This window comes from Jatropha curcas, chromosome 2 (genome assembly GCF_041381405.1).
Source record: "Jatropha curcas cultivar XTBG-Jc1 chromosome 2, XTBG_Jcur_1.0, whole genome shotgun sequence".
In the NCBI taxonomy this organism is placed as follows: Eukaryota; Viridiplantae; Streptophyta; class Magnoliopsida; order Malpighiales; family Euphorbiaceae; genus Jatropha; species Jatropha curcas.
Window position 1 is genome coordinate 19,126,911 of NC_143152.1, and position 71,752 is coordinate 19,198,662.

At 34.6% G+C, this 71,752-nt stretch overlaps 3 protein-coding genes and 1 non-coding gene across 8 annotated transcripts; 2 read left to right on the top strand and 2 right to left on the bottom strand.

Annotated features, from left to right (window-relative positions):
- The first annotated feature begins 24,804 nt into the window (after positions 1–24,804).
- On the top strand, positions 24,805–24,911 carry LOC149498342 (small nucleolar RNA R71). Its single transcript, XR_016319840.1, has one exon. It is a non-coding gene; the product is annotated as a small nucleolar RNA R71 (small nucleolar RNA).
- A 4,323-nt stretch (positions 24,912–29,234) lies between these two features.
- On the top strand, positions 29,235–29,946 carry LOC149498343 (kiwellin-1-like). Its single transcript, XM_089718243.1, has one exon. It carries the CDS (start codon positions 29,360–29,362, stop codon positions 29,915–29,917), a length of 558 nt encoding a protein of 185 aa, XP_089574369.1. The 5' UTR covers positions 29,235–29,359; the 3' UTR covers positions 29,918–29,946.
- Positions 29,947–30,260: 314 nt separating this feature from the next.
- On the bottom strand, positions 30,261–46,030 carry LOC149498344 (PQ-loop repeat family protein / transmembrane family protein). 5 transcript variants are annotated; one of them, XM_089718125.1, is made up of 14 exons: positions 45,873–46,030; positions 45,349–45,578; positions 43,720–43,762; positions 42,939–42,965; positions 42,715–42,807; positions 35,116–35,309; positions 34,626–34,797; positions 34,403–34,525; positions 32,706–32,813; positions 31,961–31,981; positions 31,757–31,815; positions 31,528–31,618; positions 31,246–31,347; positions 30,261–30,734 (listed from the first exon to the last, which is right to left on the bottom strand). In XM_089718125.1, the coding sequence occupies exons 2-13, from the start codon at positions 45,567–45,569 to the stop codon at positions 31,270–31,272; spliced, it is 1,230 nt and encodes a 409-aa protein (XP_089574251.1). In that variant the 5' UTR covers positions 45,570–45,578; positions 45,873–46,030; the 3' UTR covers positions 30,261–30,734; positions 31,246–31,269. The 5 variants fall into 5 exon arrangements, with proteins under 5 accessions (XP_089574251.1, XP_089574249.1, XP_089574250.1 ...); XM_089718123.1 differs by having other exon boundaries at positions 34,626–34,803; XM_089718124.1 differs by lacking the exon at positions 45,873–46,030 and adding an exon at positions 45,694–45,717 and having other exon boundaries at positions 34,626–34,803.
- A 6,808-nt stretch (positions 46,031–52,838) lies between these two features.
- Positions 52,839–53,405, bottom strand: LOC149498345 (uncharacterized). The gene has a single exon (XM_089717299.1). It carries the CDS (start codon positions 53,403–53,405, stop codon positions 52,839–52,841), a length of 567 nt encoding a protein of 188 aa, XP_089573425.1.
- Between the last annotated feature and the right edge of the window lie 18,347 nt (positions 53,406–71,752).

Below are 71,752 nucleotides of genomic sequence, written 5' to 3' on the forward strand. Positions count from 1 at the left end.
TTCTATTGGTTGGTTTAAGATATATATGGTAGAAAATGTAAATTTAAGAGGGTGTTTAAGGGTATTTGTGTCTTTTTACAAGTCATTTAATAGTAAAAATTGATTTTTTTTATGGAACAACAATAATATATAATAGTAAAAAATATAGAGACAAATTAGTATATTTTAAAAAACAAAGAGACGGAGTAATTAATTGTGACATAATATAGGTATAAGATTACAATTTTCCCCTTTGAAAAGGATTTTAAGAAAAGTCTCTTACATTGGTAAGAGCGTTTTTGGGAGTCATCACTTTCTTTTAGGGAAAATATTGAATCGATCACCTCTTGGGGAGGTAATTGACTCATTTTTAACTAGAGTCTAGATAAAGAAGTTGGGTAAGACCTCGGAAATGTTCAGGTATCATATCAACCTCTCTCCCTTTTGTGATCTTTGCCTTGTTGATACTGAGTCCATTTTACATCCCCTTTGAGACTGTAGTTTTGCTAAACAGGTCTGGCACTCCTTTGCTCTACTCAACTTCATTAGGTCCTTTGGGACTGGAATATTGACATTGCTGATCATTGGTTAATTAACAATTTGTGATGTGCTAAGCCCTATTCTAATGGTGTGATATGGTCCCTTATGTTTGGCCTCACTTGTTGGAAGCTAGGGAAATGTAGGAATAATGTTATTTTCTCAGAGGAGACTGCCTCAGTTGAATTGGTGGTCCAGTCCATTCTCAGTTTTGCGACTGAGATTAAGTCGACAGCTAACTCCCCTATAAGTTCTCAGGCTAGCATGCTGGCTCCTTGTGAGCAGTGGATTAGTTGGTCCCCTTCATCGGAGAAAGTCTACAAGCTCAACACTGACGGCTCAGCTAATAATGGCCATGCATTTGCTGGTGGGTGGATTAGAGATAGCTCTTCTCGTTGGGTTAAGGGTTTCGTTGCTAATATTAGTTTATGCTTAGTTCCACAAGCAGAAATATGGGCCATCTTGGAGGGTATAAATTGGCAAGGTGTGGCATCTCTAATCTTATGCTCAAGCTTAACACTTAACGGTGCTTAAGATGATTAAAGGTTTTACGCCTGCTAGTGGTGGTCTCCTCCCTCTTATTAGGGGTATAGAACACCATCTGGATGCTGATTAGAGTTATTCCATCGACCATATATACAGCGAAGCAAACTATTACGCAGATGGGCTAGCGAAATTAGTTGTCTCTCATCCTCTTGGGATTCATGAGTTGTTAGCGTGTGAAAAAGTGTCTGCTGTGACACTATCGCGGTCACATTAGCTGATATTTTGATTAGCCTTTTTTTTATTATCAAATCTACATTTTGACCAAGAAAATCTAGAGTTTCTTAAGTGAATGGTGTAGTATGCTTTAAGCATTAATTTAGGGAAACGTGTTCCTTAAATTAAGGAAGTTAGATGTTGAATATAAAAAAAAGCTTTTTGTAATTGATATATATATATAATAAGTTGATCAATGAATATGAAATACAATGCCTCTTAATTTAGTTTCAAGTGTGTTTTGTTCTCACATTCCAACAGTGTGCCTAGTTGACCTGACTAGCTAGGTTCTTCGTGATGCTGTGACTATAGCATACTTTCATGTTTGCTTGTAGTCTTGTGTTTTCTCCTGTTATTACCAAAAAAAATCCTTAGCATCAGTTCAAACAAGTTCAAAAAAGTAATAAGTATATTATTAAATATTAGAACTCGCAAAGCTGTTTGACCCTTCAATTGGCTTGCAAGTGAGAAGATTATTGATTTGCTCCCATAACGATGGTTGCTCTAATTTGTTTTTGCTTGCTTCTACAATTTTCTTTTGTTTTTATTTGATGGTTGTTTTCCTTTTAGTCTCCTTTTAAGAAAGTGAGGAGAGCCATGAAAGCAAAGTTACCAAGAAAATATATAAGAAAAATAACAGAGATGAAGATTTCTCTATCTTTGCACATAAGAGAGTGTGCATGTTGTGGTAGGTCAGGTGTATAAAAGCAACCCCTAGTTAATGGTTTTGCAATTTTTGTGACTAAGTCAATTGAGCAACAGGCTTGCTATATGATTTAGGAGTTTGACCATTTGGTGTTGAAACCCGTTGCCACAGATGATGATAAGATGGTATATAGACGCAAGGGTACGTAAGTGTAAACACAATGTTTGAGGTTTTCCAAGAAATTGAAATGGGGAAGGTAGTCTTGAAAAATATAATGATATCAGATACTCAGACCTAATATTTTTTTTTTAAATTTCACAATCACATTACTTATAGATACATATGGTAAAGAACTACCCTTATATATGTCGAAAAGAGCTGACTGAAATTTGGAGTGTGAGTGTCATTATTATTGTGGTCTTGATTTTAATTTGTTGAAGATGCCATGGATGAGTAGAATAAAGGAAAAGAGAAGATGAGCTGCTAAACTTGTGTTAGTCAAGCACTATTTCACCATTTAAAGAACATGCGGGTTTGTGAATACTCAAATTTTGAGGCTCAGAAAAGCCAGTTTTCCCGGACTGCAAACAGTTCGGCCAAACCAGAGGCCATCTTGGAAATTTACCGGAGGTATGCCAATATGGTACTTAAAACGTCCGGGACGTCGCGAGGATCGCAGAACTGGTCCCGGAATATTTTTTGGAGGTCCGGAACTCCTGAAAAAGCCTCCGGAACGTAAAACTAGAAAGTGCGCCGGCCCCCCTTCACGGCGGCGGTATGCCGCCGGTGACAGCGGCTGCGGCCGCCGGTCCCGGCGGCGGCGGTCGCCGGCCCACGGCGGCCCAGGCCGCCGAGCCCAGCGGCCTAGGCCGCCGAAATAGTCCGATTTTGCCTATAAATTGGCCCTGAAGCCCTCAGTTTTACTCACTCAGTCTCTGTTGACGGACGCTCCTTCTCCCTTACGCTCCTTGCGATTCTTTACTGCTTTTCTGCATTTAGCATAGGATTTTATTATTTTATTGTTGTGATATTTGGTCACTTAAATTAAATAAAATTAATCAATATTCCCTAAACAAGGAGCTTAATTTGGAATTTTCAAGCTGAAGCTAAGAAGCGGCCGTCCATTAAATCAGGTACATAAACTAAACTCTGCCTATTTAATTTTAGCACTTCATGCATGCTTCTCTTCTACTCCTAATAATTCTACAACTGCATAAATGCATTCACGTCATCATTAGGCAAATAAACTGCCTCAAATAAATAAGTTTAGGCTAAATGCCCGGTTAATTAATAATCGTGGTATTAAAGCCTAAATCAGACAATATTGGCTAAAAAGCCTAGTTAATTAATAACTACGGTTTAATTGCCTTTATTTCAAACAGTCCGGTTTAAGTCCAATTAATCAATAATTGTGGCTAGAAGCCTTAATCAATCACGTTTTCGGCAACAAATTGCCTAAATTACACATCAATTTTTGGCAAGACGCCTTGAATTAATCAACATCTTTTGGCAAATAAATTGCCTAAATCAACACTTTTGGCTAGAAGCCTTCAAATCTACACATTTTTGGCTAAAAGCCTTTAAATAAATCAATCTTTTGGCAAACAAATTGCCTAAATCATAAAACTCTTTGGCTAAAAGCCTTAATCCATTTTTGGCAACAATAAGCCCAATCAAACACTTCTGTTTGGCAACAATAAGCCCAATCAAACACTTCTTTTTGGCAATAATAAGCCCAATCAAACACTTCTTTTTGGCAACAATAAGCCCAATCAAACACTTCCTTTTGGCAACAAATGCCTAAAACAACAAATCAATCAAACTTTGGCAAAATGCCTAAACAAAATGCACGAAGCATACACACACTCATGCATTAAGCATACCCATTCAAAGCCCTCTAAAAGAGGCCTATCGAACTACGTTGACTTTGATCTTCCATTCAAACGGAAGTACGTAGGCACGTTCGGGATTTAACCCCGAGCGGTAAGTCGAAATCACTTAAACACTTTTCATTGGTCCAATTTACCTTGCAAAGCATTTACGCATTAGGTTAGTTCATCAACATGACATAGTCTCGGGATCCACCTCGGGTTCGTAGACCATGCCTTAAACATTGGGATAATTAATCTAATAATTAGGTTAATTAAAATTGGAGTCAACTTAGGGTTTTTCCTAGTTTACCCTAAAATAATTAAACAAGGTGGCGACTCATACATTCAGGTGCATTTCTGCCCTTAGTCACATGCATTCATATGCCTATGATATTTTGGGAAGGGGTTCACAGTTTGGCGACTTCACTGGGGACTTATGTAATCTTTTTGCATGAAGTGGACTACGATTGTTGTGTAAACTAACCTACCCTTCTTTAGGGTATTATTTTACTATGCTCTGTTTTGCAGGGTACCCCAACAAAAAAATTAAGTATTTTTTCTTTAAGAATGATTAATAAGGAGAATTTGGACCTAATTGAAATTTACTTTGAATCATTCAAATTTGTTTATTTATTTGCACGATTGAGAATCTTTTTCTCCATTGCATAAAAAATGAATTTCAAATGAATTTCTTCTCTCTCTGTTCAAACTTCTGAGTCTGGATAGCAAGTAGCGCTGATCGGCAGGTCTCTTTGATTATGTCGACGGACAGCCAAAGCGTCCTCCCTGTTACCGCAAACCATCCCTAATCCTTTTGGGGATGGCCCATGAGTATGCGTACCGTTGGACCCACGCGAAACTCTTTGTTTCACATGTGGTTAGGTATATCCATACTTAAGGTTCAAGGGTCCCTTAATAAGCCAATTCTCTATTTGTGTCATAGCCTATAAAACCTATCCTTTAGGACTGTATGCACCCAATGATATTGAATCATTCCATTAAAAATGAATTATGTTGTGATGTTGTGCGCATTCACGCATTCATCCCATACTTCACAAAAAAAAAAGGGTCTGAAAAATGATAAAAAAGAGAATTTAAAAAAAAAAACATTCCATTTCAAAGCTAAAAAATCACATTTTGGTCCTTGAGACCTGGAAAATTCACATTTTGGCCCCTAAGACCCAAAAATTCTCAATTTGGCCCCAAAGGCCCAAAAATTCTCAATTTGGCTACAGAGGCCCAAAAATTCTCAATTTGGCCCTTAGAGGCCCAAGAATACCCATTTTGGCCCCAGAGGCCCAAAAATTTCCAATTTGGCCACAGAGGCCCAAAAATTTTCAATTTGGCCACAGAGGCCCAAAAATTCTCAATTTAGCCCCTAAGGCCCAATAATTCTCAATTTGGCCCATAAGGCCCAGAAGTTCACAATTTGGCCACTAAGGCCCAAAAGTTCACATTCTTGGCCATAGAGGCCCAAAAATTCCCAATTTGGCCCCAAGGACCCAAAAATTTCCAATTTGGCCTAAGGCCCAAAAATTCACATTTTGGCCCCTAAGGCCCAAAAAAAATTTTTTTTTCTTAAGAACTTAGGGCCTTTCGAAAAGTCGAGATGTCCAGTCCTAAACACTCTACCTTACATATCACATCCCATTGGGTCCTATCCTAGGTGTCCTAGCATACCAACATTACCCTACCACATAGGGTCAAACCGTCCCATCTCACAGGGTCAAGTCATTCTTCCCTATACCAACACTACCCTACATTGTTTGGTCATACCACCCCACATCACAAGGGTCAAGTCTAAATACCTTATCCATATACTACCCTACCTCACACTATCTCACATACCCTATGAAAACACCTTATATAGGATAGTCTAATCGTTTTGACTATATCCTTTCACAGGTGCCCCTCCAAAGACCACCTGTACTCGAAACACCAACTGAGCTCTCATCCACAAGTCCAACAACTCCAACTGCACCAATGGCATCACTTACTGACATCCAAAACCTCATTGAACAACTGGAGGCCAGAATGGAGGTTAGAATGAATGAGGCATTGGCCGCCCAAAGTACTGCCCTAATAGCTGAACTAGGTGGTGGTAATGGAAATGGAGCTTCAGCCGGGGGAAGCGGACCAGCTGCCTCCAATTAGGGACCCGGTGCTGCACCGACGTCCTCAAACCCTGCCCTGGATGACATGCCCTCTGGAACTGCTTCTGAGCTGGAAGCTCAGAAAATGAGAGAGAAGCTGAAATTGTTGGAAAAGTCTATTACTGCCCTCAAGACACACAAGGAAGTGGTGGACATGGACTCCTTATCCTTGTTCCCCGAAGCAAGATTACCTACAAAATTCAAGATGCCTAACATGGACAAGTTTGACGGAACCACTTGTCCCAAAACGCACCTGAAAATGTATGTGGGTGCCCTCAACCTGTTTGGCCTGAACAGCGAGCTCCTTGCTCAGTTGTTTCAGCAATCTTTGACTGGTCCTGCATTAAGATGGTTTGTAAGCTTGGATCGTTCCAAAATGAAGAATTGGGAGGACATATGCAATGCTTTTAACACGCAGTACCATTATAATATCGAAGTGGATGTTACCCGGAGGGAGCTGGAAACCACTAAACAAAAGAACAATGAACCCTTCTCCTCGTTCCTTTCGAGGTGGAGAGCCAAAGCTGCTCAAATGATCAACCGACCCTCTGAACAGGAACAAGTTGACATAATAATCAAGAATTTACTGCCTGTCTACCAGTCATAGCTTCAAACACAGTACTTGCCTACGTTCCAATCGCTCATTGCGACTGCAACTAAGGTGGAAGACTTAATCCAGTTGGGTCAACTCAAAGAAGACCCATACAAGAAGCAGAATCATGCTGGGTCCAGTGAGACAAATGAAATAGCCAGTATAATCCCCACGAATCCTTTACGTGTTGGGAATTTGGGAAACAATCAGCCAAGGAGGCAATATACTGATCTCGGCATGCCAATCCTTTTGGTGTTCCGAGAAGCAGTGAAAGCAAATTTACTGAAGCCCTTAGAAGCAAGGCCATTAACAAACCCCCTGCCCCGGAATTTCGAAGCCAATGAATATTGTGAGTACCATCAAGGACATGGGCATAAGACCGAATCATGCTGGACTTTGAAAAACCGTCTACAAGACCTGGTTTACAATGGGTCTATCATCCCAAGAGCAAGCTGAACATCAACCAATCCCTTGCCTAACCATGGGATTAATGCAAAAAAAATTACTGAACAAGAATCGTTCGATCCTTTCGAACTTTTCTTAGAAATGAATGAAGTTTGTGTCTAAGAAGATTGAGATCAAACCTCCAAAAGAACAAAGGAATTGTTCAAGACCAACAACAACTTGTCTGATCGATTTAAGCATCGAGAAGAACAAAGTCACTACAGTCAATCCAATCTTAGTCCATCACAGTCCACCTAAAGTCTATCTTTTAGGGTCTAGTTTTTTCTTTTCTTTTTCATTCCCATTCAAGTTTTCATTCAATTCAAATTTGTAAATGTAAGTGTCTTTTGTACACAAATTCTGTCTTATCAATAAAAAGGGATCAGTTTACGTTCCAATCATGTTTATACTCTTTCCCTATCCTTTCCTGCGAAAGCACCAAAAAAAAATTGAAAAAAAATAATAATAAAAAAATGATGATAAAAAAAATTGGCAAAGAAAAATGCATTCATTTGCTCTGCATCAATCAAAGCTGGGGGCATCCTAAGAAGCACCATTAAAGGGGAAGTTTTGAAGGGTAATCATGGAAAGGATCCAGCAAAGGGTACGCAAGACTTCAAACAGTACCGAGGTAAAGCCGATTGAAGGGGTTAGGGCCAGAATGGTTTCTCCGAAAACCCAGGAATGGAAGATGCTCCGATAGAGAGGTGTCTGAATTTTGAGCTTAAAAGCGACAGAATAAAGAAGTTATGTTTGGAATTGGGTTGGGTCTGCATGAAGTCGCAATGCTATCCATACACTACTCAAGTCATCTCAGAATCAAGTTGCCTCGAAATTCTTTATGGAGAGGCTGCTTCTAAGCAAGCAAAAGGAAAAACGGGACAAAAGGAACCCCTAGTCAAAAGGAAGCAAACAAGCAAAAGAAAAAACGGGTCAGAAGGAACTTCTGCACAAAAGAAAGAAATCAAGGACAAAGCTACAGGAAATCAAAGTTGTCAAAAACGGGTCAACTGCAAGCTTTCCGTTAAATTCAAGCCCATCAAGGGTAGATGACAAATCATTTCAGCCATAAGGACAAAGATCAAGCGGCTGCTCATATTTAAAAAAAAAAAAGCAAGTTAAAAGATGCAGTCATTTCCACAAATTGGATGACAACAAACACCTCGAAAATCAAGCGCCAAGCATGGCACAAGTACAAGTGTCCTTATAAACAAGGATCATTTCTCAAAACAAGGAAAAGGAAGAGTCTCCTCAAAATTCCTTATGGAGAGGAGAACCATTGAGGAAATAAGTTTCAAATTCAGAAGAAGATAAAGTTCAAGAAAAGGAATCAAATTGACCTCAAGAAGTCAAACATGGCGAAGCCACAAACTCAAAGCATAAAAGCTTCTTCAACACTCAAACCACTCAAGTTACCACCACAATGAGGGTATTCAAAACTCTTTGTGATGAATACAAGTCATATTTCAGTCAACCAGTGGTAAAACCACTATAGCAACAAAGTCAGATTCGTCTAGGGTCATCACTATCATATGAGCTCGAGTCAATAAGTTGATTCAACATAATCAAAGTCGGGAATGAATCCCATAAAGACATCAAGCCGGGAAGGAATCCTGTGAAGAAATCAAGTCAGAAATGAATTCTGCATCAACATCAAGTCGGGAAGGAATCCCGCAAAGACATCCAGTCGGGAAGGAATCCCGTAAAGACATCAAGCCGGGAAGGAATCCCGCGAAGAAATCAAGTCAGAAATGAATTCTGCATCAACATCAAATCGGGAAGGAATCCCGCAAAGACATCCAGTCAGGAAGGAATCACGTAAAGACATCAAGCCGGGAAGGAATCCCGCGAAGAAATCAAGTCAAAAATGAATTCCGCACTAACATCAAATCGGAGATGAATTCCGCACCAGCCGAGCACGAAGTTCGCATCCCAGACGGAACTACGAAAGACCTGATTCTCCCCATCCCCCGAAGAGTTCTTGGAGATACGTAGGCAGTCGCAAAGGCGCGGTCACAAACACAAGTTTGCATCATAAATAGCATTTTCCCTTTGCCAATATAAAATAAAAAAAAATAAAATAAAAGCTGGAGTTGAAAACCCGAAAGGACGGCTTCAGGCAAGAATTGAGCCCGCTAGGCTGAAAACCCGAAAGGGCGGTCTAGGCAAAAGTTAGGGCAAAGAGCCTGCTAGGGTCAAAAACCCGAAAGGGTGGCTACTAGGCAAAAGTTAAGGCAAAAAAAAAAAACAAAACAAACAAAAAGTGCTTTCATGAATTCTTTTAGAGAGTCCATTTTTATAGGATAAACAGCAAAGTATGTCCTTAAAAAAAAAATCCCTTTCAAAGGTCTCCTTGGGAGTATATAAATCATTTTTTCCAAGAATCACTGAGTTCCTTCGAGTCAAAATTCACTACAAGAAAAATTTGAGTCTCTAAATCGAGTCTCCAATGAGTCTCTAAAATCAAGTCTCCATCACCAGTGGTCATTCCACAACGAGTCACAAAAATCGAGTCATTCTCAAAAGTTCGTTTTGAAAGCGTCACTCTTTGAGTCATTCCTCGAAAAAAAGAGAGAGAGGAAAATGTCAATTCAATCCCCGGGGTTTCCAAAACAACCCTAAAAAATGTCAAACATAATCGTTGAGAGGTAATTCTTTAATACCTCGTCTCCACTCGGACCATCGTTTCTTCGATCCTTTCAGATGAGCGATGTCATCCACATTGTCCGTTTCCTCGAGCCATATAAGTGGCTTTGTTCTCTTTGATTCCTCAACCGATTGGACAAGTACAACACCAATGTTTTGAAGAATTCCATGGTCAGCACCATTCCGGGGGCAAGAAGTGATAAGAACCTTCACCATTCTCCCATCACAGAAATAATCACAGAATTTTTAGTCTTTCATTAAGAAGAAATTCTATTTCAGCTAATAAGGGCATCAATTCTCTCAAGCAGGGGGCAAAATCCTCCAAGTCGGATTCAGGGGCAAGTGTTAAAAAAAAAAACATACACAACCCAGGGTGAAACCCAACCATCATCAATCTCTTTTACACAAACCCAGGGTAGAACCCGGTTAATGGTTAACCTTTTTTTACATAAAACCTAGGGTGAAACCCTAACCAATAACCAACCATTTTTCATCCAAAACCAAGCCATTTGATCATTTCGACTTTAGGTGGACCCTTGGTTCTCAAAGAAAAAAACAAAAATAAAACAAATCTCTTGTCAAGCCCTCATTAAGAGGCAAAACATCTTTTCAAGCCCTCATTAAGAGGCAAAACATCTTTTCAAGTCCTCTAAGAGGCAAAATCTCTTTTCAAGTCCTCTAAGAGGCAAAATCTCTGTTCAAGCCCTCATTAAGAGGCCAAACATCTTTTCAAGTCCTCTAAGAGGCAAAATCTCTTTTCAAGCCCTCACTAAGAGGCAAAACATCTTTTCAAATCCTCTAAGAGGCAAAATCTCTTTTCAGGCCCTCACTAAGAGGCAAAACATCTTTCCAAGTCCTCTAAGAGGCAAAATCTCTTTTCAAGCCCTCATTAAGGGGAAAACATCTTTTTCAAGTCCTCTAAGAGGCAAAATTTCTTTTTAAGTCCTCAAAAGGCAAAAACATCTTTAAGTTGTGAACATAAATCCATGCATTTGATCATTTCATTTAAAAAAAAACCAACGGCGGGGTTTCCTCCTCTGCCCATCCTCAAAATTTGCTCCTTCAGACAGCCACTGGCTCTCATAAATCATTTTTATGATAGCCAGTGGGGGGCAACTGTGAATACTCAAATTTTGAGGCTCAGAAAAGCCAGTTTTCCCGGACTGCAAATAGTTTGGCCGGACCAGAGGCCATTTTGGAAATTTACCGGAGGTATGCCAATATGGTACTTAAAACGTCCGGGACGTCGCGAGGATCGCGGAACTGGTCCCGAAATATTTTTTGGATGTCCGAAACTCCTGGAAAAGCCTCCGGAACGTAAAACTAGAAAGTGCGCCAGCCCCCCTTCACGGCGGCGGCAGCCTCTCCGCCGCCGGCAACAGCGGCTGCGGCCGCAGCCTCTCCGCCGCCGGCGACAGCGGCTGCGGCCGCCGAGGCCACCGGACCCGGCGGACCAGGCCGCCGGGCTGCCGAAACAATCCGATTTTGCCCATAAATTGGCCCTGAAGCCCTCAGTTTTACTCACTCAGTCTGTGTTGACGGACGCTCCTTCTCCCTTACGCTCCTTGCGATTCTTTACTGCTTTTCTGCATTTAGCATAGGATTTTATTATTTTATTGTTGTGATATTTGGTCACTTAAATTAAATAAAATTAATCAATATTCCCTAAACGAGGAGCTTAATTTGGAATTTTCAAGCTGAAGCTAAGAAGCGGCCGTCCATTAAATCAGGTACATAAACTAAACTCTGCCTATTTAATTTTAGCACTTCATGCATGCTTCTCTTCTACTCCTAATAATTCTACAACTGCATAAATGCATTCACGTCATCATTAGGCAAATAAACTGCCTCAAATAAATAAGTTTAGGCTAAATGCCCGGTTAATTAATAATCGTGGTATTAAAGCCTAAATCAGACAATATTGGCTAAAAAGCCTAGTTAATTAATAACTACGGTTTAATTGCCTTTATTTCAAACAGTCCGGCTTAAGTCCAATTAATCAATAATTGTGGCTAGAAGCCTTAATCAATCACGTTTTCGGCAACAAATTGCCTACAATTTAATCAATCATTTTGGCAACAAATTGCCTAAATTACACATCAATTTTTGGCAAGACGCCTTGAATTAATCAACATCTTTTGGCAAATAAATTGCCTAAATCAACACTTTTGGCTAGAAGCCTTCAAATCTACACATTTTTGGCTAAAAGCCTTTAAATAAACCAATCTTTTGGCAAACAAATTGCCTAAATCACAAAACTCTTTGGCTAAAAGCCTTAATCCATTTTTGGCAACAATAAGCCCAATCAAACACTTCTGTTTGGCAACAATAAGCCCAATCAAACACTTCTTTTTGGCAACAATAAGCCCAATCAAACACTTCTTTTTGGCAACAATAAGCCCAATCAAACACTTCCTTTTGGCAACAAATGCCTAAAACAACAAATCAATCAAACTTTGGCAAAATGCCTAAACAAAATGCACGAAGCATACACACACTCATGCATTAAGCATACCCATTCAAAGCCCTCTAAAGAGGCCTATCGAACTACATTGACTTTGATCTTCCATTCAAACGGAAGTACGTAGGCACGTTCGGGATTTAACCCCGAGCGGCAAGTCGAAATCACTTAAACACTTTTCATTGGTCCAATTTACCTTGCAAAGCATTCACGCATTAGGTTAGTTCATCAACATGACATAGTCTCGGGATCCACCTCGGGTTCGTAGACCATGCCTTAAACATTGGGATAATTAATCTAATAATTAGGTTAATTAAAATTGGAGTCAACTTAGGGTTTTTCCTAGTTTACCCTAAAATAATTAAACAAGATGGCGACTCATACATTCACGTGCATTTCTGCCCTTAGTCACATGTATTCATATGCCTATAATATTTTGGGAAGGGGTTCATAGGGTTGACCTTGAAAAATATGGGCAAAATGATAATTTTTGTATGAGTTGATGAGAAAATAAAAAAAAAATCATTTCTGTGCTTTTTATTTGTAGAGTCCAAGTTTAATTCCGATTATTTTGGCGAGATTGTTTGTAACTGCATATTTACAATGTAAACGTGGGGATCAATTGGACCTTTGATTAGTTAAACCTTAAATATGTGTATAATGTAGACATATTCAATTGTGTCTATAATGTCTATACAATACTTGAAATATGTTCACCTCACAGGCATTCAATTTCACTTGGCAACTAAATATATTTATACAATAGACAAATATATCCCCATCTTTCTGGAAATAAATGCCTTATTAATTTATTAATTCATTAAGCTACTAAATTTGTCTATGTCAAAGACATATTCAGGCTTTTGTAATCAAAAAATTTCACTTTATAATCAAATCCACTATCATGTTTTTTCTAACTTGCATTAATTTGAAAAATAGAATGGAAAACACATTATTTTGATCATATGTTTGGGATCTATTAGCATTGGCTCCTCCTTCTCAAGGAATTTCAAAATTCCATATCAATGTGATTCTGAATGACATTTTTAAAAGACCAACAATTATTAGTAGCATGGCTCTTGCTATATTATAATACTTACAGTAATCTCTTCCTTTTAGTTCTTCTTTGGTGGGAATCTTATGGTTAGTAGGAAAAGTAATATTTTTTTGAGCAGAAAGTAAAATATATCATTAGTTTTGGAGACATTAAAGGTATATTAAGGTTCTATCCTTTTATTCACCTAATAATTCTTCAGAGAACTCCCTTTGGCTGGCATTTTAAGACTACAAAAAATATAAGAACCTGAATTTACAAGATCAATAATGGCCACCTCCTGATGAGTTTGCTAGTAATAGGTACATGTGGCTATTTTTTCTTTTGTGATTCTTGCCTTAATAATTCCTCATATTCAGCCACCTTTATAGCGAGCTCATAGAATTTTCTAACTCAATTCCCTAAAAGTTCTTTCCTAACTTGAAGTGCAAGCCACATTGTGTCATCTTGACAAACTCTACTTTTGGTAAGAACACTTTGCACCTATTCCTCAACTTTTTAAACTTGGTTATAAATTGATACGGATCCACTATCACCAATCACCTATTGAGCTCAAGACAATAAGGACCACAACAATGGCAATCCATTATCACTTCTTAGTGGATCAATTACAAGGATCCGTGCAAAGAAATATGGAGCAACCATGTCCTTATACATTCAAGAACAAGTTACACAAGAGCTCCATGACCTTGCTTTCAGCAAGTGCTATGAAGAACTTGAAGGAACACCTAAGTTTCTCACATTAATGGAAGCCAATGTTGAGTTGGAACCTGAATTTCTAGCATATGGCACGCCCAGACTATGCTAGGTTAGCACGCCCGTGCAAGGTGGCATGCCCCAGGCCGTGCAAGCCTCTGACTCTCCCGAGGAAACACTTACCTTAAAGCACGCCCGTGCCAATTAGCACTCCCCAGATCGTGCCCGCCTCTGCCTCTAGCTAGATTAGTTAGTTTATTTTGAGTTTTAACAATGTTAATGGGTTGGGCCTCCTATAATTCGGCCACCCTTGATTATTTTTCCTTGATTTGTTTAGATTTGGTCAATCTTTAGTTGATTTGGATTAGTTAACCAAATCCTTAAGTTGTTAAGATTTGTTAGTCATATCCTTAGTTGGTTTAGATTTGGTTAATCCTAATCCTTAGCTGATTTAGATTAATTACTCTAAATCCTTTAAGGATCTGGACCTCTTAGATTAGTATAAATAGCTTGTGATATTGTAATTAATCAATTCAACAAATTCAAGTTCTTTTCATGCTTCAGGCGTGTTCTTGCTTTAGAGTGATTGTGAGAGTGCATTCCTCTTGTTGCATCAAGAATCAAGGTAAACTTATCAATTTACTTGTGGCGTTTATCTTATTCTTTTACTCTATTATTGGTGTTTCCATTTCTTTATAAACGAGGGGTGCCATAGGGGAGGGTTTAGTTTGATCTTTGATCTATTCCAAATCTTGTCATAGAGTTCTTGGAATTAATTTCCATAGGGTTCCGCGTCATAAATGCATATGTCAGCTTAGACAACTCAGCTACACATACTTCATATTCAACTTTAATGAATAGGGGAACTGTCGATCCATTTCATGCTACAAATAGATAGAATTCTAGGAAGGTGTAGAAAACTAGGCGAAGGCAATGCTTATTAGAGGGTTAGGAAATAACATGAGCTTGTAATAAGGAAAGTTATCTAGGTAGTGAGTTTTTTGTAATATATAGTGAAATGTGCAGTATGTTGTAGAATAGATTATCCATCGTCTCCAAAAAACAAAGTAAAATGAGGGATTTTATAGCCTCTAAGTTAGAAATTTTCTCCATCAAATGCTTCAAGATATCATTTGTAAAATTTTAAGTGATCAATCTATCTGAGGCTAGGCTCATAAAGCTCCTGCACTACATCCTTTAGTGCCTTCATTATAACTTAAGGAGCATGTGGAACATAAGTATCTACAATTGGAGCAACTTGACCACTTACTAGTAAGTAGAGGGAATTAAAGGCAAAACAGTTCCCTTAATCCCCTCACTGTCCCTTGTAATAATTATCACTTAAAGCACCTAGGGCACCTAGTACACTAGTACTAGTACAACTTTGCATTCATATACTCCAAGGTAGGTTACAGTATTTGAGTGATTGTGGATATGAGGATGATCCTAAATTCTGTTAGTGAGGCAGTTCAATTGAAGCAATCAATTAAAATTGAGGAGGTTGTTACCTTTCTTTTGGTTGGATAGACTTGCATCAATGTCGATAGAGGAACCTTGAGGTTGGTTACCCCAAGCTCTTTGCCATTCTTGGAAGCAAAATCTAGCTTTTTAGTCTTGGTCACCTATTTGTTAGTGGGTGATTAGATGACAAGAGATCAGGGATTGGTAAACTTCTCAAACATGAGTTTCATCAATTTCAAGAGTTGTTGTCCACTTTTCAAGCCTTTATTCAACACTTCAGTAACAAAGAGAGAGTCAATATCACAATTAAATGATACCGGAACAACTTAACTTGCTCCTAGTTATACTCAACAATAAAGGGACATCTAGTTTCTGTGGGCTTGGAATTTGGAGTGTTAATCTCTTCTTCCTCTAGAGGATTAGATCCTTCTTCAGGATGTTCCATATTCTATGAAACCAGAGTTCTAACACTACAAAAAAATAAGAAATTAGCGGTAGAAACTTCAGTCGATAAATGCCAAATTTCTCTTAGTAATTCTGATTATCTACTGACTAGTGATAAAAAAATTCTTTCAGTATAGTTGTTGTCACAAAATAAATTTCGACCAATCAGCATTGTAACACCCTCCGCCGAGTCCCGTGAGACCCGACGACGGATGCCACATTCGGTGCCGGAGACACCGTCTTAACTTAACATACAAATCATTAAATAAGATTATGAATTAGAAGTAATTGAGTATTCACAAGTGTAGCGAGTAATTTTTCCTTTTTATAGATAATCATTTCATACAAAATCCCAAAATACATGTATGATAGCATAAATGCACAAAATCAAAAATTCAAGTAAGGTAAGTGTGTTTATGAACACTAACCTTAAAAATAAGCTTTAGCAAGCTTAAATTAAAGCTTTCTAAGCTCTAACTTTGCCTTTACTCCATGGTAGAGGTTTCCCCAACCTTTGGCTCAAGTAGAGAATCTCCAAATTTCTTGAAACTAATCACCACAAATCACTTCTCAAGCTTAATTCTCTAAGATTAATTACTTAAATCAAGTTGGGTGGGTTTAATTTGGTGGATTTAACAAGTAAGAAGTGAAGACAAACAAAGAAGAGGAAGTGTCGTTGAAGAGAAGAAGAAGAAGAAGAGAAAAAGTGGTTGCTCAATAATTGAAGTTGACCTTATAAAGTGATCAAAGGGTATTTTGGTCTTTTCCCCATAATTGGATGGCTAAGATTAAGCTCATCTAATGGCTAAAAATATTCTCCAATTCAATTCCTTCATAATATTATTTATCTCCACAAATTTCTCAAATTACTCCATAAAAATTATTCCTCAAATTTCCTTAATTAATAAAGCATCATAATTCACTATTCACTAATTATCTAAATTCTCTAAAAATATTCATTACTGACTTTCTACCCATAAAAATCATGCATACATACTCCAAAAATATTAAAGAAAATATAAAACATATATAGTAATTTTTCCGGACCAAAATAATACCGACTCCTGGATCGGTAGTGCTATTCACAGACCGGTGGTACTATTCATAGACTGGTAAATCACTACCCATTCATAGTTAATCATACTCAATATCTTCCTCGGATCTAAATAAAATATTATCCCCCTTTCTGTAGCACCATTCATGACCCGATAAAATAATATTATTTTAATATTCGAAAATTTTGGGGTGTTACAAGCATTATGTCGAAAAATTAGTGACAAATGTTCTGTCAGTAAATTAAATTATTTTGTCAGTAAATATGAATTCCATTTGTCATAAAATATGTGGCTAATTTTATCGGGTAAGATTTTGTCGGTAATTATGTCGTAATTTTATCAGTAAATGTGTCGGTAATTTGAAGGAAAATTATTGGCAATTAGTCAAAAAACTGTTGATATTATTAATTTTTAATTTTAAAAACTACATTATTCATTCGATAATTTGTAGAAAATTTGTTGGTAATTAGTCAATAATTTGTCAAAAAACAGTCGTTATTATTAATTTGTAATTTTGAAAATTAAGTAATTCAGTCAGTAATTTGTAGGAAAACTAATAGGTCTTATTTATATATGTTTTTAGTTCATTTTTTATAGGATTTTAATTATTTTTAATTACTTTGATTAATTTTATTTAGATTTATTTATATTTTTAATTAAGTTTTCTTGATTCTTGATAAGCTTGATTTGAAGGGTTTTCAGCAGAAAAATAGCGAAAATTTACATAAAAAAAGGTTGGAGCTGAAAAAATGGAGATAAAAGCTCAACATGGCAAGTCAGTAAAGTACACGGCTTAGCCGTGTATCCAAGAAAACTGAAAATTCAAAGTGGGCCAAATTTACTTATTTAGCCCGTGTCTTGTGTATGGAGTTGCATGAAAATAATAGAAGACCTACCTTGTTTGAATTCCAGCCCTATTTGGTCAAAGAAGACTCCTAATTTGAAAGAAATATAATACAAAATCAGTTTCCTACTCAAATAATATTTCTTTCTAATTAGGCCAGCTAGTTTCCTACTTGGATTTGAAGTCACCTTATGAAGTCTATATGTAGAGAGATCACTACAACAACTAGATCATCATCAAATCTGGAATCTTAGATCTTTGTTCTATTCTTTTCTTAGTTTTCTTTATTTTAAGACTTTGAGCATTCAAGTTTGTGTAAAGAATCAAGGAAGTCGTCCCCGCTATATGTTGACTAGTTTTGATCTCTAAACTCTTAATCTTGTTTATATTTTTCATTATTCATATTGACTATGGAATTATTTTCAAGTTTAATTGAGTTTTATTTAATTACTATATCGAACTAAATTCTCATACTAGGGATTTGATGTAGCTTAATTTTTATTCCAATTTGAAATATTAGATTTGCTTTTCCTTGTTCAAAGTATAATTTATTATTGAACTTAATGCTTCCAGGCAGAGTTTCTCCCCTGGATTGATTTATTTCATTAATCACTATTGGGAATAGGGTTTTTAATATGAAAAGGGTAATAAAATACATGGGAATAATAACTTGATGCGGAAGCTATATGGTTTGACTCATGGGTGGTTTTCATAAGTTAATTAGGTTATGAATTCATAAACAAACCTTAAAACTTAATGATTTAATTCATGTTTGATTGCGCTATTGGAAGATCGGTAATTAGACCGGATTTAAATAGCTAATGATGCATCGAGAGAACTTGTTAGTGATTTTAGGGTTGTTTCCCCTACTTGAACAATTAAATTAATTATCAAACTAATAAAATAAATTGTATAGAATTAAGTGAAGTCAAAATCCCTAGTAGCTTTTCGACTTTGGTGGCTTCCACTCTTCCAAACAAAGCGTAACATAGATACTTATGCAGATATAAAATACTTTCATCCTTAATCCACTTATTACCAGCATTTCGAGCATTAAAAGATGACTGACTTGTTAGCATTTCCCAAATCGAAGCAGCATTCCAACCTTTCAGTTTGGAAGCAAACCCAGTTTTGGGAAATCCTAACCACCGATGTATTTTATTGTAGTCCAAAGTTAATTCCTCTCCCTCTACTCTAAATTTTATGGCATTCTCTGTCTCATCAACCCATTCAAGGGTAGTCAAAAACTCAAGACTTATGTTAGCATTCTCAGGAACTTTTAATTTACTATAGATTTCAAATTTAAGGATTTTCAGATATTCTTGAATTTTTTCTAAAAGACCAGTATGCTGCAAAAAATTAGTATCAAGAATATACATACTGGTGAAACTGGATTTCATGAGGCGTTTGAAACATTCGCCCTCCTCTGTAGTGTAGATGGGAAATAGCGCTTTGTACTTTGAAGCCAAGTCTTTCTTTGTTGGAACTGAAGAAGATGAACCATCATTCTTTTTCCTTGCCTTTTGCTTGAATGGCATAGTGATAATGAGAGTGAAGAGTGTGTCGGCTAAGGATTGTAAAAAGCATAAGAGTTTTATGAAGAGTATTGTAATGGTAGATTTGGTGTTTGAAGAAAAATAGAATCCTTTATATAGATAATCTTAAGGAAGGATAGGTTTGAATGGTCAATGGAGAAGTTGAGAAGGAAAAGGATTTGATTGGTTTTGAAAAGGTGTTTGCAGTTTTGTAGGTTTGAATACCTTGTGAAGGAGAAGCGTTGAATTGAATTTTGAAAAGACAGTTTTTATTTTCTGTCCGTTGGATAGTCGCGGCCGCGAATCCTGTATCGCGCTCGCGATCTTGAAGATTTCTCCTTGCGAATGATGATCTTAAACCTTATGCCTTCCTTTGCACCCTATTCGCGCCCGCGATTCTTATTATCGCGAACGCGATCTTCAATCCAATCTCTCTATTTCTTTTTGCACAATTATCACACCCACGATGTTGTCCACGAATGTGAAGGCCAACCCTTCTGTGCTTAAACCACAGCCTTACGTGCCCGCGCTTCCATAAATCGTGCTCGCGTAATCTGTTTCTGCAAAGGCAAAATTTGCTACACACTTGAACTAAAAAAAAAAATTTTTTTTTTTTTAACTTAAACCAATATGAGTCCTTTTAAGCCATATTTTGGTTTGTAATCAAAGAAAATATTCAATATGTAACTGCTTAAAAATAAAAATAAAAATAAAATGAAAACAAAACTAACAAAACATATTTTATATATATATATATAGATATATATTATACATACCAACTTGGTATCTTCAAATTGCATGCAACTCTACTTGAGGTGGATCACCAACCTTATTACCCAAGTAAAGCTTACATCTTTGTCCATTACCATAAATGTGGAACCATTGGATAAATTTTTCAACTCTAAAGCTCCATGATCTAAAATTCTGATCACTTCAAATGGTCCACTCTATCTAGACTTCAATTTTCCAGGAAATAAGCGTAGTCATGAATTAAACAACAATACTTTATCTCCTTCCTTAAATGACTTGATTCGAATATGAGTGTCTTGCCATTTTTTAGTTCTTTCCTTATATAACTTGGCATTCTCATACGCTAACAATCTAATCTCATCAAGTTCATTTAATTGAAGTTTCCTCTTAATGCTTGCCTTGTTCAAATCAAAATTTAGAGCTTTTATTGGCCAATAAGCTTTATATTCAAGTTCTAAAAGTAGATGACATGCTTTACCATAAATCAAATGGTATGGAGACATCCCAATTGGTGTTTTAAACGTCGTTCGATATGCCCAAAGTGCATCATCTAATTTAAGTGACCAATCTTTATGAGACGAATTGATAGTTTTTTCTAAAATCCACTTAAGTTCACGATTTGAAATTTCCACTTGACTATTAGTTTGTGGATGGTATGGAGTAGATACTATATGATATACTCCATATCTTTTCAAAATACTCTCAAAAGATTTATTTAAAAGTGCGTACCTCCGTCACTTATTATTGCCCTTGGAACTCTAAATCTTGTAAATAGTGCTTTTAAAAACTTAACCACCGTATTTGCGTTGTTTATTACACAAGCTTGTGCCTCTACCCATTTGGAAACATAATCCACAGCCACTAAGATATAACTTTTACCTTGTGAAATAAGGAAGGATCCCATAAAGTCGATCCCCCATACATTGAATATCTCTGCCTCAAGTATGTTGGATAAAGGCATCTCATCTCTCTGACTTATGTTTTTGACCCTTTGACACCTGTCACAATGAGAGACAAATATACAGGCATCTTGAAACAATGTAGGCCAATAAAAGCCACTTTCTAAAACCTTTGAAGCAGTTCTATTTGTTCCATGGTGCCCTCCATATGGACTCGAATGACAATGCATAAGTATATCTTGTACTTCAGTTTCCCCTACACATCTTCTAATCATACCATCCCCACATATCTTAAACAAAAATGGTTCATCCCACAAAAAATTTTTAACATCTGAATAAAAATTTTTCCATTGTGCATAAGTCATATCATGAGGTATTATTTTAGAAGCTAGAAAATTTGCAATGTCAACATACCAAGGTGTATGAACTTGTTGTACAAACATTAAATTTTCATTTGGAAAACTTTCATTAATAACTGCAGACTCTCCTATTGGACCTTCGTCATTTTCTAGACGTAATAAATGATTAGCAACTAAATTCTCAGAACCCTTTTTATCTCTAATCTCAATGTCAAATTCTTGCAATAACAACACCCATCTAATAAGACGTGGTTTCACATCTTTCTTAACAAGCAAGTTTTTTAATGCAGAATGATCAATATAGATTAGGACTTTGGATCCTAACAAGTATGATCTAAATTTATCACATGCATATACTCCAGCCAACATTTCCTTTTCAGTAGTTGTATAATTCATTTGAGTACTAGTTAGAACATGGCTAGCATAGTATATCACATGCAATTTCTTATCATATCTTTGCGCTAAAACACAATCAACAGCAACATCACTAGCATCACACATTATTTCAAATGGTAATCCCCAATCAGGTTTTGGCATAATAGGTGCACTTACTAATGCATCTTTCAAAGTGTTAAAGGCATCTAAACAACCTTAAGAAAAATCAAAGGGTACATCTTTAACAAGCAAGTTAGTTAATGGTTTAGCAATGATGAGAAATTCTTTATAAATCTCCTATAAAATCCTGCATGGCCTAGAAAAGACCTAATTCCCTTAACCGTAGTAGGAGGTGGTAACTTTTCTATGACTTCTATCTTTGCCCGATCCGTTTGGATTCCATCTTTACTTATTTTGTTCCCCAAAACAATGTCCTCATCAACCATAAAGTGGCATTTTTCCCAATTTAAAACTAGATTAGCACTTTCACATCTTGATAACACTAGGTCCAAATTTTTCAAACAACTTTCAAAAGAATCACCATATATAGAAAAATCATCTATGAATACGTTCATGATTTCTTCTATGTAATCATTAAAAATGGCTATCATGCAGCGTTGGAATGTTGCGGGTGCATTACATAATCCAAAAGGCATGCGTCTATATGCAAATGTACCGAATGGACAAGTAAATGTAGTTTTCTCTTGGTCATTTGAGAATATATAAATCTGAAAATATCCTAAATATCCATCGAGAAAGCAATAGAAAGCATGACCAGCAATTCTTTCTAACATTTGGTCTATGAATGGCAACAGAAAGTGATCTTTCCTTGTGGCTAAATTTAGCTTCCTATAGTCAACGCATACCCTCCAACCCGTAGTGGTTCTAGTAGGGATTAGTTCACCATTTTCATTTTTTACTACAGTCATCCGTCCCTTTTTAGGAACACATTGAATTGGGGTAACCCATTGGCTATCCGAAATTGGGTATATTATTCTTGCATCTAACAACTTTATAATTTCCATTTTCACTATTTCTCTCATATTAGGATTAAGTCTTCTTTGTCTTTCTGCCCTAGGCACATGTCCATCTTCAAGATTTATGTAATGTATGACTCAATTAGGACTTATACCCTTAAGGTCAGAAATTTGCCATCCTATACTCCTAATCCTATTTCTAACAATACTTAATAATGCATGTTCTTGATCTATAGTAATTTGTTAGAAATGATTATTGGAAGTGTGTGATCTTTACCTAGGAAAGCATATCTTAGATGACTAGGTAATTCTTTAAGGTCTACTTTGGTGGCCTTTCAATTGATGGAGGTAAAGGTTCATTTTCTCTAAGTAACATCTCAGGTCTTAAACTTATAAACTCTTTTTCTTCATTATTTGCACTATCATTTTCATACTTAACATTATTTTCTAATGCAAATATTTCATGCACACATGTATCAACTATGTCAATCCTCATGCAATTACCTTCATCCATAGGATATTTCATGGCTTTATCTATATAAAATTCAATGATATCATCACCTATACTAAGGATTAATTGCCCTTCTGAAACATCAATTAATGCCCTCCCTGTGTTCATGAATGGTCTTCTTAAAAGAAGAGGACAATTCTCATCATAAACAAAGTCAAGTATGACAAAATCAGTTGGAAAAATAAACTTGTCAACTTTAACAAGTACATCTTCAATGATGCCATAAGGCCTTTTGATAGATTGGTCAGCAAGTTGTAAAACCATATTAGTACGTTTTACTTCATCTTCTAAACCCAATTTCTTAAAAAGAGATAATGGCATCAACTTAATACTTGCTCCTAAGTCACAAAGGCATCTAGGGAAATCTACCTTACCTAATCTACATGGTATGGTAAAGCTACCTGGATCCTTAAGTTTAGTAGGTAATTTACTTGAGATTATGGAACTACAATCATCGGTCAAAGTAACTGTTGACACATCCTCCTAACTATGTTTCTTCGAGATTAAATCTTAAAGAAATTTCCCGTAGTTCGAAATTTGTGTAATGGCTTCCATGAATGACATGTTAATATGCAAATGTTTCAATTTATTTATAAAGTCTAAGAATTGCTTATCTTGTTCTTGCTTCTTTAGCCTTTACGCAAAAGGTGGACTTGGTTTTCGAGATTAAATCTTTAAGAAATTTCCCGTAGTTCGAAATTTGTGTAATGGCTTCCATGAATGACATGTTAATATGCAAATGTTTCAATTTATTTATAAAGTCTAAGAATTGCTTATCTTGTTCTTGCTTCTTTAGCCTTTACGCAAAAGGTGGACTTGGTTGATACACTTTCACATTATCCTTTTCCTTTGATCCTGTAGAATTTACTTCCTTGCTCGGTTCACAAACTGGCTCAACATATTCATTATTCAAGACATTAGCATCGATACCCGAGGGAACAACTTTATCAACTACCTTTCCACTTCTTAAAACAATAGCACTTACATTTTCCCTAGGATTCTTTTCTGTATTACTTGGAAGGTTTCCTACTCCACGCGATGAAATAGCATTGGCAAGTTGCCCTACTTGCACCTCCAAGTTATTTATAGATAAAGAATGATTCTTGAAAAGTTTGTCAAACTTAGTCTCTAACCATTTAAAATTATCATCTTGACTGCTCATTTTCTGATTTATTCCATCCAAAAACTTGTCAATTTTACTTGTCAATTGTCCTATTTTATCTTGAGATTGATTAACTTGACTTCCTCTATCTTGATTATCATTGTTTCTCCAAAAAACGTTAGGATAATTACGATATTCAGCATTATAATTATTCAAGTATGGACTGTGAACTTGTCCTTGAACATAGTTCAATTGTTCCTCCATAATCGGATGATTATAATTACACTCTTTTGATACATGTCCATTTTGACCACAATTTTCACAAGAGATGTTGACTTACTCACATTCAAGTTATCAATTTTATATGCTAAAGCAGAAATTTGTGCTTGCATCATAGTTATTGGATCTAACTCATGTACTTTCTTAACTGAATTTTTTGAAGAAGAAGGAGAAGGATCATGATTAAAATTGGAATGACTTACTTGAGCCCTCTCGGTTGGCCGTATGCTATTGTTATTAGCCATTTCCTCCAATAACTCAATTGCATCATTAGTAGTTTTCTTCATTAATGATCCTCCTGCCATAGCATCTATAGTACCTTTTGTAGAAGGATTACCCCCATTGTAAAAGGTTTGAATCAATATATTTTAGGGAAGGCCATGGTGTGGGCAAACTCGTTGAAGTTCTTTATAGCGATCCCACGCCTCATATAGGGATTCATTTTCATGTTGGGTGAATGAGGTTATTTCTTTAATAAGCCTAGCAGTCTTTGCTAATGGAAAGTATTTAGACAAGAAAGTTTGGGCTAGTTTTTCCCAAGTAGTGATAGAATTTGGTGGCAATGAATTCAACCAAGTTTTTGCTTTATCCTTCAAAGTGAAAGTAAAAGATGTAGCTTGATGGCATCCGCTGGCACTAAATTCATTTTAAATGTATCACATATCTCAAGGAAACTGGCTATGTAAGAGTTTGGATCCTCATTTGGTAATCTGTAAAATTGAACACTATTTTGGATCATTTGTAATAAAGCAGGTTTGATTACAAATTAGTTAGCATTTACTAATGGACGTACTACTCCTTTTTGTGAACCATTTAGGTTTGGAGTGACGTAATCCATCAACCTTTGCTGTGGTAGATTTTGCTCAGCCATAATTCCTGAATTTCTTTTTTTCTTTTTCCTTTTCTGTCTTTAAAAAAACTGTTCAATCTCAAGCTGATAATCTTCTAATTTACTGGTCGAAGATCTAGTATTTGGCATATAAGTTATTCAATATGTGCTCCTGCAAAACTTTGAATCAAAAGTAAGTTGGTACCTAATAAAAAAAATGCTATAAATCATACATAAGAATTTTTCGTTAAATGACAACACTGTTCCCCGGCAACGGTGCCAAAAACTTATTGTACCTCTTGATTACCCGCAAGTATACGGATCGCAACATAGTAATAAAGAGATCGAACCCACGAGGAACAGGTTATGTCCACTGTACTACTTATCCTTAACACTTATGTTTAATAAAACATGAAATGATTAAACTGTGATCCTATTTAAAGTTTAATCAAATATACTACTTAATTCTATTGATAAAGATATAGTAGAATACTTAGAAGAATTGATCATGCAATAGATTTTTTTTTTTTATAACAAAACATGTAACATGCAATAAATGATTCTCTAATCACATGTGGTAAAGTATAATTCAACCTCTCGGTATAGAATTACTCTATTATATGTATCTCTACAAAAACAAATGCCTTACTTTGTCAAATATTAATCCTCGTTCTTATTCTTTGATTATTTCAATAAGTTAGACTTAACTTTGACAAACCAAGTTAAAGATTCACATGCAAACCCAACTAACTGAATTTTATCTCTTTGATCTTTACTGAATTATTTCTTTCTGAGAATATAATTAAGTAAACTTGATTAAACAAATACCAAAAGATAACTTAAAGAAACTTTTATTGAATGGAACCAAATAATATTGTTGCTTTGCATTGAAAACGATGAAGAACAACATACAAAAAGTGTTTAATAAAACAAGAGAAAGATATAAGTAATCAAACTCAAGCCTCCGGAAGGCGTCACACCTCGAGAAACTTCTTGATGTTCTTTGCACAAACAATAATAAGTGATTCTCATCAACTTATTTCTAAATGCTACTTTATTACTTTTCTGTTGTATTCTAATACTGCCTCTTCTTCTATTTTTTTTTCCTCTTAATTTGGATTGCAATTTATAGAAGAAGAAGAGGATGTTGGTTATGAAGGTGATTGGCTGGCCAAAGGGTGCTTCAACTGACTTCTGATGGGAGAAATTCTGATCTATTCACGGAGGGACACAACTTTTCTGGTAAAAAGTTGCCAGTTGGAGGCTTCTGGAAAAGCGACTCGCGCTCGCGAGTTTAAAGGTCACGCTCGCGATCTTACTTATGATCTTTCTGCCTCTTCTAGAGTGCTCATCGCGCTCGCGAGTTTAACTTGTGTAATCGTGAGTTTGACCTGGTACTCTTTTGTCGTTTTGTTGTGTTCCTCGCGCTCGCGAAATATAATGTCGCGCTCATAAGTTCTGCCTGATGCTTTCTGGACCTTCTACCATACAGATCGCACCCGTGCATATATAGGTTGCGTTCGCGAATCACCATCTATTCCCTTGTAGCGCGACTTCATTCGCTGTCGCGAATTTTCTTGGCAGAAAACTCCTTTCCCATACTTAGTCAAATTTTTTATCATTTTCTTCTTAAAAACAAGCCTTTTCCAATCCTTTGTTTAAATTCATTCCTAAAACAACTTTAAACCAAAAACAACACAAGAAAACGTAAAACGTATAAAAACAAACACGCAATCATGCAAATCATGCGATTATAAGTTAACAAATTTGCCCGCTTTGCGAGGCTATCAACAACGCTGCAAGAAGAGAGCGAGAACGCGAACAAAGGTGACAAGCAGACATGGCTGATGAAGCAGAACTAGAGGATCTACTAGTGTAAGAAGAACAACAGGTTTTGCAACATCAGCTCAATCAAAATAATCAAAGGCCCAACCTCTTGTTCACACCTTGCAAGATTACACAACTCCTTCTCTTAATGGGGCCACTTCAAGTATCACCATTAAGGTGGCCCAAGATGATGGTTATTATGCTTAATGGATAAGGACCAATTAGGGTTTTAATATATTTCCTCTGCCTTATAAAAGATAAAGGAATCAACAGCTTAGGGTTAAGGAAAGAAAAGAGAGAGTGCGACGGTTACCTCGAACACATATGGTGATAAGTTATTTGAGAGAGCGTAAATAAAAGAAACTCAGTGAACAGAAACTCCCGTAGTTGTTGATAATTCTCTGACCATTAAGAGAAAACTTATGGACAAAAGGCCAGAGTGAAAAAACATAGATCTGCTGTTACGGTAAGAATCGAATTTACGCAACGAGGTAATCCATAACATAGATTTGTTGTTATGGATCAAGGTACGCTTCCAATTATTATATATTTCTGTCAAATAAATTCTATGAACAATAGATCTCGGCTGTATTAAAGATTATTCAACAAGAGAAACATATATAGCTAGATAGTTTTTTATAGATAAGATTAAAGTTTAAAATTAAGTAGATTAAATTTGAATATGTTAAATTGGATTTTCAAATATAAATATAAGACTTTAAAAACTTTTATTATTAATTTTTAAATTTAAAAAGTATCCAATTAAAATATAGAAAAATAAGAAAAAAAACTAAAAAATTTTTTAAATAAGAAAAATATAATAGTGAATAAAGAGAGAGCCTAAAACTTTCTTTTTGTCCCGGCTTTCATTTATATATATAGATATATATAGATTTTTTTACTATTTACAAATTTTTAAATTAAAATTTTAGAAAAAGTTACAGATAAATTACTGGTTAATTTTCATTGCTCTTCTCTGAACTCTCATTGTAAACGTGATGAAACAACTTTTTTTTTTTTTCATTTTCTATCATTTCCAATCTTTGCACGCGTGTTCCCAACTCTTTCAGCATAGATTTTTTTTCGAAAGGCATAGAAATTATAAAATATAGGCTCAATGAATCCAACATTTACGTCCATTATCATTCTATATCGTTTGTAGATAACATATCCTTTCATAGTTAGCTCCATCAATGTATAACTAAAAATTATTCAAGATAACTTGGTCTAATGGTTGAGGCATACTAGATCTCATTCTAATGATCGCAAGATCGAGTCATGAAGTCGGCATCCTGAGGAGAGCTTTAAAGTATAATTGGCCCCGGCCCAAAAGCGATTAGTTTCTAAAGTGCCCAAGGCTTTTCAAATTGCTGGCGGAGCATCAACAACATTGTTGCAGTAAGAAGGTTGAAAATCCTATTCAGAATCATATCCACGGTAGAATAACACTCGTCTAGACTCTAGCCTTAACACTCTTTCCATTACCATGTATGGAAATACAATTCAAACACCTATTTCATCAAGTAATAAATCATTTAATGGTTCCATGTACGTTTGTTCTCTCTATTTTGTGATAACTAGGGGAAAAACCTTCTTTTGCTACTTGAATTTCCCAAGTAAAACAAATTAGGCATCAGAGTTATGGAACCATACCATACATATTTGAAATCTCAATTGTGAGTTTTCAAATCTCAATTCCAATATATATTTGAAATGCAATTAAATATTCTTGCAATATTACTACAACATATAGAATAAAGTTAAAAAAAAAATTAATTTCTTATGAGGTGGACCAACTAGAGCTAAGATAGTTTTCTTCTAAGGCTAGCTCTAGATTTAGCTGGATTTAATGAATTCGGCCAATTTTAATTAGAAATTTTTAGAACGTTATACAAACTTTTTTAATTAGTATTTTTTTTCCACACAAAATGGTATTTTGAATTAATTTTTGCATATTTAATTAAATTTATTTATGCAATTTAATTAGCAAAGACCATTTAAGTTTTAACACTGTTTTGTCCTCAACTGATGGCTCTAGAGTAATTACAAATTTATATATAGAGAGTTTTGATAGTGGTCATTTTGTGCTTTGTTAACATCAACTGTACATAAATGGCAAGATCATTGAATTTGAAGAGATCGCAAATTTGTCTTTACTTATTCCTAAACAAATATTATTTTAAGCAGCTCATCCTCTATATATAAATTCCTTCATCACTTCATCTAAACCATCACAAAAACAAATACAAAACAAAAAAAATTTAAAAAAAAAAAATGAGGCAAATTTCCCTTCTCTTTATCATTTGCTTGCTCTTTCTTGTGCTAAATGGTGCAGAATCCCAGACCTGCAATCCTAGTGGCAAAATTAGAGGTAGAAAGCCTCCTCCAGGACAATGTAACCAAGAACATGACTCTGATTGTTGTGTAAACGGAAAACTTTACACAACCTATAAATGTTCACCACCAATATCCGGTCATACAAAAGCAACACTGACCTTGAACAGTTTTGCAGCCGGTGGTGATGGCGGTGGTCCATCTGAATGTGATAATCACTACCATTCAGATGATGAGTTGGTGGTTGCTCTTTCTACGGGATGGTTTGCTAATAGAAAGAGGTGTTTGAATTATATTACTATATATGGTAATGGAAAAAATGTCAAGGCTAAAGTAGTTGATGAGTGTGATTCTACCATGGGATGTGATTCTGAACATGATTTTCAACCTCCTTGTCCTAACAATATTGTTGATGCTTCACCAGCAGTTTGGAAAGCGTTAGGCATCTCTGATCCTGATAATGTGGGAGAAATGGATATATATTGGTCTGATGCTTAAATTATCTAATATGTGTATATATTTATAATTATCACTTTACTTCCTATGCATTTTACTGTTTTTCAGGTTGATGTATATGTATACATATAAGTGAAGTATTACATGTTAAAATGTTTTACTTAATCTTCTTGTCTATTTTATTACTCTTGCCTAGCTTCTAACCTCCCCGATAGGCTTCCCATTGTTTCCTTCAATAACCTCCATGATAAGTTTCGCATCGCCTACTTGGTAAATTAAATTGTAATAAAAAAAAATAATTGAATTAAAAATTTCACCTAAATTCTTAATATTTATTTCAATAAACTCAACTTAATGAGCAAAATTTATGCACTAAATCAAAAAGGAAAACTCAGCTATATCTATGCCTGAATATCAATCCACAATGAAATTTCTATATGAAAGCAATACAAATATGCTCGACAATATTTCTTCCAAAATATCTCATACAAATAATAAAAAATAGAAAAAAAATTGCATATGTCGTGCAACACAGGGCACGGCTAATATGTGTATGTGTATATGTATATACTAAGTTCAGATAGAGAAAAAGCTACAAAATACAAAATTGATGAGTTCTCTACAAAAATCAACAAAAGCTTGCTACTATTAAAACTGGAGAAGTGCAGAGAAGGAGAATAGGATCTCGGAGATTTGGAGAAGTGCAGCTAAACAATTGAAAGCATTATTAGAACTGCTATTGTTTCAAGAATGCCCATCCGGTGGATTCGAGGGCTTGCATCTTACAAGTGTAGTAAAGCTTGCTAGAAAATCTGCAAACTTTGTTTCCCCTTGACTCCACTAACCATATAAATCGGAGCTGCACAAAAGAGACTGATCATTGCAATCACAAATGATAACAACAAAGATCTTATATATATATATATATATATATATTAACAGATTAAAAGGTTTGGTACAACTGCAAATTTGTGGAAAGGTTTAAGTGTTTTTTTTTTCCTTAATATGGTCACTAAATCTTTTATCATTTTTTTCACCTTAAGTCATCGTAAGCGTAGAGTCATCTCTTCTTTTCCGGCAAAACCAATATTCTTGGCCACACATGATCTCAGATAGATATCTAAAATAATTTGCAACTTTATGTGGGGTTTTGTCTATGCTTTTTTATTACATGTAACTGCTATTTCTAAGATGCAAAATATATCATTTCTACAAAAGATAGAGCCTGATACGAGAAGATTAAAAGCTCTTATGAAGCCTGCTAACAATCATACAAGGCAACCTGAACAACAAAATGCCAAGGTCATACAACTATACATTCACATGCATTTATGGGCACCTAAGTCATGCACACACACAGAAAGATATACCTCTGTTAGCATGTTGTGCTGTCACTAACGAAGCTGTGATATTTTGTTCCTTGCCCTTGATTGGGGAATCCAATAGCAGAAGTAGATGAATTGAATTAGTATCTGGTCAATACATTAAGGTTCTGTAGAAAGAACAATGAAAACAACTGCTATGTGCTTATAGTATTTTTTGTGATAAGCAGAAGTATGAATGAAGTGGTATTGAAAAAGTCATCTATCTCCACTGTAACTCTGGTAGTTCATTCAATAAGACGACCACAAAAGTATATTTTGCAAGGATACAAAGGTATCAAGCAGCACACAACCTGCTGCATCCACCAACCAGGGTAGATTTGGTTTGATTTTTGACCATTTCAAACTGCTGACCAGTATGCTATCCAAAAGCAATCAACAAGGGTAAATAAAATGATTTAAGAGATACAATACAGAATCGATATTTTAACTATATGTAGAAAATGTAGAATACAAACACAATGACATTGGTGGTGGTGATGATGAAAATCATATACACCTTAAAACATATGTGATATTTCCAACCAAAGCAAAGACGAACATCAATGGATTGAGGCCCTGATAATCATAGAAGAAAATTTTTGTGTGAGTCAACATGCTGCCTGACTCCACCCATCCTCACCCCAAAGACATAACACAAGGTAGATGTGCAGTTATCAAAGTAACCTGAGAATATTACAGTTATCAAATTCAACATGCTTACCTCAACATTGCCTCTCTTGATCTGCAAAAAGCAGTAAAGAATCAAAAACTAAGACACTATTGTGGACATCTAACGTATTACAATTATTAGCTAAGAAATATGAATTTAGCTAGTCCCAGAATTTTATCTAAACTTGACCTCAGCAATGATAAGACCTCTGAAATTTTACATGCTGACCATATTTCAAATTTTCCTATAGGGTTTTTATATTTAGCGGTCACCCTATATTTTCTTCTCCCTGCTGCTTTTCCATCTTTTCTCTCATCTATGCAGGTAAAAAACAAGAAACAAAAAATAATAACAATAACTTGGATGGGAAATAGTGGAAAGAGAACGGGAAGTAAGGAGAAATAGTGAATTGTTTTTTTCTCAATCTTTTAGCTGAAAAATTGGAGAGAGAAAAACAAAGGATTCATACAGCCAAGCCCAATTAGTTTAGGACTAAGGCTTGGTGGTGGTGGTTGTTGTTGTAATATTTTAGCTGAAAAGAGAGAGCAAAATGTGATAGGTGTTCCACTAGATACAAATAAAATAAATTTAAAAAAGTTCAATATGATTGTCACGTCATACTTCCAAATTCAATATGAATTTGACAGGATTTTGGTCCTGGTGGTTTTATTGTCACAAAAAAATAAAGGTTTAGTGATTTTTGAGATACTGAAACTATAGTGGCTTCAATGACTATGGAATCTGGGTGAAATTTGCCCTACTAGAAACAAAGATTTTATATGAAAATTAATCTCACGTTAAGGAAAATTTGAGGAAGCCGTCCACCCATGTAAATAGCTGCCATTGCCCAACCAAGGATAGATCCAATTACAATATCAGTTTCATGTAGCATGCCACCATTTACCTGAAATCCCATAGACAATTCATGATTTATGCTCCATTTCCTAGTAGTATTGCTCCTTCAAATAATTAACAAATTTAAAAGAGAATTCACAAAAACCATCTCGTATCCTCATCCATGATTTAAACAACTTAACATATATTCTATACCCATTACTCACCAGCAAACTGAATGAAAAACTCAAAAAAGTTTAAAAAGTTGAAGAGTCCAAATGACAAACTACTAGTCCAAAAGAGTAGTGAGCAAAGGAAAGGAAATTTAAGAATTATTTCTATAGAACAATTAATTTTTACAATTCACTTTTCAGTAAATTTTGCTAACTAGGAGACCTATCATTAAGAAAAATCCTATCAGAGTTTGTTTCCCTTATTAATAAACTTTAATGCAGGTGAAAAGCAACCCAGTGTTTCCATGGCATTAGGCCACTGATGGAAAAATATTTAATTTCCACAAATTGGTTCTGTTTGTTTATCTACATTGCTCGTATCAAAATCAACTTGGCATTACAGTAGGTTCAAGCATGATTTTGTACTGTCACTCAACTGCATTGTTGTTTGCATTCAAATTTGAGCATCAAATCACTTCTTAAGCACCATGCTGTCTTTCATTTGAGATGAGCTATATCATTATCATATTCACAAATTAAAATTAAATCATATATTTAACAGAAAATCCAAACTACCTGTTGCTGCTAGAGGAACAAAATGCAAGTATTAGAAGAAACTTTTTAGTTGGAAAGCTTTGCTTGATGCATGCGTTTTCTTCAGTAAAAAGGAATGTTATCAACACTTGTTATTATTACTGAAAACAAATTGAATAAGTAATTCCTCATGCAAACATAAAGAGAATTTCTGAAGAAGTTCCTCCCAACGAGAAAAAATTCCCAACAAAGAGAACAAGAAATCTAGACCAGGAAAAACCCGAAAAATAAATTTATAAATAACATATAAGAGAACAATAAGTTTCAATATTGAAATAAAGACATTGTAGACTATGAAGATAGTCATTCTAGTCAAAGATGTAATGAGGAGCACTGAGCGTGTGTCAAAGACAATGGAAAATGGCAAAGAAGCAAGATTGATTGTGATAGTATGTATTAAGTCGAAGTCAGGAATAAGTGTGAAGTTTACCTGCGTGCCAGTATTCATTTCAACCATTATAGTAAAAAGCATATTGAAAGATGGAAATTCTGATACCATTTCTTTCTCAAGCAAAGAGGAGACTGTAATCAAAAAATACTTAACATTTCAAAAATTTCTACAACTAAAAATGATGCAGGGAAAGGAAAATTCAGAATTACTATCAGTCTCATTGTCATTTTTACTATTTATGTTTTCTTGTAACAAAAACCTTTAAGATGCCATTTCAGATTTTTCTATGGAATTAAGCTATTGAATGACAATAATACTGTGTTTTTACATATTGGTTCTTTGTTTTTCTTCACTGATTGGTTTGCTGGTTCAGTATTGGGTATTTTTACCATTTCTTTGTTAAAAGAACAAAGCTGCAGATCAGCAAATAATGGAGAATAGCCTTTTCAACATTGATATGCAATTTAATATACAGGAAACTGAAGTTTCAGCTTGAGCTACCTGCAAAAGTTTTCGCCCTAATTGCAACACAAATCCTTGATTTTTGTTTCCATATACTGCAGCAGGCCTGTTGTCGGATGATTCATGAAGACCAAGTATTCCAAGGAATGCCACAACAAAGACCTGACATAAGAAAGTTCCAAGGATTATGCACTGCATATAAAGCATAGAATTGTAATTAAAACATAATGTTATAATTTTATGATGAATATACTAGGCTCACCACACATAACATAGTCTTGGGCTTCAAGTCTGGTGCCGAACGTGTGGAACCATCTGCATCAAGCAAGGGCTCTGCAATTGAATTCCTAATAGGATATGATGTAGGGCTCATTCTTTGTGCCAAAAAGGATCCAACTGTCGGAGTATGACTTCTTGAAAGAGATCTTGCTGACCTGAAACTTCCACAAAAAAAAACATATATTAAACTAAGAAAGAACATTCTTAATATGAACCATGTTCTGGAAATATAAATTTTAATGCCAATATCATAACAGAGCAGTTGATATTATATTGATTTTGAATGAGCTTTTATAGAAACAATGTATAAACAGATATTCAGAACCCAAAACAATATTACTTTTAATATTATAACATAGTTATTGATATTGATCATTTATCCATGTTTGCTTGGTTGATGCTATTTGTCAACAGATCAAAGTTCAAGTTCATAAACACAGATCATATTAATATAGTCAAGAACAGAAATTTACACATAGTATAGATCCCTTCCAGGGGAATTATCATGAGGAATTGCTGGCAGAGGAATAGGTGAACTAGCAACATTTGCTTTGTCGTAAGTTCTTGATCCATTTCTCCAATTGTCAACACAGGCTTGTCCCAAATCAGCGTAGTTAATTCCTTGTCCAAGTTTTACTATCTCTTCAGTCTGATTAAGGTTGGGAGCCTGCATTGAGATTTCAAGTATAAGCATAAAATTATGATGAATAAAACAAGAACCTTAAGAGCAGCATATCGGAATATAACTAGATATGCAGTGACTCATGAGCTACTAGCAGAAAAAAAAAAAAAAAGTGGTTAAATTCAAACGGCACTGCTAAGTACAGGAATGCTACACTTCCTTGTGCCAAAAGAAATCTGACACACTTCATTTGGTATTCTAGTTGTTCAATAATCCGAAGAGGAATGAGATTTTATTTAATCTGGTGAAGTATCCTTGAAGGTCCTTTCTACAATCATAGACATACAGGACATAATAATACATAGGATAAATTTCATTTAGGTATATGCATCAACCTAAGGCAGAAGGATGAGCCTTACTACAACAATAAGGTTGCTGGATCATGACATAGAGGTTATTGGTTGAAACCACACAAGCATCTCCCTCGCAATTGTGAGTTAAAGGCTTTTTGACTGTTCCTAGCGCTCAAAATTGGGGAACTTCATGCATTAAGATGTCTCCAATCAGCCTAAGGCAACAGCTTCAATTAATCCTTTTCAAACTGAGATGCTATTGTGCTAACAGGGTAACAGTGAAGAAATGGGTAAACAAAAACTTCTAACTTTGGATTTGAAAGATTTTATCCTGTTAATTTTCTTGAAGAACTCGCAAAACATTCATATAGCTTAGTCCATGTTCCTCAGATTCATGGTAGGCATCAAATACATATTCATATCCAACAAAAGCACATTCAACTATTTTTCACAATTAATTATCCAAATGTCTGGAAGTTGATATTTATACCCAAGAATCCATGTCAGTCCTAAATATCTGTTACATATCCAATACAGATGTATAGGACCATAGTAAGAGTGAGAACAACAGAGCCTATGAAAATATGTCAAAGCACGTTTAGGTTTGATGGGAGGCATGGTCATTTTTACTTTCTCTTCTTTGCCATATGTATATGTGTTGTCAGGTTAGGAAGATGCCTTATCCTCCATGTAATAATTTCCTCCTTTAAAATAATATTTTTTGTGAATTTTAAGAGATGGCTTAAAATGTTTGAAACCTTTTAAAACTAAATCATCCTATATTACACCACCAACAACAACAACAATAATCGAACTTGAGAGTTTTCAATATCTTGATGAAGGAAAATAATGATAATAACATAATAGTTCTCCATAGGTTAATGAATATTCTAGGATGACTTAGTGAAGGAAAAAGATCTATACAACATCCAAGAAATTCAACAAAACAATTCAAATATACATATATAAAAGGTGCACTTTAAAGGCCAAATGATCTGGGTTGAGCAGTACGATAGTGACCTCCAGCCTTTACAGACTGAGAACTACATCATATCCCTTTCCTTAGAGGCACATCTAATATTTATTGTCTTCTTACGATTAGCATTCCAAAATAAATCTGAAACAACACAACAACAACAACAAAGATAATTGTACCACCAAAAATCTCCTAACCAGAAAAAATAAAGAAAAACAAATCTCAAACTTTTACCATGGTATGGGATCTCAGAAAAGTCACCACTTCAACACTTAAAACAATGAGTTAGAATTTTCTCCATTCAAGGGAGAATAATGCGTTTAAGGAAATAGAACTTATGAATTATTTTGATTTATTGTTAATTTCTTGTTTTGTCAGTTAAATTCCCTGATTTGCACTTAGGATTTTCCCAGTTAAGAAACATATCTATTTAAGAATTTTAACATTAATTAGAATTTTACTCATAGTATCTGTAGATACCCATATAACATATTCATCTTTCTAGATTTGTTATCAAGGATATATCAGTTCATTAGGAATGCATGATAATTTAAGACAAGCTTTCCTCTATATGTGATCTCTTCTTTTCCAGCACTCTCTCTCTCTCTTTCTCTCTCTCTATCTCTCTCTTGAAGATGCACACAGTCTTTTTCTCTCTCAACTCTTCTTATATGTTCGACGTCAAAACCAAAGTTCCCAACCCAATTGAATTTTGTACCAGAATTCAGTTGTAACAGAATTCCCTTGAAACTTGTAGATTTAATGTGGGAAAATATTTTTTCTGTATTTGATTCATCAATAGGGACACATATATATACACATACAAAATACTATAAACCTATTAGGAATCTAACTCCTAATAGAGTTCTATTTACAACTAATCCTTAACACTCCCCCTCAAGTTGGAGCATAGATATTAATCATGCCTAACTTGTTACAAAGATAGTCAACCCGGGGTCCGTTTAGAGCTTTTGTAAAGATATCCCCTAACTGTTCACTTGTTTTAACGTATCCTGTAGAGATAATACCCTGTTGTATCTTTTCACGAATGAAATGACAATCAATCTCGATATGTTTTGTTCGTTCATGGAATACTGGATTTGATGCAATGTGAAGAGCAGCTTGATTATCACACCATAACTTTGCAGGCAAGGATGACTTGAAGCCAATTTCCTCTAACAACTGACGAATCCAAATTAATTCACAAGCAGATTGTGCCATAGCTCGATATTCTGATTCAGCACTCGATCGTGAGACTACATTTTGTTTCTTGCTCCTCCATGATATCAAGTTTCCACCTACAAAGACACAATATCCTGAAGTTGATCTTCTATCAACCTTCGAACCTGCCCAATCCGCATCTGAAAAACATTCAATGTTCAAATGCCTATGATTACTGTAAAGCAGGCCACGACCTGGATTACCTTTCAAGTAGCACAAAATCTGTCCTAAAGCTTCCCAATGGATAACAGTAGGAGAAGACATAAACTGGCTCAAGACGCTCACAGAGTAAGCAATATCTGGACGTGTTACGGTAAGATAATTCAATTTACCCACTAACCTTCTATACATCTCAGGATCATCAAATAGCTCACCACCAATTGAAAGTTGCATATTTGGAGTCATTGGAGCACTGCATGGCTTGGCACCCAACTTTCCAGTTTCCTTCAGTAAGTCAAGGACATACTTCCTTTAAGATAAAAAGATGCCTCTCTTACACCTAGATACTTCAATACCCAAAAAATACTTCAACAATCCTAAGTCTTTTGTCTGGAACTGGGTCTGGAGAAATGATTTGAGTGATGTAATGCCGGCTGAATCACTCCCTGTAATAACAATGTCATCAACATAAACCACAAGTAGAATCAAACCAGTCTTAGTACTTCTGAAAAATACAGAATGATCAGAAGTACTCTTCTACATGCCAAATTGATGTACCACATTGCAAAATCTACCAAACCAAGCTCGAGGACTCTGTTTTAGGCCATAAAGAGATTTTCGAAGTTTACACACTTTACCCGACTCCCCCTGAGCAACAAAGCCTGGTGGTTGCTCCATGTAAACTTCCTCCTGAAGATCCCCATGAAGAAAGGCATTCTTAACGTCCAGTTGATGTAAAGGCCAGCCAAAAGTAGCTGCTAATGAAATAAATAAACGAACAGAAGACAATTTGGCAACAGGAGAAAAAGTATCAGAATAATCAAGGCCATAGATCTGAGAATAGCCCTTTGCAACTAATCGAGCCTTGAGACGAGCAACAGTTCCATCAGGATTCACTTTAACGGTGAAAACCCACTTACAACCAATAGCTTTCTTACCTGCCGGGAGAGGCACAAGATCCCAAGTACCATTAGTATCTAAGGCAGCCATCTCCTCTTTCATTGCTGCACACCAACCAGGATGGGACAAAGCTTGGACAACAGTTTTAGGAATAGAGACAGAGTCTAAGTTACTTACAAAACAACGAGATGAAGAAGAAAGATGATCATAACTAACAAAAGAGGAAATAGGGTAGGTACACTTGCGTTTCCCTTTTCGAAGAGCAATGGGAAGGTCAAGGTCTGACTGGGGAGTGGATGGTACAGGCTCAGGTTGAGTGGAGAGAACCGGATCTTCTGTTGAAACGGCAGGTGGAGGAAGTGAGTCAAGAGGTCCTGGTCTCCTGGAATAAACCTGTTCAAAATGAGGGCGTGTAGATGTTGGTGCAGGAGCGGGAATAGGAGCAGCAGACACTGGAGTAGGAGTAGTAGCAAGGTCAGGAATACGAGCAGGAGCAGGAGAGTTATGAACTTGCTGGATAGCATAGACTAAAAGGTCATCATCCTCCCCCCTCACTCTTATATATAGAAGAAGGGAAAAATGGAGTATTCTCAAAAAATGTGACATCTGCAGAAATAAGATAACGGTCAAGATCGGGAGAGAAACAACGATACCCTTTTTGATGTCGAGAATACCCAAGGAAAACACAACGAAGGGACTTTGGATCTAATTTGGAAACCTGTGGACGAACATCACGAACAAAACAAGTACAACCAAAAATACGAGGTTCAATGGGGAATAGAAGTTTAGAAGGAAACAAGACATTATAAGGAATTGCACCATTAAGCACAGAAGAAGGCATGCGATTAATCAAAAAACATGCAGTAGAGACAGCATCAGCCCAAAAATGTTTAGGGACCTTCATTTGGAATAAAAGTGCCCTAGCAACCTCAAGAAGATGTCGATTCTTTCTTTCTGCAACCCCATTTTGAGAAGGAGTATCAACACAAGATGTTTGATGGAGAATACCATTTTGTGACATATAAGATTGGAAGGAACTAGATAGGTATTCTTTAGCATTATCACTGTGCAATATGCGAACAGAAGTATTAAATTGAGTTTTAATTTCAGCACAAAAAGAACAAAAAATAGAGAATATCTCAGAACGAGTTTTCATTAAAAATAACCAAGTAACACGAGAATAATCATCCACAAAAGTTACAAAATACCGAAAGCCAGTTTTAGAAATAACAGGACATGGACCCCAAACATCAGAATGAACTAACTCAAAAGGGAATGAAACCCGTTTATTGACTCGAGGAACTAAAGGCAAACGATGATGTTTGGCAAATTGACAAGATTCACATTCTAAACTTGATAAAGACTGAAACTGCGGACACAACTTCTTTAAAGTAGACAATGATGGATGACCCAAACGACAATGAACCTCAAGAGGAGATAGAGCACCAGCACAAGCCAGAGATAATGAAACGTGTTCATCCAGAAGATAAAGGCCACCAGATTCACGTCCTCTACCAATAATCCGCTTCGTCAAAAGATCCTGAAACACACAATATGTAGGATAAAATTTGACACAACAATGCAGCATATGAGTAATTTTGCTAACAGATAATAGATTAAACGAAAAACGAGGCAAACAAAAAACAGAAGACAATGGAAGAGATGGAATGGGATTGGCAGTGCCAATACACTTGACAGGAGATGTGGACCCATCAGCTAGAGTAACATGACGATTAAATTATTTAGGTTCTTTTAAGGAGGATAAGAGACTAGGGTTACCTGTCATGTGATCGGTGCAACCAGAATCAATGACCCACTCTGATGAGGTAGACATAAGACAGGAAGGAGGAGTACCTGAGTTGGCAGCAGCAGCAGCAATTGAGGAATCAGTAGACTTAGAGGAATCAGTAGACTTAGAGGAATGGTATCTAGAGAGCTCAGCATACTCCGCAGCAGAAATTGTTATATTGTTGTCAGAAGAAGTAACTGCATTATCTTGATGTGCCATATTTACCCTTGGTGGCTTATTTATTAGTTTCTTGCAATACCGTTTAGTGTGACCAGGTTCATGACAATAATGACAGATAAGAATGCTTGTCTCCCGAGTGATTGGTCCATTACCACGATTATTTCCTCCTCTTCCTCTGTTTACTGGCTATCTAGCTACCTGATTACGACTCACAAGGGCACTATTATCAGAAGGGGAAGGTGTATGAGAACCTTCAGTACGTAGCAATCTAGCAAAAGTCTCCTGAAGAGAGGTAACATCACTGCCTGAAAGAACTTGTGATTTGGCAGTTTCAAAAACTGGAGCAAGACCTGCAAGAAAACTCATCACAGCCATTTGTTCTCGTTGCGTTTGTTGAACCTTAACATCGGGACTAAAAGGCAATAAAACATTAAGTTCCTCGTAAATCTTTTTAAATTCCATGAAATAAGCTGTAAGGGGCATATCTCGCTGGTCAGCCCGATAAAATCCTTTGCAGACCTCATATATACGAGACAGATTACCTTTTCCCGAATACAAGAATTCAAGATATTCCATTAATTCTTTAACAAACTCACAATGATTGATTAATCCAACCACTTCACTGTCAATAGAATTGCGAATCAGTAGGAATAACTTAGCATCTTCCCTAAGCCAACATTGCCTAGTGTCATCAGTTGGTGGATCATCAATTAGATGATCATCTTTTTCAACACTTCGCAAATAAATTCGAATTGTCTTACTCCAATCTAAATAATTAGTTCCTTTCAATTTATGTTCTGTGATCTTATTCATTGCTGGGATCAATTCAGTAATAGTAGTTTTAGAATCTGTAGGTGGAGGATCCATTATTAATAAAAACTAAACCCCTACCAGCAACGCAGAAATAGACACAAAAAAAAATAGTCTTTCAATGCAAACAGGAGCTAAAGGTAACCTGAAACGCTAAATTGACAGAACTGAGTACGCCGCTACCAAAACTTCGCCGGATCGCAAAAACAACCACCTGAGTAGACTGCTGACAGAAAAACGAAGCCAGAACACAATTTCCGATCGCCGGAAACAGCCGGACGCGCTGCCACGCGCCGGCGCGTGGTACTGTAGCAGAATCTTGTATCGGCGCATGAGGCCCACGCGCAGGGAATCCGGTGACCGGATTTTGGGGGATGACCGGTCGGCAACTGGAGCAACTCCTGGAGTGGGCGGTGAGACAAAAAAGTGACCCTAGAATAGTCACCAACACTGACAGCCACCACGCGCAGGAAATCCGGTGACCAGATTTTGAGGGAACGCCGGAATTTTCTATGCAAACGGCAAAAAATCAAGTTTAAAGAGCCACAGGCTCTGATACCATGTAGATTTAATGTGGGAAAATATTTTTTCTGTATTTGATTCATCAATAGGGACACATATAAACCTATTAGGAATCTAACTCCTAATAGAGTTCTATTTACAACTAATCCTTAACAAAACTCAAGTATCAGACACTAGCTCACCACATAGCTTATCATATTGACTAAGCCTGTCTTACAAAATTATTTCTTTAGAATCCACTGGATACATCACAGTATTAGATAATACAAATATTTGTAATTTTGGACAAAAATTCAAAACAAAAGGAGAAGCTCTAAAAGTTTCAGTCTTTCATGGCTTTAGACTTGAGGCTTTGCATTTCCTCACTATATAACTGTGCCTTACAACATTTTGCATCCAAAATCCATCTCCCAAATATAACAGTGTATTTTCTGTCCACAGATTTGATTTTTCACATAAATGCAGGATCATAAATTCAGCATAACCAAATCATACTGTAGAAATATAATAAATACAAAAATTCAATATATTAATGCTTGCCTCTTGGTGCCAGCTATTGCATCTCTTTCGATGATAGACGTGACCATAATATATGGCTTGTGCAGAAAGAATCGTGGTGATAAATGTATACAACTGTATTAACAAAACAACAACAAAGTAGTATAAATGAATAATTCAGGTACACACACACACAAAATATATATATATATATATATATATATATATTCTACTGGAAAACATTAGGCTTTCATAGGCTTTCTTACCAATGCCATGTAGAATTGGGTCGGGAGCTGCAAAAGCAAGAAGAAAATTTCAGTTGATTTATAACAATTCTACTGGGTAAAAGATCCCTAGCAAATAAAAGAGAAAAAAAAAAATAGGTGTCCTTTCTTAAAGTTTGAAACAAATGGAATAACCTATATATTCACTACTAAATTTTATGCAATATTGCTGTTGAGACCTATAAATTAAGATGTTTGCTATCAGAGCTCCATACAATTTGATTTTTCTCACACTAATGACTAATTTGAGGGGCACATTTAATTTCCTGTTAAATTAACCAATCTTCCTACTAAATTAGTCCTTAATGTAACCAAATTGACTTGAACAATGGTTGGATAGTGAACGACTTTGCTTGGAGGACCCAATAGTTGTTTCATTAGATTTTTTTTTTCTTCCCTTTTACATTCTTCAAACAAAAAGCCAAGTTAAATAGGAAAAGGAAATAATAATTCCTTTAACAAGTGGCATTATAACATTTTATGAAAAGCAAACTCTAACTTCTTATTTTCTTCGTCAAAGTAAATTCATATTATGAACTTAAGTTATGTAACAGGTGGCTATATCATGACTATGATGATATCTTGGAGATTATAGAATTTCTTTAATTTGTTTGCAAATTCGATTGTTAAATGTTGACTATGCTTTCTATGTTTTATATTAAATCAATTTTAGTATGGAAATGTAATATGTTGTTTAAGTTCCGACAAGGAAAAGAGAATACAAGATAGATTACAATGAAATTTAGATATCAGAAACACTTACAGTAGCTGGTTCCAGTAAACAGCCAAAGAGATTGAAAAGATCACTGAAAAAGAAAAAGAAAACAAGTTAACAAGGAATTCACAAAAAAGAAACAATAATAATAATAAATTAGAGATTGATCCTCATAAACTCTCTTTCCTTTAAAAATTTCCAATTACCAAAATGAAATAATCATCAGAAAATATTAAACTCAGATGTTGAAGCACTAGAAAACAATGAGTAGATGTAATGAGAGGAAATATCCTAAAGCAATTGAATACTATTTACTTAGCATCTCCAAAGAAGTGTCTTAGTGTGTAATAAGAGTAACTCCAAAGTTTGCCATTGAATAACTTAGTGGTTTTTTTAGGAGCTAAGAAAGGGAGGAGAAAATCTAAGGTAACATAAAAAGTAGTGAGGAAAAACTCAGTTTAAAGATGTAGCCTTAACTCGGCTCCAAGTGGTTTAGGATTAAGGTCGGTCGAGTTGAGTAAAGTTATTAGGTGGATTTGCTTCAAAAACATAGATTGAGATTACTTAAAGTATAGATATTAGATAAAGGAGTTATCAAGATAAGGACCCTAGATTAAAATGCGAATTTGTGCCAATGATAATATATTGTAGAACAATTAATAACAATTCAGTTATTATATTTCAAATATGCATTAAAAACATACGACATACCTCCAAGATCAAAAAGCATGTTTTAAATATGAATTAAGAAAAGAATCAAAGTTCTGTTTTTTTATGGGAAAAAATTATTCATGGAAAATGCTTTTTGCGAAAAATTATTTTTTATGGTCAATTGAAAATCAATTTAGTAAATGTTAAAGTGACAAATAAATTTGCTTTTAGTGAAGAACAGCACAAGATTGACCTGGAAGAACTTGACTGAAGAGGAGATAAGATTACGTAAAAGTGGTAATTGTGGTGGTCATGAACATCTAACAACAACTGGAGATAACAAGCAACAATTGACAGTAGTCTCAAAAACTTACGAACTTTAAAAATTGACATCTCATGTCCTTCAAGATCTCCTTAAGAAAAGAAATTTTGTAGTTTATTATTTTTTTTTTCTTTTTTTTTTTTTTTGTTTTGTATGTGTGGCAAACATCAGAAAACTTGGGAAATATATCTATCAAACAAATGAAGCTTTGGATATAGACTAGCCGTAATCAACTAGTTGGAGTTGGAGCAGTAAGAGATCTTTTAAATTTATTCATTACATCTTTAATCAATATATCAGATCGTATAGCCCAATCATGACTAGCTGTCAACATTCTAAATATATCAAAGGCTTCAAATGATAGCTGAGAAGACAATTATCAAGTTTAATGCAAACCATTAAGTGTGTTTGTTTTCCATTATTATAGCATCTAGTATTGAGAAAAAACAACAAAGCATTTCCTGTTACACAGGGCAGTAAAAAGTTTTGATAACATCTCTAAAACAATTTCCAATTGATTTTCTGCAAAAGCTCTTAAGAGGGTGCACTTTCGAACAGCAATTGAAAAGCAACACCAAGCAGCTTTCTACTAAGATTTAAATGACATATAAAAATTATTCGTTCAAGGATTGAAAATCTTAATCATTGGTGCGAAAAGTTACTGTGACAATTAGAAAAAGCAAGGTTAAATAGATTGAGCTCACCCAATAATCCAAGTGATCAAGAAAGCAATAGAGAGGCCATGAGCAGATTTTTGCTTGTAATTGGTGACAATCTGAGGAATCTCAGCAACACCCCAACTGATAACACTTATGAGACCCAATGTCAATGAAAGGCCATCTTTGAAGCTGCAAAGACAATAACTGATGTAAATCATAGCCCATTGCGAGCAATGCTTTGTTCTTGGGCACATTGGTAGTGCCATTCCTGCAATCTGTAGATTTGAGAAACCCAAATAAAGAAAAGAGAGTGAGAATCAATCGCAGTGCAGCTTTCCATAAAATAACATATCTTTGTGCACAATAAGACAGAAAAAAACCATCTTTTACATGCCAAAAGTGGAACTTTTACACGACAAAATGTAAAAGAACAACAAAAGCGAAAAGGCCAGAACCGAAAACGGATGGCCATTCCTTTACAGAAATAATAAACTAATAATAAAAAATAATTGTCGTGACATGAAGGAAAGGAATACGCAATGCATGATTGGACTGGACTAGGTAATTACCTTACTGATGCGAATGAAGGAGAGGATTAAGAGCAGAGAAGAGCTTCAAAACCGCATCAGTTTATTTAATCTCGATCGGGCGAGAGAGAGGGAAGCTTTTGCAGAAGCGCTGTGGTGCAATGGTTTTACGAGTTAAAACGTTAATGTTCCAAATTGGGTTTAATTTAATATATAGTATATAATATTGATAATTAATAATTTTTGAAATTTGATTTAATTTAATCCAATTAAAACATTAACCTTTTTTTTTTAAAAAAAAATGAATTGTTTGAATTATAAACTCTAAAATCAAATTAAGTTTATTTGAATTGAACACGTTGTCATATATAATCTCCAGCTACTCCAATTGACAAAAGTAATTAGCGAATGCCATTGTGACTCTGCAAAAGCAAAATCAACTTATGAACTCCACTTTTGTTAGGTGTTTGTTACCAAATCGCAACACATAGACTAATGAGAGACAGAAAGATCCTATATATTCAGCAATCGAGAAGAAGAGTGGAAGACGATGGGTCATCTCCTTCACATAAAGGTTTCTACTGTTCCTTCTTTCAAATCATTTTCCAGTTTTTGGGTTAAATTTCAAATCATTTATGTATTAGTTTTTCTTATTGAGGTTGTAAATTGATTTCAATTTTATTTGATAGTATAATTTTGTCTTGGTTTGTATTTTGACAGCATTATCATCTTCCTTGGGATGTTATACACTATGTCCATTGCATGATTCTGTTTCTTTGTGAATTAATAGACTTCGTATGCACATAATATTTAATAAAAATTGCATGTAATTTTTATTTATAATTAATAGACTTTTGATGCTCATTTGAGAAAATTCACCTCTGACTTGTTAATGATGGTTACAAATGCATGTAAATTATTATTATTATTATTTGCAATATTACCTTATTCCAGTGAAGTCACATCAGTTTTGTAATAATTAGTAATTTTTTAACATGCATTACATATTATTTAGTCAGTCGTATTTACTATTTTAAAAGGTTATCTCTGTTCAAATCTTCTATTTAAATTTTTTTTATGATCATGATTTACTTATTCATTTTCTTAAGAGTTTAACATAAATAATATGTTTTTATCAAAATTATGAATGTGTGTTGTATTTATTAATTAAATAGATTATAAAATTTTCTTTTATTATCATAATTAAATCTTGAATACATATATTAGGTATCAAATATATACTCTAATATATAAAATAAAATGTATTAAAATATAACGTTTAATTATATAATAAATTTCTAAAAAAGAATTAATAGATAAAAATTTAATTTCTTCCCAAAACAAATATATATCACTATTATTATAGATTAAAATCCTAATTAAATATAAATAGAAACTCTTTTAATTAATATAATAAAAATATCTTAGTGAATAACTATTAAAATTATAATCTAAAACCTTATAGAATAAATTGTTATTTTCAATTAATTTGTGATTTCTAATTGAGAAGTTTTATAATAATTAAAATTCTTGATTTAAAAAATTCCTAATCGAAATAAAAGCTATGCAAATAATAGCAATAAATATGTCAAATAAATTTAATATTATTAGTTGCTATTATTTTCTAATTTGAGTTCTAAATAAGGGTACAAAGTATTAGTTTTTATTTTGACAATTTAATTTTAATTTTATTAATGAAGAATATGGAATGGATTCACTCAAATCAGTGTATTTGGTTACTTTTGATGAAAGATTGTGCGTGTATGTAAGTTGTGGAATTAGCTATTAATGATAAAATATTTTAATTATCAATTATAAAAAACTAATAGTAATAGAATATTTCAATTATTAGTCTATTTAATTAAATTTAATTAAGAATGATTTTTTTAAGGAATGTATTTTAATTAGTTTATTCAATTAAGGAATGAATTTTAATCTGAATTATTAGTTTATTCAATTAAAGAATGATTTTTTTTATTTTTTTCAACCAATAAAAAAATCCTTATTACCTTTATTTTTTCAACAAATAAAATTAAAATCCTTAAATATATTATGTCCTTACCATATATAATCTTTTATTTTATTTTATAAAATTTAAATTTAAATACAAAATTAATATGACCAATCAAAATTAAAATGCATTTATATTAAAGTCTTTAATTATATTTTTGCCAATCTATATACGTAACAAAGGGGTTATAGAAAGCCAATGTTCCCCATTAGTACTTTATTTATATATATATATATATATATATATATATATATATATAATGACCGCATTAATTTTAAAGAATGACAAAATTATTTTGAAGGATTTTTATTTAATTGGTAGAAAAAATAAAATAGTTTAATTTTAGTTAATTATATTAATTTTCTATTTAAATCTAAATTCTTTGATTCGCATATTAATTTCCTAAAACAATATTGATTGGCATATTATTTTTCTGTTCGTGTGTGTATGTTAATGTATGCTTCAATTGTAATATAACGTATATTTTAACTATACTACTCAAATTAATTCTTATATTTTTTTAATTTAATATGTTTAATTGAATAGTATTTGAATTCAAACAGGAAATTAATATAATCAATCTAATCAAAATTTATTATACAAAATTCAATAAATTTATTGTGCTTTCATTCAAAAATAAATAAATTTAATAGGCTTTCCAATTCAATTCATGATCAAAATTAAATAAGCACTACAATATATTTCAAAGAAAATATATTAAAATTTGCAAATTTTAGCAAGAAAATTTGAAACTTGTAACAAAGATTATAATAAAATCAACTTACCATCAATCTAATTCCTCAAAAACAAAAACATGTAAATCCTAAAAGTAAAATTCATCAGCGGCACCAGAATTATGTAATTAAAAGAAATATTAATAATATCCAAACACGCACAAGATTAAACATATATTAATAAAAATCAAAATTTTTATAAATAAACAAATCTCACTATAAAAATTTCTCAAAACTTGAATACTATTATGATTAAATTAAAATTAAATATATTCATTAAAAATATCATATAAAGCAGTTAAAATTAAAATTATCATATAGAACAATATCAATTCATCCAAATAGAATTATACTTACTGCAATAAGAAGATATGATAGCAAATTCAAATAATTCCAAATTAGTAAAGCTTGATGTAATACTTCTTAATAGTCAAAAGCAATTAAAATTAAACATATATATACTGGTATGGTATAATAAATTTCTGATGAGAATGAGATTAAATTTATAATAAATTAATTAATAAAAAAAGAAATTGATATCATTATTAGAATGAAAATAAACTCCTAATTGGCCGAGAGATGTTGTGTAGTTTTCATGGACCTTAGTCCCTCCCTATTTATTAAAAAAAAAAGTCAAAAATTAAAAATTTTATGACGTGTGTTGCACATTGATTATACTCGTTATATACTCATCTTTTACACTCTTTTAATTTTTTATCTATATAATATTAAAGTATAACTTTTTTTATTTACATTAAAACAAATACAATTGGTTAACTTGTAATGCTACTTTTTATGTACTTAATTTAATTTTATATAATCAAAGTGATCTCAATATAAACTTCAACCACATCCCTAAGCCTAATCCTCCAATTTCTAATTTATAAATGCAGATTTTTAAAATCTTCATAGGTACACAAAAAGAAAATTAAGCAATTACTTAATCTTCAACCCCTGCTCTCAATCCCAAATCGATATTAAAAAAGAAATGAGAAGATTGAATTGCCAATGTAATCACTTTTTTTTTTTTTTGGAAAAACTTATTTATATCTTATATATGGAGAGTCCAAAATGTCTGAGTTAACAATGCCTTTTAGTAATGGAGGCAAAGAAGCAAAAGTAGTAAAAATACAATTAATTGAGTACAATCTGCTGAAACGTGCTAAGAAATTAGCTGCTTGGTTCCCCTCGCGATAAATATGACAGAAGGAGACATTGAACCCCGAGATGGAATTCTTGATCTGTATGATAAACCGAGGTGTTCTGGCTGAAGTTGAGGAAGTGATGAAGTCGATAGTAGTTTTTGAGTCACTCTCAATAATAAGGGGGAAGGTGTTTAGGCTTTGGCACCAACTAAGACTGAAAAGTAAGGATTTAATTTCAGCATCTGCAGAGTCTTTGGCATGAATTGGGAAGCAGTATGCAGCAATGAGGCTTCCTAAATGATCTCGAATTATAGCTCCTCCTGCAGACGAAGAAGAAGAGTATGAAGCATCAACGTTGAGTTTGTAAAATCCAGCTTGTGGTTTGATCCAAGATACCAGCTTAATTTTCAATTTTTTTCCGAAGAATTCAGGAAGGTAATCCTGAAATAAAGGAATGAACTTGGCAAATTTGGATTCAGAGTGAGCAACCCCCCATTTGTAGATCATGGTACGAATCTGTTCCAGCAAATGGGGAATATGAAAACCATCCCCTTCGCCCCATGTGAGACAGCAGTATGCTGACCAAATAGAGTAGAGAATAATTTGGGAAATGAATCTCATTATTATGCCTGGTGATGATTTAGGAGTATAGTGAATCCACCATGAAATTAGTTCCTGTCGAAGAGAAGTTGATGCTAGCGGTTTAGTGCAGAATGTATCTCGAAAGAATTTCCAGATCAGTTGGATTGTCGAACAGCTTAAAAAATGTGATTAAATGAACCTTCAGCTGAACAGCAAAAGGGACAATAAGAAGCAAGCTGGATTCCCATCTTTTGTAATCGAGATGGAAGAGGTACAGCCCTTTGCAAGACTTTCCATGTGAAGATTGATATTTTAGCAGGGATATTTGGATCCCAGATCGAACGGTAAGAGAGAGTGGCCGATTTCTTTAGTCTCACAAAATCATATGCGAATTTTAGATTGAAGTTCTCCCTGTTGTTATCAATCCAATGGGGGCCATCTTCCTCGATTGAAATTAAGGAACTAGCTGTTGATTGAATCCGACAAATTCTTTTCCAGGTACAAGAATCAGTAATTTTAAAATTCATTTGATCTCTTCTATAGTATTTCTTCCGTAGCAGCTTTGTCCATAATGATTTTCCTTCGCAATATCTCCACCACAGCTTAATAGAATATGCTTCTTGGAGAGAGGATAGAGATCGAAGACCAAGACCTCCTTCTTCCACTGGGAAACAAAATCTGTCATATTTCAGCCAATGATATCTGTGAGTTTTAGAGTCTGAAGACCAGAAGAAATCTGCAAACTTTTTTTCAAGGATAGCAATAATACTCTTCGGAAGAGACATAGCTCCCAATGTATGTATCGGAATGGAATTCAGTGCATGTTTAATAAGTAGCAGTCTGCCCCCAATGGAAATAAATTTTTTTGTCCATCCTTGCAGTTTAGCATCAATTTTTTGAAGAAGATAAGTACAGTACTGAGCTCTATTAATTCCTTTATATATAGGAGCTCCCAAGTACATGAATGGAAGATCTTTACCTGTGATAGAAAGAATAGATTGAATTTTTTCCTTATAAGCCGAAGTTCTTTTTGAAGAACAGTAGAAGGAGCTTTTGTTGAGGTTAACCAATTGTCCAGAGGTTCTTTGATAAAGTTGCAGGAATTCTTTAAACCGTTTGGCACTTTTAACACCCCCATTAATGAAGATGAGGAGATCATCTGCGAAGGCGAGATGAGTAATTATATCACTTCCTCTAGTTGTCTTGTAAGGAGCAATTTTCCCATGAGACACCAGCTTCTTAAGACCCCTTGAAAAACCTTTCGAAGCCAAAATAAACAAGAGAGGAGAAAGAGGATCCCCCTGTTTAATTCCACGAGTAGGGCGAAATGAGCCATAGCTAATGCCATTGACCGAAATGGAGAAGACAGTAGCTTTAAGATGAGAAAGAATCAAGTTTACAATTTTATTAGAGAACCCAGCTTTCAAGAGAACAGCCTCTAAGTAATTCCATGACACTCGATCAAATGCTTTTGACATATCCAATTTAATTGCAAGATTATGCCCTCTAGTTTTTTTGTCAATATCGTGGATGAGTTCGTTTGCAATCAAAATCTGATCATGGATGGATCTGTTTTTCATGAATCCCGCTTGCTCTGGAGAGATTAATTGAACAAGAAGAGGAGCAATACGATTAGCTAGAATGCGAGTACATACCTTGTTTATGAATGTAGCAAGACAAATAGGCCGAAACTGCTCAAAAGAGGAGGGATGTTCTATCTTGGGAATGAGTATTATCATAGCTTTACTGAAGTCTTTAGGGATAGGAATACCCAAGAAGAATTCCTTCACTGCACTGCACACATCCCATTTCACAATCTCCCAACAAGAACGAAAGAAGAATCCATCAAAGCCATCTGGTCCTGCAGCGCTATTAGGATCTAATTGCCACACAGCTTGTTTAATTTCTAAATCAAGAGGTATAGATTCTAATGCTTGGTTCTGGTCCCTTGTGATAATCGATGGAATAAGATCGATTAAGGGAAACTCGTGTTGATCTTCCTCAGCAGTAAATAAAGATTCAAAAAAATGAACAGCTTCCTTTCCTATGTCCTTCGAATCCTGCAGCCATGTTCCATCAGCAGCTTGAATGGTAGAGATATGTTGAAACCTTCTTTTCATTCTGACATAATTGTGGAAGAAAGTAGTGTTTGCATCTCCCTCTTGTAACCATTTAATATTAGCCTTCTATCTCCAGAATAACTCAGCTTGCTTGTGCCTTTTAAGAAGCATTGCTTCCTTTAGATGCCAGGAATTGCGATTTAAAGGAGTGGGATCGGCTAAATATTGATTTTCAGCAATAGCAGCTTCTTCTTCTAATCGAATCCTCTCAGTAAAGACATTCCCAAACTGACTTCGGTTCCAAGATTGAATGGCACGCTTTAGAGAGTGCAATTTTTTGAAAATACCATGCATACCTCCCCCATAAAAATTTCTGTTCCAATTCTCTTGGACTATGGAAAGGAATCCTTCATGAGTAAACCACATATGTTGGCATCTGAAGGGCTTGGGGATTTTTTGACTGAGTTTGGTGCAGTTTATAAAAGAGGAGAGTGATCAGATGAAGCCTTACTCAAATGACGAACATGAATATCGGAGAATAGATCGAAGAAAGAAATTGTTGCCATAATTCGATCTAGTCTCTCCCAAACCCTGCCTGAAGAACGAATACCTGTCCACGTGTAACTACAGCCATAGAAGGGAACATCCACTAGACCACAGTCATTAGAGCAAGAAACAAAATCTTGAATGCTGTTGAGACAAGGAGAAGAGTTACCTCTATATTCTGCAGGGTTCTTGATGACATTAAAGTCTCCTCCTACAAGCCAGGGAAGAGAGAGTTGAGAGGAAAGAGTTCGCAAAGTATCCCATAAGTGATTCCTATCACTTCTGTTATGAGGAACATAAATAGAAGTAAAAAGATATCTGAAGCCAAAAGAGTGCTCTTCAACATGGCACGACAGCAAGTTTCGATCACCACTAAATAGAGTTAATGAAACATATTGAGCTTTCCAAAAAATCCATATTTTGTTATCATTTGAAGAGAAGACATCACTAAACCCCAATTTACAAGCATACCAGAAGTTCTTCTTGGCATTAACCATAGGTTCAATGATAGTTAATAAGTGAAAGTTAAATTCTTTACAATGACCTTGGAGTCTAGAAAGAGAAGAAATTAGGCCTCTAGAGTTCCATATCAGGAGATTCATTGTTCAGGATTGGATAAGAAAGTAACAGAACGATTACCCCTTTTAGAGGTTCTCAAGGCTCTGGATGGTTGTCTCTTAAGAATTTTTCTACGTTCCACACGCACAAAGCCATCATCTTCATCTGCATCACTACCGTGATGATCTGCAACAGCTTTTAATTTTGTGTCAATTAATTTACTAGCAGTTTGCAATTCGATTTGAGTGCAAGTGGTATCTTTGTTTGGAAGATTTGGAAGATTTGAATCAGAATTATGCTGGATGTAATCTTCTTCAGAGTTTTGATCAATTTCTTGCTCTGATCCACCTCTGTCTTTCAAGGCATCCATTGTAACAGTATCTTCATTAAAAGGAATAAGAGTATCCTGAGGGTGTTCAGAAAAGGCTTGCGATTCAACTGGTTGCTGAGGAGAGGAGTCAGCAGCTATATCGACTTGGACAGTGACTGGATTTTGTGTAGGAATCTCGGCAGCAGAAATTTCGGGTTTTTGAATAGGAACAATAGATGCAGGAGCTGTGTTTTTAGGAATCCATTGTTGAGGAGCTTTAGCTAGTTCTGAAAGAGTTTTAGGGGAAGCTAAAGTTGATGAAGAAGAGTTAAGCGGGCAAGATGGAATTTCATGGCCAAGTCTACAACATTTAGGACAAAATAAAGGTAAGCTTTCATAGTTGACAGGTTGGAAAAATCCTAAATCACCATCATCAATCCACACCTTATTAGGCAAATCTTTAGACAAATCCAGTTCAACACAAACTCGTGCCACTGAGGGTCTGGACAATGTTGCTGTCGCCGCGTCAACCTTTAGTGGCTTGCCAACTAAATTAGCGATAGGAAAGAGAGCAGCCTTGGCAAAGAGATGTATAGGAAGGCCTTCAAATAAAATCCATGTTGGGACAATTGAGCAATCTGTATTGGGACGAAAGTTGCGTGTCCATTTAGAGACTCGCATGGAGAAACCTTGGAAGTACCAAATTTGTTTCAACCAGCATCTGTGGAAATCTTCTTCTAAGTCAAAATTGATAAGAATATGTGAAGAGTCTAATAAACCTAGAGAGAATTCCCCTTTAAAACCAATCTTGTCCTTAAATTGTCGAAGGGCTTTCATGTTAGGGCGGCCAGTTTGAAAGATACCAACAAGAGCAAATCGAAATTGATTAGCCAGCTTCATGGATTCCTCCCTTGAGAATGAGATCGAAGGAACCCCCTTGAATCGATTAGGTTGTTTTGATGTTAAGCAAGGTTCATGAGTGATGGTTGACATAAAGGATCTATCAATCTCTGTTTTCCCTTTAATATTTCGAACTGCAGCTGCGTATGAGATCCCATGAGAAGATGGTTTATCAGAACCAGCCTGTTGGTCTTGAGACATCTCCATCTCATGCTTCGAGCTTACCCTGTCTCTAGAACAAAAGATGCTACTGCAGAAAGTTTGAGCTTCGATTCTTTATCGTGTTTGGGCAATATAAGAAACTAACAGCAGATACTTGATCGGCGTTGAGAGGAGAGATGATTGTAGTCTTGAATCGTTCGAGAATCGGCCGGGGTGGTTGTCGGAAGTGTCGGAGTTGTGTGACTCGTCCTCTGAACCCCTCTCTCATTAGTCTCAATTAAAATTAAGGGAAAAAAGATTTTTGCCAATGTAATCACTTTGGCTATAGTGGTGGTATTACTTATCGAGTACATCAGAGAAATGAATATATGGACACACACAAATTCTTAAAACTCTAAAAAGTGACCCAAAATAGAAATATATAGTTCTAGTTTTTTCCCACTTTCATAAACATTATTTTCTTTCAAGTTAAACTGATTTAGAATGTAAGAGAATATTTATTTTTTAAAAAATATATACAATCAAATCATATAAACATAAAAAAAATGTATACTTTTTTCTTTTTATCTCTCTTCTAAATAAAATATTATGTATATTATATTTGAAAATTTATTTTTTTAAAAAAATATAAAATCAAATCATATAAACATAAAGAAAAAATAATATTAAAAAAAGAATATACTTTTTTATCTATCTCCTAGATAAAATATTTTAAATTATAATCAAAATAAAATCAAATATTTAAAAAGTAAAATTTTTAAAATTTTGAATGTCTCATTATCATATATATTTATTAAAAAATAAATTAAAAAAGATAAACCTTAAAATTTTGAAATTCTTAGTTATTTATATGTTGATTAATAAAAAAAAAAAGATTACATAAAAAAGACGTTCTATCCTGTTCAAATAGGCCGTTAATTTTTTTTGAAAAAAAAAATATAGTTTTTCTTTTTTATCTCTCTCCTAAATAAATATCATGTATGTTCTATTTAAAAATTTATTGTTTACAAAATATGTCCAATAAAGTATACAAACACAAAGAAAAAAGAATATACTTTTTTCTCTTTTTATCTCTCTCCTAAATAAAATATTTTAAATTATAATCAAAATAAAATTAACATATTTAAAAATAAAATATAAAAATTTTCAATGTCTTATTATCATATATATTTATTAAAAGATAAATTTTAAAAAGATAAAACTTAAAATTTTGAAATCCTTAAATATATATGTGTATTTATTTAAAGAATATTTTTATAAATTATATCCAATCAACTAATAAAATATAATTTTTTAATTAGCTATGAATAATGTTATTTTAGAATATGCTAAATTTCATTAAGGGCAATATCGGTAATCCTCATTATTCCCCCTCCCTATATTTATATACAGTGTAGATCTAATCTTTTTATAACGTGTGTTGTATGTTTATTATGTATACTCGTTTAACTTTTTTTGTTTATATAATATTAAAGTATATGTTTTTATCTAAATTAAAATAAATACAATATTTATTTATATTACACTTTACTCTAAAAAATACTCGTAATGCTAATTATATTACTTAATTCTATTTTATATAATGAAGTGGTTTCAAAATAAAGTTTAAACTAATCCCTAAATCTAATTTTATACAAACTAAATTTAGAAAAATAAAAATTTAAAAATAAAAATTATTTTCGAGATAAATTAAGAAATTAAAAATTTTCAAAGGTTTAATTATCTGAAGATGTATATTTAAAAATAAATTTATGAAAAATCCTATCAAATTGTAAAAAATTAAAATAAATTCAAAAGTCAATCCTAATCAAAATATTTTAGATTACAATCAAATATGTATTTTTAATATTTTTCCTAAATATTTTATATTACAATAAAATTACAATCAAATATTATAAATATTTTTTAAAGATAAAATTTTTTTAATTAGTTATGACTAAGGTTATTTTAAAATATTTTAAATTTTACTAAGGACAATATTGAAAATTTCATTATTCACTCTCTATTCCCTTATTTATGTATAGCATAGATTATAAATTTATTATGGTTATCATTCTTCTTTTATAATTTCTAGATGTTTATAATATTAAAGCATGATTTTATGTGTAATAACTTTAAATTAAAATTTGTCTTTATTTAGATAATATTCATATTAAAGCGAATAATGTTATAATTAAATTAATTTTAATATGATAGAACGACATTAAAAGTATATTTAACAAAAAAATAATTATTGATGATAAAATGAAAAATTATTGTTAATTATAAGATTAAACTTCAACTTACATTAAGGTGATGTTTGTTAATGTTATGATTTTTAGTTTTCCGTGTAATTTTTTGTTAAAAAAAAAAAGAAATATATTTGTTGTAAAAGTGTTTAAATTTACTTTTTAACTTTTTTTCAAAACTGTTTAAAAAATAAAGTTCGTGTTTTATAAAACTACAAAATGTAATTTACGTGATTTTATTTTATGTTTTGTTTATACGCTTCCCTCTTCTCTCTCCTACAAATTTCTCTCTCATACATGTCTCTTCTTTCAGATAGATGTTTTGTATTAAAATAAAATATGATATCCTTTTAAATACTTTACTATCATTTTCTCTTTTCTATCTCTTATATATATATATATATATATATATATATATATATATGAGAGTTGATTTTGTATATAAAAAATGTTTATAAAAAAAAGAAACTCAGAAACATAAATGAGAAGAGTTTTTGTTTTTCAAAAAATAGTGACAAACTACCCTTAAGTAACTTTAATATGCTATTATTGATTTACAATTTTAAAATATATAAATTAAATACAAATTTTCTAGATAATTTAAAATAGATAAAGTAAATAGACTAGATTAAATGAACTAATAAATATTTATTAAAATTAATTAGATAAAATTTTAAAATATTTATAAGTGAATCAAAAGATATTAAAATTATTATGTGTGTGCATCATTCAAAAGGTTAAAAATATAGAATTTTTAAAAGATTTTGAAATTTAAAAAATTAAAAATAATAATTATGTATTTATTTATAAATTACTCAAATCAAATATTATATGTGTGTATTACTTAAAAATTTAAAATATAAATTTTTTAAAAACTAAGAAAAAAATTTCAAAAATTGAAAATTATAAACCCTCATATCATCCCCATGGTGCAGTGAAGGGAGAGCCCTAATTGGTAGAAAAAATTCCGCAATCGCTTAGAGGTATCTTGCACAATTTTCTATTTATATATTAATTATTCAAATATGACACACACACAGAGTAAATTTCTTTTATTAGCTATAAGATATTTCAGGATACATAGATATTTATTAAAATATTTTAGAAAATCCTATTATTTCTCTCAAAAATTCTATTATTTCCACACTTTGCTTTGATTAAATGTTGAGATACATGAATGTATAGACATCTCATAATTCTATATTATGTGCATTCTTCTATTTATAGAAGAAAATCATCCCACCGGTTTTGTAAGGACTGAATATAATCTAATACAATATGAATCAATATTGACAGAAAAAGAAAAAAATTAAAGTGTTGTCTTTATAAATAAAATTTTTAAAAAACTTAGTTATAGATAAATATATATAAAAAGGAAAAAATTTAAAATTTTAAAAGTGATATATAAATATATACTATTTCACATAACTATAACGTGCGAAACTTATTTTTTTTGTAGATTTATTTTTTAGTTTTTTTTTTTTGCCTTTCAAAGTGTATTTTAAAATTAGGATAATAATCTGTTTTTTTTTTAAATTAATAACCTAATTAATCAATGATTGAAAACTCGATTAAGATAATATATTAAAATAATAATATTACAATAATATAATAAATTTTATAAAATCAATTAATAAAAAATAATAAACTCAATTGATTAATAATTAGATATCCTAATTTATCAATTATTAAAAACTAAAGTTATTTAATAAACTCAAATTATTATCAATTATTCAAAAGAATATTTTAAAATTTCTAAAATTTCACTAAGGTTATCATAGATGATCTCATTATTTCCTCTCATTTCCACTATATATATATATGAATTATAAATAAACACATTATTACAGGCACAGAAGGATAGACCCATTAATAAAATAGTTGGTTAAAATTATATAAGTTTATTCTAATAAAAACCAATTTATTGTTTTTTATTATTTTCAGTATATAACAGAATTTATTTTTTATCAATTGATTATCTATAACGAAATTTACATTCATTAATTATTTTTAATTTTATATTAAATATAATTATTACCATTTACATACAAATAATATAGCAACATATTTAATTTTTTGAATAATTATTGATTTACCATTAACATACAAAAAGAAAATACACTGTTTTTTCATTTTGGTGTCTTAATGGAAAACTGTAATGATTGAGTGTCTCAGTTTATAAAATTTTATAATTGAATGTCTCCCAATAATGTGGCTAATCGGAAAATTAAATTATGCACGTTTTGGCGCATTTTTTATTACATGACAGCTTACTGACAGAATGGAGCTGGAATCTTTGCCAAGTAAGCCAATTGTGACTTAGAAACCATGAGAAATTTCCATTATAGCCACCATTTAATGCTCTTCGACTGTCTCCTTCCCTTTTTTCTAAGACCCTATTAATTAAATCCCTTAGAAATCAAATTCATCTTGCCCAATATGACGCCGCACTAGTCAGTGCAAATCAGCCATAACCCTCACGTTTTGCTTTCTCTAACATGGCCAAAGGTTGCTTCATAAATCTAGAAGGATAATAACTGGACTGTTCAGTTCGTGATGTCAAACCACGATAGTGAAAAGGAACTAAGAGATCAGGTGTAGAGAAAGTCTGTGTCCGGAAAAAATCAATCCAGTTCTTAATTTGGATTTCTTTTGTATTTTTAACCAATTGTAACAGTAATTTAGGTGATGCATTTAACTGTCACGTTATGATTCATTGACACAGATAACATTATATAATGTTTATTTTTGATAGTTTGCAACTAAAATTTAATTTTGTGGGATTTTTTATTTATAAATCTGCATATATATATATATATATATATATATTATTTATATATTAGTTATATATTATTTTAAAAAGAAGCATATATATTGCAAAAGGTTTTTTTTTTTTTTTTTTTTTTTTTAGAAAATGGATATTCCAAAAGTTGACAAGCCTTGGAATGAGAAACCAAATGATCGAGTAGCGAGCCCTAGTGACTAAGAATGGAAGCATGGGAATTAAGTTGGTTCCTAATTCGTAGTTGGTTTTTTTGTTAGTTTAACGCTATATTACCAACAATACAGAGAAATTGGTCACGGTGTGTAACCGCGGCCCCCTCTCTCTCTCCCTTTTGCTATTAAAATTTTCTTCCATTCTCTTTATTGAAACACAAAATCAAGCATGTAGATATGGGGATGGGCTGATTCTTGTCTCTTGTGATGGCCCCTCCTCATATTTTTAGATTTATTGCAAATTTAAGTCTTCAACTAAATTTATTTTTTGTTTAAAAAAGTTGGAACATAATTTTTTTTTTTTTTTAAAAAAAGGGCTTGAATTTAATTTTTTTTAAAAAAATTAAATTGCCTACGTATCTTCTTGGGGTTTAGAGGAATCAAAACCCATGTAGTTCTTATTTACCTTGTACCAATTTCACCTCTTTTACCTTATTTGCTATTTCCACCACTGGTTGATATTCCTGTTGAAAACTCATCGTAAAGATCATATAAATCTTCATTTTCTTTTAGATTTTCTTATGCTTTTAGTTCGGCTTTGCTCCAATCATCTACGCATGATTGTGCTTCTATTGAATCGGGTGTCATACAAGATCATGTTTCATCAAGTATGTTTCCTCCTTGACTAAAAGTTTGTTCAACTGCAACAGTGGAGACCGGAGCTACTAAAACTTGTTTTGCAATTAAAGAAAGTATTGGCGTGACGACTCCACCAATCTAAAATTGGAAAATTATTATCTGCATAATCATCACCAAACTCGAAAGAAGTGGTTAGATAATTATCAAATTCAGAAAAAGAACCGAGTTCCCTTGGTCTTTTTTGTCTTTATAGTAAAACGCGTTCAGCAACACCAACACAACTTACCCTTTGAGTTGGAACTTGTTGACTATTGAATCGAGAAGAATTAGAAGTACATGAACTAGAAAATTGAACAAATTCACTATATAATTCTATAATATTTTGTCTAACTCCATGCAATACTACATTTATATTAATACTATCTTCTATATCAAGATTTAATAATTCATAATAAATAGTCAAATATTCACATAAAACTTCAATTTTACATCTAGGATCAAATACAATAGCAACAAGATAAATGGGTGATATATTTTTAAAATAAGATAACCATTTTTTTTTTCATTGAAAAAACCCAATCTTTTAATCTAAAATCATTTTCAAATTCTTGGAATGCACTAACAATATTAATACACATAAGTAAAAATAAATGAGATTTGGGATAATAAACCCCACTAAATTTATAGATAGCATCATTAAAAATTTTTAAAATATCTGAGGGGTAGGATACTAGTGTGGGTTCACCCTAAGGGGGGCGAAGCATTAGCTCTATCTGTATGGATTTTAGTGTAGGGCCTTCTTATAACAACTTATGTAACTTTTTTGGCTTAAATGGAAAGAAAGTTCCTTATTTTTTGTTTGAGTGTTGTGCATTTCTTTCTAAGTTTTTAATTGAGATGGTGTTTTCCTTTGCTATGCTGAATGCTCTTAGTTGTTTAAATAGGCGAACCATATGTGTGCAAGCCAATGGTCTTAATTATAAGACCACGTAGGCCAAGAGAGACGAACCGTGTATATCCGAGTTAAAGGACTTAGTTAAAAGGATTGCTTAGGCCTGCTGGATAAGCTGTACACATTTGAGCTGATGGACTTAGCTAAAAGATCGGTTAGGCAAACTAGGCGAGCTGTATGTGTCCGAACTAATGGACTTAGACATAGGACCGCTTAGGTCAATTTGGGTGAATACAGTATGTTCGAACTAATGGACTTAGTCAAGGGACTGCTTAGGTCAATTTGGGGGATCATAGTATATCCGAACTAATGGACTTAGTTAAGGGACCATTTAGGTCAATCTGGGCGAACACAGTATGTCTGAACTAACGGACTTAGATATAGGATCGCTTAGGTCCAAACTGGCGAACCAATTTGAAGGCTGAAAAGAGAAAATTTCTAAGTAAGATCCTTCAGGAAAAACTTAATGCAACATGCCCTGTTTGTCTTTGAAAAGCATGATACATTAAGTGAAAAAACTCGAGGCCTTATTATTATTCAAATATAAAGTTACTTTACATATTATTGACTAGAGATACAATATGCCTTTTTTAGATTATCAACATTCCACGTTCGAGGTAACTCAGCTCCCTCAATCTTTCTCAGCTTATATGTGCTCGGGCCCAACTGTTTTGAAACTTTACAGGGACCTTCCCAGTTCTACCCCAATTTACCCATGCCTGTCGAGCCTCTAGTTATCTCTGCCTTTTGCCATACTCTGTCTCCTTCTTTGAACTTCCTACTTTGAACTTGCCTGTTAAAGTATCTTCTCATCCTTTGTTTTGTATGCTTCAGCTCGGATCACAGCAACCTCTCTAAGCTCCTCTGCCAAGTCTAGGTTGATCCTTAGATTCTTGTTGCTAGCAAGCTCTCTATACGATCTTGTTCTTTTGCTTGGTATTCTTATCTCTACTGGTACTGCTTCGGTCCCATATACTAAGGAGAAAGGGGTTTGCCCTGTTGCTTATTGGCACGTGGTTCCATAAGCCCATATGACGTTGTTTAGTTCGTCTACCCAGTTAGCTTTTTCTCCATCCAACCTCTTCTTTAAGCCTTATAGGATGGTTCTATTGGTGACCTCAGTAAGACCATTAGTTTGTGGGTGGGCTATCGAGGTAAAATGGAGTCCAATATACCAGTCTTCATAAAAGGGTTTGAGGCTTCTGAGTCAAATTGCTTACCATTATCAATGACGATCTTACGGGGCACGCTATATCTGAATATCTTTATTGTTCTTGAAAAAGCTAGTAACCCCAGCCGGGGTAATGGTGCTAAGGGCCTTGGCTTCTACCCACTTGGAGAAGTGATCAATTGTAACCACCACGAACTTTCTTTACCCTGTTGTTGTGGGAAAAGGTCTTAGAATGTTTATCCCCCATTGAGTAAAAGGCCAGGTTGATCCTAAGGATTGTAGTTCTGAGGAGGGTTTTCTGTGTACGTGATCATATTTTTAACAGGTACTACAATTGCGAACATGCTTGCGAACATCCTTCTTCATTGTTGGCCAGTTGTATCCTAGGAGCAGTATTTTTCTAAGCATAGCCTCTGAGCTGTCATATGCCCCACAAACACCTTCATGGGTTTCCCTTATGATGTAATTATGTTCTTCCTCAGTTAGACACTTCGCCCAATGATGTGATTTTGATCTCCTATAGAGTTCTCCATTTTCCATTGCATAGTCTGTCACTTTCCTGTAAAGTTTGCTCACCTTTTGCTTATTACTAGGTCGAACGTCATTCTGTAAGAAGTTAATGATCGGGCTCATCTAGTTGCTACCCAATTGGGATACAAGGACTTCATTTAACTCATAGCTTGGCCGATTTTGGTGTTCAACTATCACTTACCTTGGTAAATCTTCTTCCCACGCTATAGCTTTGGTTATGGAGTCTACTTCTTCGCCCATTCTATTTAGGTCATCTTCCAAACGCTGCCTTCTTCTTCTAACTTGTATAAGAGAAATAAGGCTAAGGAATGGTAATTGACTAGACTTTGGCTCTTTGGTTGTGAATGTGCTTAAAATCTGATTGACCACAAGTTGTGAGTCTAAGAAGATATAGAACTGGAGGTCTTACCTCGAGGGCCAATTTAAGCCCTTTTATTAATCGCTCATATTCAGCACCTTTGTCAGTTATTGTAAAGTCTAGGCGTACGACATACTGAATTTTTATCTTTCCTGGCCCTCGTAGAATTTTCCATGCTGTAGCTCTCGAGCTCCCTAAGGCCCCATTAGTGTGAAACTGCCAAGTGTTATAGTCGGGGTTCGGTAGTTTGGCTTCAAGCTCACCCTTTTCATCTTCGCTAGGAAATTCGGCCATGATATCTACTAGTACTTATGCCTTCATTGCAGTACGAGGAGCGTACCTGATATCAAATTCTCCCAATCGAATCAATCATTCCATCGATCTTCTAGAAGTTTCGACTCAGTGTAGGATCTTTTTCAGGGGGTGGTTTGTTCGAACGATTATAGTGTAAGATTGGAAGTAGTTGCAAACGGTTCGATGAAGTAAGGATGGCGAATGATAATTTTTTAACATTGCGATACCACAACTCAGAACCCCTAAGGACTTTGCTAATGTTATAAATAGGATATTACTCTCCTTCCTCTTCTCTAACCAATACTGATGCAATAGAATTTTCAGTAGCAGCTAATTACAAGTATAGGGGCTCATCTTTTTTGGGTCTGCTCAGGAGGGGAGCGAAAAATAAGGAATCTTTAATTCTTTCAAAGGCGAGCTGGCACTTTTCATCCCACTGAAAACCTTTCAGTTGTTTTAAGCTTTGGTAGAAAGGCATGAACCTCTTGGTCGAGCAAGAGATGGATCGCCCTAAGGTTGTAATTCGGCCATTTAGCTGTTGAACTTCATGAATGCTAGTGGGTGCTTCATCTCCAAAATTGCCTTGATCTTCTCAGGTTTCGCCTCAATCGCCCTTTGTGATATCATGAAACCTAAAAACTTACCTTTTTTAACTCTGAACGTACATTTGTCTAGATTGAGCTTCATATTAAACCTATTCAAAATTTCATATGCTTGCTGTAGGTCTCTAGGATGGCACCAACCTTAGTGCTTTTTATTATCATATCATCTACATACACCTCTATAGTTCGCCCTATCTGATCTTGAAACATGTTATTGACCAACCTTTCGTATATAGCACCTTCATTCTTCAGTCCGAACAGCATGACCTTGTGAATACTCAAATTTTGAGGCTCAAAAAGCCAGTTTTCTCGGCCGCGGCCGCCCTTAAAGGCAGCGGTAGCCGCTATCGCCGCCGGCGACAGCGGCTGCAATCGTCTATGAAAACCTCAATTTTGAGGCTCAAAGAGCCAATTTTTCGGACTGCAAACAGTCCGGTCGGACCGGAGGTCATTCAAAAAAGTTCACCGGAAGTGTGCCAATATGGTACTTGAAATGTCCGAAAAATTACGAGGATCACGGAACTGGTCTCGGAATATTTTTCCGAGATCCGGAACTCCCGGAAAAGCCTCCGGAATAATAAGGAGAAAAGGCACACGTGCCCGCCCACGGGGGCGGGCCTGCCCGCCCAAGCCAGGCGGGCATGCCCGCCCAGCTTGGGCGGACACGCCCGCCCAGCATGGGCGGGCACACCCGCCCAGCTTGGGCGGACACGCCCGCCCAGCTTGGGCGGGCACACCCGCCCAAGCCAGGCGGGCATGCCCGCCCAGCTTGGGCGGACACGCCCGCCCAGAATGGGCGGGCACACCCGCCCAGCTTGGGCGGACACGCCCGCCCAGCATGGGCGGGCACGCCCGCTCTCTTAGGCGGGCACGCCCGCCCTCGAGGGCGGGCAGGCGCGCCCGGGGTGCGTTTTTTTCCTATAAAAAGAGGCCCCGGGGCTCCATTTTACTCACTCAGTCTGTGTTGACGGACGCTCCTTCTCCCTACGCTCTTTGCGATTCTTTACTGCTTTCTTGCATTTTTTTAGTTTTAATTTTATTTTATTGTTGTGATACCTGGTCACTTAAAATTAAATTAAAATTAATTCCCTTAACGAGGAGCTTAACCTGGAGTTAAGAAGCGGTCGACGATTAAATCAGGTATGTAAACAAAACTCTGCCTATTTAATTTTAGCACTTCATGCATGCTTCTCTTCTACTCCGCCTAAATTCTATAACGGCATAAATGCATTCATATCATCCACCAGGCAAATAAAATGGTCTTAAATAAATAAAATTAAGCTTAAGTGCCCGGTTAATTAATAATCGTGGTATTAAAGCTTAAATTCGACAATATTGGCTAAAAGCCTAGTTAATCAATAACTATGGTGAAAGTGCCTTATTTCGAACAGTTTTTTGCCTAAGTCTAATTAATCAATAATTGTGACTAAAAGGCCCTGATTAAACACTTTTTCTTTTTATGGCAATAAATTGCCTATATTTCAATTTAATTAATCACTTTAGGCAAACAAATTGCCTATAAGTGAGAATTGATTCTTTTCCATAGCGACAAATCGCTTCAAGCAATATTTTGGCTAAAAGCCTTTAATTAATCACTTTAGGCAAACAAATTGCCTATAAGTGAGAATTGATTTCGTTCTCATAGCGACAAACCGCTTAAATCAAAATTTGGCTAAAAGCCTTTAATTAATCACTTTAGGCAAACAAATCGCCTATAAGTGAAGATTAACTTTTTTGTAGCGACAAATCGCTTAAATTAAATTTCTTTGGCTAAAAGCCTTCGAACAATTTTTTTTGGCAAATAAACTGCCTTAAATCAATCCATTTAGGCGATAATCGCCCAATTAATATCATTTGGCAAATTAAGTGCCTAAACCAATATTTTGGCTTTAAAAGCCTTAAAACAATTCGTTTTGGCACAAATGCCTTAAAAAATCAATCTTTTGGCAAGAATAAGCCCAAATTAAACTCTTTTGGCTAAAAGCCTCAAAATCAACATTTTGGCACCAAGTGCCTAAATCAATCAGTCTTTTGGCAAAAAGCCTAAACAAAATGCACGGAGCATACACACACTCATGCATAAAGCATCCCATTCAAAGCCCTCTAAAAAGAGGCGTATCGAACTACGTCGACTTTGATCTTCCATTCAAACGGAAGTACGTAGGCACGTTTGGGATTTAACCCCGAGCGGCAAGTCAAAATCACATAAACCTTTTATTTGGTCCAATCACATCATTTACCTTGCAAAGCATTCAAGCATTCATTCATGGTTAGTTTATCAGCATGACATAGTCTCGGGATCCATCTCGGGTTTGCACACCATGCTTTAGACATTGGGTAATTAATCTAGTAACTAGGTTAATTAAAAATGGAGTCACTTAGGGTTTTTTCCTAGTTTACCCTGAAACAATTAAACAAGGTGGCGACTCACACATCACGTGCATTTCTTCCTTAGTCACATGCCTTCATATTGCATTTGATATTTTGGGGAGGGGTTCACAGACCTGATAACAATAAATTCCCCTATCGGTGATGAAGCTCGTTTTCTTCTCTCTAGCTCATTCATTCTTATCTGATGGTATCCACCTGCTATATCCACAAACCTATATATTTCATAACCGACTGTTGAATCTACTAGCTGATCTATATTGGGCAGGGGGTAAGGATCTTTGAGGCATGCCTTGTTCAGATTAGTAAAGTCAACACATAACCTCCATTTTCCATTAGACTTCGGTACCAAAATGACATTCTCCAGCCATTCTGGGTAGTTCACCTCCCTTATAAACCCTGCCTTTAGAAGTTTATCCACTTCGGTTGCTATAATTTGCTGTCTCTCTGGGCCATGATTTTGCTTTTTTTGTTTTATTGGTTTAAAGCCTAGGCCAATGCTGAGCTTATGGGATATGGTATCAGGGCTGATACCAGCTATGTCTTCTGTGGTCTAGCCAGGGCTGTTAACATTGTCCTCTAGAATCGTCTTAATATTGTTCTCTACCTCTCTCGGTAGATCGACCCCAACGTTAAGCTCTTACTCGGTTTAACCTCCCATGTGGTCAACTCGCCCATAGGTAATGGGCTAGAATCTATATTATGTTTGGGAATATCAAAAGGTTGGTGTTCGAATTCCTTTGTGGGTGGCTCTTCTTCTAGCATCCACATGATTGGTAGGGTAAGAGATAACCCTTTCAGTGCTATCATGTATGCTTCCTGAGCTACTTTTTGGTCTCCCCTAATAGTAACGACTTCGCCCTTGTTGGAGTAAAACATCATGGTGAGATACCTAATGCATGTGGCCGCTTATAATTCATATAGGGTTGGTCTTCCTAATATGGCGCTATATGGAAAGTGAATGTATGTTACCAGGAACTCCAATTTGAGTTTCCTTAATGAGACCTCGGTTCTGAGCTCTAGGATTATGTTTACAAATTCAGATACTTGGTAGGTTTTCCTGCCAGGCTAACTAAAGGGGTTTAGACATGTTTAACCTTCGCCTTTGTCTAGTTTCAAAGCCTTGAATACTTTCATAGTCAATAAGTGCATTGCACTACCTTCATCCACCAAGATTCTTTTTATTAGAAAGTGTTCCAAAATCCCTTCAACCATTAAGGCATCATTATGTGGGGCATCTACAAGCTCACCATTGGCTTCAGAGAATGATATGGGTGGTCTGGTGTTCAATTTTTGCTGCGGTAGAATGAAGTAGATTTCCTTGGCTCTCTATTTTTTAGCTGAGTTACTGTCCCCCCTGACGAACCACCAAATATAGTGTGGATTGTGCTCAGGGTGTGGCATTCTTTTACCTGTTTGTCCTTTCGATCTCCTTCTTTAATTTCCAAGAAGCCTCGGTCTCATGGCCTATATCCCTTTGGAACTCGTAATAGTTGCTCTTGTCTCGGTGACTCGAGGTATCCTCCTTCATATTTCTAGGGTAATAAAACTGAATTTGATCGCCCTGTCCTCTTACCCAAGACAATATTTCCGAGCGTGGTCTATTCAAAGGGGTAAATTCCCAGTCTTGTTGCAGTCTATCATTTCTTGAGTACGGTGTTTTAATAGAATAACTGAGTCGCGAGAGTCGGATGGGTGATCTTCTTTTGGGCGACCACCTCCTTACTAGAGAGGAATGTCTTCTGTGCCTGTATTTCTCTTCCTTAGGCGATTTACTCTATTGGGCCTTATAGGCTTCGTCCAATTTTGTATATTTGCGAGCTTGCGCCATAAGTTCGGAGAAGGTTAGGGAAGAGTCTATGCTTAAACTTTCAAACAATTTGTTGTACCTGCAATTCTTTGCTATAGCACTAATGGCAACCTTATCATTGAAGTTCTCCACTTACATCGCCATTCTTTAAAATTTGGATACGTATTGCCTTAGCATCTCTCCCTCTTCTCTTTTTAAATCTACCAAATCAGACGATATTTTCCTGGATGGTACACATGTTATGAAACGAGCTCAGAATGTTGTGGCCAACTAGGAAAAAGAGTGAATGGATCATGTTTTGAATGTTTGATACTATTCTTGAGCTGCTCCTTTCAGGGTAGTTGGGAAGATCTTACATATTAGATCCTCTGAATTGGTTTGAAGGTACATCGTAGTTCGGAAGGTCGTCAGATCGCTTCAGGATCAGTAGATCCGTCATATGATTGGAAAGTGGAAAGTTTGAATTTCGGTGGAAAAGCCGCAACCAAAATATCAGCTTATAAGGGCGAGTCTTGTCAGAGACCATAAACCATGCTTCTCTTGTCTCTCCACACTCCCAAACCAGTTCCTTGACAACATTCCGGAGATTAGCTCTATCCAAGATTGTCTGGGTGTGACTTAGCTCTTAGTAGCACTAGGGTCCACCTTTGATTTTGCCTTATGGTATTGATCAGATACTGAATGAATTCAGCCTTTAGGTGAAGTTGGAAGGAGGCTATGTTCTTGGTGGGGAGAGTTTACCGACCTAGTGGGTGGTATTGGCTCGCCGCTTGGCGGAGGGTTCTCCAAGAGACATTTCAGTACGGTAGGTGAATTGCGAATAAACTTGAGTTAGAGCAGCTGCTACCTAGGGATCTGTGGTTGATGGAGGGACGAATGTGGGTTGTTGGTTAGCCTCGTCATGGGTGTTTTCTTGGTCTTCCATGTTGAGGCGTTGAGTGGAATCCTTAGCCATAGGAATCGTGAAAAAAACTATGGGTATTTTTAGGGTATGAAAGTATGTTTCACACTCGTCTTACCAATTGTTAAATTTTCAGAATTTGAGATGTAGTAAATTGTGAATTAACCCATCCTTGGAGTAAATCTGGAGTACATATACTGGATTCATGATAGTCTAGTTAGGATAAGAATTACGAATCCTATATTATCTATTAGTTAGAATTTATTTAGGAGTCTAGTATTATTATTTTAATATATTTTATTATTGTATGTTAGCATATATTTGTCACGACCCGATTCCATGGGCCGGACCGGCACTAGGGCCCAGGTAAGCTTAAGGCTCCCGAGGCCCGTAGTAAGCCTGAAACACTAAAAATTTACTATCTCAATATAATTTTAAACATTCAGCCCATATCTATAGGAAAATAAACCTCAACATTTTATTAAATCTCGGCCCAAATTTATCAGCTACCACATTCCATAGTTCGGGCCCAATTAACAATACATCACATTTTTAATATGGGCTCACAGAATAATTTAGTCTATGATAATACACGACTAAATGTAAGTAAATTCTACAACTGCGGAGTCACTAACTATTTGGTATACATAGCTTTTTATACATATAATTACATAGTAAAATAATTATGGAACTGGAAAATTTTCTTCTAGCCCTGCGGCGAAGGACCATAACTTAACTGAATTAAAGAGAAACTTACTTCCCGAAAAATTAAACAAGATATGTGAGCCTTCTAAGAAGTAATACTTGTTGCACAACACACGCATTCACATAAATGTATAAATAAATTAATCTAGTCATCCGACTAGTTATATGCTTACGCAGCCAGTCACATAAATTGCATATCACCAGCACTTACAATTATTAACATCTTCACATAATCACATCATGTGGAAATTAGTCAGTGGAGTCACCGAAACCCCGATGAGCCATCCTCCCACATGGCTCATCCACTCACGTGTGACACCAGGGAGTCGATCCCCCATACTGGCCGACCGGTTTAATCCTCACTTGACCAGCTCTCTCATTATTTTTTGCAGTATATATATATATATACCAACAGGAGGCAACTCGGTGATCTCCATCCAATCTAGATCATCAAGCGCTCACTACAGGAGGCCACCCTGCGGGCTGCAATCAAATCTAGATTATCAGGTGCTCAACAACAAGCGGCCATCCTGTGGTTAACGGTAACGGTAGGTGCACACGGGGGCGCCGATCTCCCATTTACCCGGCTAACGGTAATCATCATTAGGATCCATATAACGGTAACAGTCTCACAAACCCATGGTGACCCACTTCATCCCAATTCCACACAAACAAAGCATAGCATTATCACAACACAATTAATCAAGTATTGCAATTAAATGCAAACATATTGATTAGTTAAACATCGAAATGCAATGCACAATTAAACATTCATACTCAATGCAAATAAATAAATAATATTAGCAATAAACAACAACGATAAAATAAATAATAATAATAAACAATAATAATGAAAATAAATAAGTAATTGAATAATTAAATGAATAATGATGATAATAATAAAATAATTAGAGCACTCTATTTATTATGTGTTAAGCTATAGAATTAATCTAAATAAACTTATTAGTTATGTTATTAATTAAAACTAGTCTAAGTTCTATCAAAATTTCGGCAGCACCTCCCCTAAAAATTGGACTATCCACCTGTTTAGATAACACAGTATTATTATATATTTATCAATCAATACACACAGCCCATCCGTCGGGCAATCAATCAGCTTTATTCTCATCCTCCTTAAACATCAGTATTAACACCCAACTATCTCAACCATAAGTTTATAAATATAACGACTTTCAATCTGGTCCAACAATACTCATATAAGATTATTTGTTAAATCATAAGCTGACCAAATTAATAACTTTATGGTAATTAAATTGTTAAGTTGTTAAAACTCATTTTTAACAATAACTATTTGTAACCACTATTTATTTATATTCGATCATCTAATTATCTAACTAATTAATTTCGATTCGTCCTTCACGTTTCAATTTATGACAA

Bases quoted from the DNA above. Each gene is read 5' to 3' on its own strand.
- LOC149498343 (XM_089718243.1), top strand. From the start codon at position 29,360: ATGAGGCAAATTTCCCTTCTCTTTATCATTTGCTTGCTCTTTCTTGTG.
- LOC149498344 (XM_089718123.1), bottom strand. From the start codon at position 45,569: ATGGCACTACCAATGTGCCCAAGAACAAAGCATTGCTCGCAATGGGCT. The intron at 34,526-34,625 runs GTGAGCCTAGTA...TTCTTATGTCAG, and splicing joins CCAAGACTATGTTATGTGTG to GTCTTTGTTGTGGCATTCCT. The intron at 31,619-31,756 runs GTGTATATGATT...GCTTTTGGATAG, and splicing joins AATATCACATATGTTTTAAG to CATACTGGTCAGCAGTTTGA.
- LOC149498345 (XM_089717299.1), bottom strand. From the start codon at position 53,405: ATGGTTAATGCCAAGAAGAACTTCTGGTATGCTTGTAAATTGGGGTTT.